Raw genomic sequence first — 60948 nt, forward strand, 5'->3', positions numbered from 1 at the left:
GAAATCAATGGTGCTTGTTGTTAAGGGCAGCTCCAGCGTACGTTTTTTCAGGGTGCCAAGGGAATCTTTTGGACTGGCACCCTGGCTAAACGGTGGAGCGCAGGGTGCTAGCCCTAAAAGCTTAGACCAGGTGCTCGTTTTTGCACCCGGTTCCAATGTTAAAATATTATTCTTCGACAGCGGCAAGATATTTATTGCACATGATCGTTGGAAGAGGAGTAGCCGTTGCACAAGTCTGCTGATGCTTCTACAAATAGCAGCCAGCTATATCTCAACATTTGACCTAGCCATCTCATACAGAAGAAAAATTACAGAAAAAAACTACCATGGATCATACGCATGGCTTCACTCCTTCAAGCTCCTCACCTTCACAGCAGCCAAACACAAGCAACCAATCCACCCAAAGGCCCTCACCATCACAGTTAGCCACCAACTTTCCATCTCAATTCAGCCAACAATTCCGGTCCCAATTCCCTCCCAACTTTAACCCTTTCAATCCTTACGGCTTCCCTCCAAATTTCAACCCTTTCAATCTAGGCAATCCGTGTGAAGGCAGCTTCAGCCTTTCTCCCAATGGAGGAATGGTTGGAAGAGGAGCGGCAGTTGTTCGGTCTTCATCGCTAGTTGAGTCCATGCCTTTTGTTCTTGGTGCTGGCAGATCAAGTCCAGCCTCCCCAATGTCTGTAGCACCACAAATCAATGGAGACTTCAGCAATCAAGAGTGGAGTGATAATAGTGATGTTGAAGAAAAGAAAGGAGGGCGTATGAATTGGACTGAAGAAGAGAATCTGAAGCTAATCAGTTCATGGCTACAGCATTCCAAAGATTCAGCCAATGGGAATTCACAGAAAGGTGAAAAATTCTGGAAAAACATAGTGGCAGAATTCAATAGCAATGTTGCAGAAGATCGAAGAAGAAAAGTTGCACAATGCAAACCCACTGGACAAAGACCAACAGGCTGGTAGTGCACTTCAACGGATGTTGGATTAGAATGATGAGACGTCGTGGCAGTGGAGAGTCTGATGACCAAGTTATGGCTAATGCACATGCAGTGTGCAAAGAGGAATCAAAGATTTGGGAGTCAAGAGACTTAGGTGGTGTTTGGTTGGCACAAATGTAACGTAATCTGATTACTGAAGGTAACGAATTCCATTACATATGTTTGGTTGCGGCGGTTTGTAATCAATTTACACTGTAATCTAATCCCTTACCTAAATAACATATATACAAGCTTGTTACCCCTCCTCCCCCACTGTAATCAGATACAACACCCACACCGTAATCTGATTACGTTACCAGAGTGCAACCAAACAAAGAGGGTAATCACCCATTCCACCACTAAATACACTGTAATCTGATTCCCTTTACGTTTACGTTACCTTAGCACGAACCAAACACTATCTTAGTTTAATTTGTAATACTATAAATTAATATGTGTCCATGTTTTAGCATTTGGAACTTTTTTAGTTGTAAGCTTACTTTTATTATGCCCATGCACTAGCAGTGAGAATTAATGTAAAATCTATTACCTATCCAGGGAGAAGCCATCAGGAATTTATTCTCAATCATGTGTTTCACGAGAAATCGCTTGGTTAAGCCTGAAACTTGCATATCTATATTATGCTATTCATCACGAAATTGACAAGCAGTTTGCTCCTTGCCTCCTGCGCTCCCTCATGCCTGCTAGTCCTAGGCCAATCAATCATCAACGGAAACAAAGAAAAAAAAGATTATCCACGGCAAGTGGTATACGGGATTCAGTGCCTACTGGACGGAGATGCAGATCCTCATGCCGACGAATCCATTCATGCTGCAGCGCCAAGACGGGTTGAGGGGGAGCGCATCGCGGCCTCCGCGACGGCCTGTCGCTCTGCTCTGGCCGTCGATCCGGTTTCGTCCCGATCTGCTCGAACAGATCATCCCAATCACCTGCGCCTCCTTCTAATGGCAAGGAGAAGCCCTTGCCTGGTATCACGCAGTGGGGGAGATGGCGAGGGAGAAGATCGGCGAATGGATCGGAAGGGGAGGAGAGGAAGAACCCGCATCGCCATCTCCGCGGGAAGGAACGGACGGGTGGGGAAAGGCAGTGCAGTGGAGACCGAGATTTTACTACGTACATGCGGGCCTACCTTAGTACTGCGCCAGGTTTCTTTCACACTGGAGCGAAATAATAGGTGCTCGTAAAAAAGTGACGTGTCAGATGTTAGCACCACAGGAGGTGCTACACACTGTGCATGTTCTAATGGACGTGAAATATCTCCGATAGACGATGGAGTAGGATCGACGCAACGAGGTACGACGTACGATGGTAGATGATGCTCTAATGGACGTGAAATATCTCTGTTAGGTTATAAAAGCCCACATGCATGTGCATGCATGCATGCATATCATCGAGGTACGACGATGGTAGCAATCTCGCTCACCGACCCATTTTGCTTGCTGCTGCTTTGCTAGCTGTTGCAATAAGCATAGTCTTTCAGTACTGCTTGTGCTTGACAAGACCGACTCATCATCATCTCGCCTCCTCGTATTGTCAAGTCAAGTTCGTCAGGGGAATCGAGCAGACAGCAATGCTGCACGCCGGACAAGAATTGCACTGTTATTGCGCGTGTGGTGTGGCGCCTGACGAACGCAACGCCGCGAGGAGAGTCGATCTGCATGCCCAACGGAAGAATGATAATGATACAATCAGTGCACTGTTACTCGTGTGAATGACCGTGACAAGGAACAATGGATCGACAATGGTGGTGGTATACGTTCATTCGCCCGCTGCCTGCTCAACGAACATGGAATCCAATGCTCTCGATCACCTGGTTGTCCAAGGGTTTTAACTCTGCTGTACCGTACTGGCCCGTGTCAGGTACGGTGAACCTAGCTTGGACGGTAGCCCATTTGCCGTGCTACTACGCTAATACTAAATTAAAAGTTCAGTTTTAATGCTTGCTTTTACCCATTTTCTCCGATCCCCCTCACGCTAGTTTTGTCGGCTCGATCTACTCCTAGTTTTGTCGGCAACCGCGACGAACTTGATCATATGGGATCCAGTCCTGGCAGGCAAGGTGGCATGCATCTTGCTGCCCACCTGAGGTCGCAGCAGAAGAACCAACGCATCTGATTCGAAGCAGGATTTTGTTTATTCCTCGTTGCAGCTGACGTGCACTGAACAAAATAAAAGGCGTACGCGCAGGGCAATCAGTGCATTGTATCCTTTCTTCTTCGTATTCACGGGCAATCAGTGGCGGAGTCAGAAGCTTGAATTTTACCTTGTTAAGGGGATAGTAGTGTTAAAGTTTTCAAAATTTTGTCAAAATTTGAATTTCATATTGGAATCTTTTACACATAGCTTTATTTATTGTAGACAAATTGTTGTTAGAGGATGCAATGACTTATATACTAGCTGACATGTTATTGTTGCTAGAGGAACCTCCCGGTCTCTAATCCTAGCCATGTCTGAGTCTCTTTGCTGGGTTTATTAAGAAAAGAAAAGGATCCACTCAACAAAGATCGAGTGGAGAGAAAATCGATTGATGAATTCAAAAAAAAAAAAGAAACCACTCTCGATCGGTGCGTAGCTGTTTCTTGTTACTTTGTTAGCAAGTGAGCAAAAGCATTAACTCTGCTGTGGTTTCTCATCTGCCAGAAGCGTACCCAACCGTGGCAGGCCGCCTAGTAAATTCTTGCTCGTACAGTACCGTCGTATCGTACGTGCAGGTGGCCGTGCACCAACCCAATTCGCAACAACCGCGGGCGGCATTTCGACCGGGACACACGTACGCACGCCTCGAGTTCGTACCTGCGTACGTACGGGCACGCACAGATATGCGGGCAGACCAAATCCACCCCCCCAGCTTCGCAGCTTGCACACAATGAGTCGATGACACAACTTGCGACGAGTACACTGCCACGGCATGAACGATCGTCTCGGGAGAATTCATCTGCACAGGAACGCAGCAGCAAAATCGGTCCGAGTACAAAAGCTTAGCAATGCGGCGGCGCCGCCGGAGCTCGCTTCGTCGTCGTCGCAGCCGGCGCGCGCCGGCGCCGCCGCGGGGGTGGAGGTTCGGGTTTCGCGGCCTCCGTTGAACCGGCGGTGCTGCTGGCTGACGACGACGACGTGGTTGCCTTGTGCGGCGTCTGCTTGGGTGTGGCTGAAGAAACGACGGCCGGCGTACCGTCGCCGGGGCTCGCCTGTTGAGCGGCCTGCTGCTGCTGCTTCCGGCGGGCGTGCTCCTTGGCGAGCTCCCGCGCGAAGCGCTCCAGCTTCTCGGCGTTGGTCTCGCCGGCCAGCTTCCGGCCCTGGAACAGCACCGACTCCACGCTCCTCTGCAGCAGCATCGCCTCCGCCTTCCACACCGCCTGCTCCCTCGTCTCGCCGCCGCACGCCCTCGGCGCTCTCCCACCACCGCCGCCGCGACGGCTCCCCGTGCCCTGCGCTTAGTACTCACGCAGTCAGTAGCTAAACATTTTCTTTTCTACCACTTTAATAATCGTGTTTACTGCTACCGACACTGTGTACTTTTACCTGGATGCGGATGTAATTGCTCGTCCTGCTGTGTCCGAACGCCATGGCGACAGCTTGATCCACCTAAACCAACATGCCAGATCGGATCACGCACCGTACGACGTGGCGTTCACCAACAACCAAAACACCAAATGCAACGCAACCCACGGGAGCCGCTCATAATTCGTTCGTGCGTACAATGAAACCGCAGCGCGCGCACGAGAATTTATTGCGTTCGCGAAAAGATGCGGGAGCGGCAGCAATGGGCGTTTGTGTTGCGGTACCGTACCATGTCGGACACGCCCTCGGCGGCGATCCGGGCGACCTCGGGCGCCCTGGCGCGCCGGCCGCTGCCACCGCCGGCGGGCTCCCCCGTGCCGATGGAAATGACGAGGAGGTCGTCGACGGTGGCCGCGGCGGGGAACTCGCGCCGGTTGTTGAGGACGTGCGTGATTGCGGCGGCCGTGGGGTTGCCCAGCGCGGCGCCGCCGCCCACGGCGCGGATCCGCGTGCCGCCGTCCACCGACAGGACCTCGACGGCCGCCGCCGCGGCGCCGCCCGCGCACGTCGCGGCGCAGACGTCCCGGAGCCGGAAGTCGTGCGCGGGGGACTCGGCGGCGTCGGCGCGGGAGAAGAGGAACGGCGCCCGCGTGGCGAGGTCGTAGCAGGGCACCAGCACCGGCCGCACCGTGTCCCGGAGCGTGAGGTCGCCGAGCGCCCTGCCGAAGGCGGACCACCCGGGGCCGCCGCCGCCGCCGCGGCGGAGCAGCCGGACGGCGACGCCGGCGCGCGGGTACCAGGTCCCCCAGCGGACGCGGCGGAGGAGGAACGCGAGCGCGTCCTCGGCGGTGTACATGGGCCGCCCCCGCGGCCCGCGCGCGAACAGCATGGCGGCGAGGACGCCACCCGCGCCGGACCCCGCGGCGACGTCGAAGAAGTCGGCGAGCCGCGCGGCCGGGCTCCCCGCGCGCCGCCGCAGCGCGGCCTCGAGCCGCACCAGCGCGGCGCCGGCCAGGAGCCCGTCGGCCGCGCGCGCGCCGCCGTCGATGGACAGGACGCACACCTTGCCCGCCGCGGGCGCCGCGCGCGGGAGCCCGGCGGGGACGAGCCCGACGTCGCGGCCGAAGAGGAACTTGGCCTCGAGGAGGGAGAAGATCTCGTAGGTGAGCCTGCCCGCCGCGTCGTCGTCCTTGCCCCGCTCCGCACCGGAGAGATCCGCGGCGGCCTCCATGGATGGGCTGGGCTCCACCTCCACTCCGGTCGCTGTGGCGCGCGCGGTTCTTCGCCGCTAGCTAGAGCGCGCGTTTTATAGTGGGGCTGAAGCAGGCGGGTGAGAATCCGAGATGGCGCAGGTTAGCGGCCACGTCGTCTCGACCCTGCGGCGTACATGCACGCGTGTACTGTGTGCGTACAGCGATTGCGTCTACGTATAATCTTTCTTCACCGTATAAGTATTGATGACGTGTGTACGTATGTTATGGACGTAGTACGCTGTACTAAATCGACCACTAGCGCCGTTCAGCGCTTAGAGCATCTCCAACAGGTTACTTATACCTCGTACCCAAAATAATTTCTCTCTCCTTCGCCAATACTGATTTTTGCGTTTTAGGTGATGACTATTGCAGCAGCAGACTACCAAAAAATTCATCTCCTACATCCTTCATGGACGCGGGTCCCACATATCAGTGGGTATAATCCCTCCTCCATCTCTCCTATCCTCTCCCTCTCTCCTTCACTCCCGCACGCTCTCTCCCTTCTCATCTTCCGGCGACGGCGCGGGCAAGCCACGGCAGTGGCGTGGGTGGGCATGATGGGGCAGGGGCGAGAGCAGGAGCGAGGGCGGCGAAGTGCGCGGGCGCATCGTGGCAGGGGCTCAGGCGGTGCCCCCAGCGGGTTGCGGTAGGAGCCACCGTAGCGCCTCAGGCAGGTCGTGGCAAGGGCGAGGGCGGCGACACGCACGTGTCGGCGCCGGTGCCATGGTAGGCCACGACAACAGCGCAGGGCAGGTCGCGGCGGCACGGGCGGGCCATGGTGCCGGCGCCGGCGAGCTTTCTCGCTGAAGACGACCACATCAGTGGCCAAGGTGAGGTCGATGTGTTGAGGGATGGTTGCATTCCCCTACATGTTGGCAATAGAAGTTGAGTTACGGTAATCTCAAAAAAAAATTGGTATTGGTGATTGGACTGGTTCATTGCTAAAATGACAGGTTTTTGATATTGAGGAGAGATATGAGTAATCTGCTGGAGATGCTCTTGCTGCCGTCTAAAGAAACGTACTCCTATGTAACTTGCGATGTGTACGAGCTGCAGCTGATAGTACCCTAATCGCGATGAATGAATGCAGTTTTCTTCAATTCTAATTAAGCTTGCCGACGTTAATTAGCAACCTCACGAGACTTATTTCCGGCTGATTTTTCACTGGATTTCTTGCATCGATCTCTCCATCTTTGAAATTTTTTTCAGGTCCTTTTAAATGTTGACTGAATGAATAAACCTGTCAGACTTTTCCATCTGTCAGATAGGTGTGGCCAACTTATATAAAATTTACCCCTCTTTTCTCTTACATAAGTATATCATATCAAGCCTTTAATCAATCTTGTTTTTCTTCGGAATCTTCTTCATACGGACCTACGCTATTGTCATCTGTTACTGAAATATTTGTCATTATTAACTTTTGACCACGACATGACTATTCATCTTATTCAAAAATTTATGAAAATACCTTTTATTTTGTGGATTTTTTAATTTTAACCATTTTTTCAATAATATTTTAAAAATAACCCCTCCCCCGAACAAATATTTCCATCTCGTGACCCTTTTGGTCGTGCCGGCCCGCGTGGCGTGACAAAATAACGTTGTCACACCACATGCACTAGTGTGACAAGGCTGCTGTCGCGCCACTTTGCATGGCGTGATAAGAGTCTACTCTAATTTAATTTACTCACTTTTGACCATAAAATAGTATTTGAACTTTAAATGTTACGAAACTTAGCATGCACAGTGAACATTCCATATTCCATTTTAGTAACATGTAAAAGGCCAAGTGCTACGTATTTTGAAAAAATTAATTTCAAAATAGACTATGTATTATCCCTATATCCCATTTAGGTCTCTCGTTAAATAGTTACCACATCTTAATAAAATAGCATTTAAACTTTGAATGTCACGAAACTTGACATGCACACTTAAAAGGTTTAAATATCCCATTTTACTGACATGTAGAAACCCAAGTGCTACATATATTGAAATATACAGTTTCAAAGTAACCTATGTATTATCCTCTATCCCTCTTAGGAGCTTCTAAGTGCTAAATAAATTCGCTTCCACGTTTTCTTTCCTTCAATTTAATAACTTAACGAGCCCTAAATATTTTAAAACTTGAATAAGACTACATCATAAGATATATTTATTTCATTTTAACTATGTTCACACTCCTACCATTCTTTGTTTTGCCTGTACAACCAAAACAAACCTAAGTGGGATATATGGATAATACATAGCCTACTTTAAAATTAAAATTTTCAAAATACATAGCACTTGGCCTTATACATGTTACTAAAATGGAATGCTCACACCTTATATATCGTGCATGTGAAGTTTCGTAACATTTAAAGTTCAAATACTATTTTATTTAGATAATCAAAAGTGAGTAAACTAAACTAGAGTAGACTCTAGTCACTCCATCCAAAGTGGCGTGACAGAACCACGTTGTGACGCCACATGCAGTGGCGCAACAAGAGGAGTCCATGTCATCTCATCGCACCAGCGTGGTAGGCTTGTCACGCCATTGCATGTGGCGTGACAACGTTATTTTATTGCGCCACGTGGGCCGACACGATCAAAAACATCACGAGATGGAAGTATCTGTCTGGAGGTTTTATTTAAAAAATATTATTTAAAAAATAGTTAAAATTAAAAAAATTGGTTTACTTTATCATCAAAGGTGTTTTAACAATGACTTAACAATAACACTACAGATAAAGACGCATGCTAGCAACCTCAGTACCCAAAACTCTCTCGTCGATATACCAACCCTAACGATAATAATGAATCCTATATACTCACCGTCCTTCCCACCACTCGCCCATCGTTGCTAGGTCGCTGATGATCAGTCCCTCTCCTACAACCACTTTTAAGAAAGATATTGTCGGACCCCTGATAACACATGAGTCCTAGCAATCAGTGATAAAAATTTGGTTTCGCGATTTAGGTGGCGACCGAAATTTCGGTACTGTTCACAAACTATTCACCTTCTAACCGGAATTTCGATTGAATTTTTGGCGATTTCGATGAGGATTGAAAAAAGGGTGAAAACGAAATTGAGAACCTTGCTAGCAACTCGATCAGAGTTTTTACGCACGAACCTCAAATCCTACAAGAACATAGGAAAAATAAACGTATTTTATTTGCCCTACGAAATTAGATATAAAAAAATACGCTAACCCCAGCTTCTTCCTCCCCTCGCCATGCATGCAAGGGATTGGATCCGGCTGCATGCGGATGTGGCTGTTGGGGTCGCAGCAGGCGGCCGGCGATCGCGACGCCCGCGTAATTAGGGCGCCGGCGGTGGCGCGTACCGACGGCGTACGTACGTACGTAGTACGGCTGAAGAAGATAGTTGGGATAGCCAGCCAGCCAGCGACTATGCATCGGAATCGCCGGATCTGCCGGCCGGCCGGTCGCGCGGCAGGCGGTTAATGCGCGACGGCCCCACGCGTCGTCGTCCTCCTCTCGCGCCCATGCCATGCCCTAGGTATCCTATGAGTACTATCCATCCCATCCTCTCCCTAAGTACATAGGATTCCGTTCCGTAACGTCCATGCCCGCGCGCAAGATGCACGTACGCTTCGGTCCATTACTGAGCATTTTGGTTCGGAGGTTGAGGAGGGTTAGGATTAGAGATGCAAGTTATATATATTTTAGTCATTGGGTTGACTTAAAAAATTGATAAAATGAACTGCTGGATCAATTTAGTAGTGTGCTCGATCAATTCAGCAGTGGATCCTATTCTAATCGAGGCCACCCCCGTGTCATCTCGAGCTCGATCCAAACCTCACTTCCTTTCTGTCTTCGTTTGGGGGGCAGGCAACAAGCTTCCAAAAAGCCAACAGTCCAACACCGAGCTTGGGATAGGAATAGGAATATAGGATCATAGCATAGACTCATGGTAACACTGATGGTGCCCACTTGCAAAAGGGTTCATCCGTTTTCTTTTATCGTTCAGGCCAGAAGCGGGCAAGTGCAGGCATGTCCTGTCCACAGGCATCGACTTCAGTTTTTTTGTTTCCGTTGGTCGTTTTGCATAACTCTAGGAAATATTCTAGCTTTTTTTTTGTTGTGTTCGGATAAATTTTCATTTTTGAGAAAGTCTAAAAAAGCTATGACACACCGATGGCCCTCTTGCCTTTCCTGGATATCGGCCCACCCGGAGCGATGCAGCCCAATAGTCGAACAGGCCTGTTGTTGGGCCCCTTTCTTTCATGTTCGCTCTCCCCTCCGGGGCTCTCTCGCCGCCTACCTACCACTGAACGCGGTGTCGCTGGCTGGAGCTCAAAATTTGTCGACAGCTTCGTGGGCTTGTGTGATCCATAAACCAGCCACTCCGTAGTTGTTGGCCAGTTGGACTGATGGTAGGCTGTCTGATCATCAGATAGTGGGCTCTACTGAGTGAGCCCCGCGGGTTGCCGGTCCAAAAGAGTCCACGTGTTGACTAATAGGACTATTGGGCCTGTTGGGCAGTCCGTCCTAAATTACTTTTGGGCCCTCTGTGTCAGCTTCCTGTGGAGCAAGCACCATGGTCAGAACAAGAAGACTCAGGGCTGTCACATAACTAATGCTGAACTGGTTGCAAAAGATAAGGATGTCGCACAACAAAATGAAGCAGCGAAACACTTTGGCAAATGGCAACCATTTGAAAAGCTGGCATCAAGACGAGGCCAAATACACTTGGGATTTCCTTGCTACAGCAGTACTTAGAGTCTGAGACGACGCACACACGGCTAACTCACAGAGACTGTTAATCTAGTGCTAGTGAATGAACCTAGCTAGATTGACGAAAGATCCTCATACACAGACTTGATCCCAGGCCTCTCGGAGACCGGCCGGATGCACCTCAGTGCAATGCCCAGGGCCTCCTTCATGCCCTTCACAGCCTGCTGGTTCTCTGAATCCGAGGCCATGGCCGGGTCGAAGCAGTCCGATCCCCGCCCTTCTGCCACGCGCAGCCGGACCCAATCGGTGAGGTCGACACCGCCCTCGGACCCCGACACGACATCCCCAGCGCACCTGCCGGTCAAGAGCTCCAGCAGCACGACACCAAAGGCGTACACGTCGGACTTGAATGAAGGGGATGGTTTCTTGGAGGCTGCCAGCTCGGGGGCACGGTAGCCCAGCACCCCCAGGTCGAGGATCTGCTCCACCACGCCAGCCTGGGTCATCAGGCGGTGCAGGCAGTAGTCGGCGACACGGGCGTTGAGGTCCAGGCCGTCCAGCAAGATGTTGGTGGCCTTAAGGTTTCCATGGGGCATTGCGCGGTCAAAGTGCAGGTAGTTCAGGCCACGGGCGACATCCACCGCAATCTTCAGCCGCTGTGCCCAGGTCAGTGGAGGGCCTCTCCTGCTCGGTCGATCTGCACATTCAGAGAAACATCTCAGCAGAGTTAGTAATTGAATTTTGTTGTCTCTGATGAGTACAAGGAAATTGCAAGTATGCTATGCAGATGAAGTTTGTGCAAGCTTAGTGCATGTAATTTGTAAGGCATGTGCAGAAACAGGTAATCAGTAGATGATGGCATTACCATATAAGAAGCTAGCAAGACTTCCTGGCGCAACATAATCTGACAATATCAATTTCTCATGTGGCGTTGGACCCCAGTAGTAACCCCGCAACCCAACCACATTCGGATGCCGGATGTTTGCGAATTTCTTGGCCTCCTTCGCAAACTCTTTCTTGGGCCTTGCAACACCTTCCCTCAGCCATTTCACAGTCAGGAACACACCATTCTCCAGTGTAGCCCTGTACGAAGTTCCATGGCTGCTCCTGCCAAGAACTTCAGCTGGCGCCCTTGAAAGTTCCTCCGGTGTAAGTGTGATTGTTTCGTCCAAGAAATGCAACTCCCCTGCTAGCCTGTCAGGTGATCTAACATCCAACCGTGCCAATCCTTCCTGACCATACGCCTCTCCAGAATCCGGTGACCAAGAGTAGCGGCTGCCCTTGGATGGTGAAAAGCCCCCAACAGCTGATTTTTCTTCTTGGCTATGTGCTTCAGATGTAGAGCCCTTTCGAGGAGTAACAAGCTCATCTGCTGAGACCAAACCACCTTTGTTGTCCTTTCCTTTCGTACTGGCAGAGTCTTTAGTAGCCCTGTGGAGGTTCTTATCTGAAACCTTCTCTGAACTAGGAAACTGCCTTGAGATCCGTTTGTAATGGCATACGATAGCAATAAGGATAAGGATGACAAGAATAACAATGCTAGCTGCTACAATTCCTATTTTAGCACCTGTACTGAGTGATTTGCCACCTCCTGAACCAGATGGGGAGTTCCCAGATCCAGATGAGCTAGCAGGATACTCTAATTTTGAGTTCCCAGGATGGAAAGAAGATTCTGGAAACTTCCTCAAGTTCTCTGGCACGACACCAGAAAGGTCATTATAGGACGCATTGAAGGATAGGAGGTTATCTGGAAGATCCTCAGGTAAAGGCCCAGTGAACTGATTCGTTGACATGTCAAGATCAGTAAGAGCCCCAAGCTTACTGACAGCAGCAGGTAATGGACCAGTGAAATTGTTTGTCGATATATCAAGAACTCGGAGGCCAGATAAGGAGGAAATATCATCAGGGAGGCTTCCATTGAAGTGATTTCCAGAAATATCAAGCACTTGAAGACTCAAATTTTTGGACGAGGAACCAGGAAATGATAGGCCACCAAAAAGCATGTTATTTTGGATGTAGAGCTCTTGCAGCATGGACGAAGTGAGTAAATCAGCAGGAATAGGACCACGTAATTGATTGGAGCTCAGGTCAAGTACAGTAAGTTTGGGGTACTGAACAACAGCTTCAGGGATGGTGTCAGATAGGCCATTATGTGAAAGATTTAGGTAGTTTAGGCGAAGGAACTGAGAGCTCACATCAGGAATTGTCCCAGTTAGGTTGTTCTGACTGAGATCAACATATTCCAAATCACTGGTCCATTTGGCAATTACTGATAAATTCCCTCTAAACTTGTTATTTGATAGATCTAACACAGTGCAGCTCCCAGCAAGCAACGGAAGATCCCCAAAAAGAGCATTGGAGGACAGGTTAAGGGTTTGCAAAGTTGTTGATGTGATCATATTGATATGCCCTGCATAGTAAAGTAAATACAGTCAGTACAACATATAAGAAACGAATTGGTCCATACTGTCATCACAGAGAACGTCATGCTAGGAAAAGAAATATGCAAATGCTGGTAACTGCATTAGCACACTTAATATTCATGCTCCATGCACAGTTATTATTTTTACTCAAAGCAAGCCAATGGTTTGCAAGGCATCAGGTACCAATACCATACTATGAGATGCAACAGTTCAATCCAATCATAGCTTATACAGCTGCATCTGCTAGTCCTTTTACTTGCTGATGTTAAAAAGGACAAAGGAGTCCACAACATTTAAAGCCAACCGCATGGCATGGCAAGATGTCCTAGTCTTTTTACTTTGTAGGCCAGGAAAGCGTACTAGTTTTGAGAAGCTGTAACTGTAAGGTGCTAGTGGAGGTGTCGCAATGCAACTCTAAAGGTGAAAGGTCTATTACAGAAGAGGCAAATAGAACAGCTACATGTCACATTCACATGTTACTTCCACGCATTATGTACTAAGAACAGAAATTCACAATGCAGTTTAACTGAACATGACATTTGTATGGTGTGCCCGTTGCATTATCTGCTTTCATCACTGAGAAATCTTGCCATCAGGGTATATTCCCCAGCTCCATAACTAAACACAGAACTGTATATCATCTCCGCCTAACAGAACCTTTTGTTTGTGTTGGCTGTTGTGTGATCTCCTTTCATTTATGAATTCTCAATCATGCTACTCCTTTCAAGCTTGCTATCACCCAACGTTTAGATAAGAACCAATTCATTAGTTGCAGTGGACAAGTTAATGAAGTTTTAGGCAATGCCACAGTAATCAAATATTATGAGCACAGTTTTTGCACAAAGAATCTTTAATGCTGAATGGAAGCTCTACAAAGAATTTACAGGGGAAGAAACAAAATAAGCTAACTGGTTTGGCACATGCCCAAGTTTTATAGGCTAACACTACTTTAAAGCTGATCACATGGCGAGATGGCCTAGTTCTTTATTTTGTAGTCCACGACAGGGTACTGATTTTGAGGAGCTTGGAGTGTAGTGGGGTACTATAATTAGAATGGTGAAGATACATTTCGTTGCAAGTCTGGAGAATTAGTACGGAAGAGTAAATAAAACTAAACCACATCACACATTCACATATTATTTCCAAGCATTATATACTAAAAACATATCAGTGAGAAATCTTGCAATCAGGATACATATCCCAACTCCAGTATAAACAGAGAAATGCATAAAACAAAATTTTTCATATCGCCTTTCATTCATCAATTCTCAATCATGCTACCACATTTAACTAATCTGCCTCTCTGCATGTCCAATTACCGTATCAATCTGGCTATCACCATTTTTTAAAACAAAAACCGATTCATCAATATGGGGCAGGGGTTAACAGAAGTAGACGTTTTATGTCAAATGAAAGCACTACATAGAACTAACCTAAGGGAAAAGACATAATAAGCTAACTGGTGCAAACTCAAGCAAATTTCATTCAGTTTGTAAAGCACCTCAAATCATCATTTGCATCAGATGAATAAAACAACATTCATCTGTGGAGTTCTAGATGAGAATTATGTTCTACCTTTACTTTTGTGCTTGGTATTGTGAGAAAAAGAAGATATCAGTGTAATTAACCTTCAAAATAGGCATTACACTGCATTCAGGAAAATGGAACAGGAGGACTGAAAGAGCGATTGTTAAGTGGAGTTAATACCTGTCAGGTTATTAGCACTTAGGTCCAGCTCGCTTAGGACCAGAGAATCCCCCTTCAGAAGACCACTAGGTACAAATCCAGTGAATGCATTGTTTGCAAGTCGCAAAACTTCAAGATCATAAACATAATTGAACCCCGGGAGGTCACCAGATAACTGATTATTGCTCAAATCGAGCACCTTCAGTCTCCCAAAAGTAGAGAGTTCAACCCCATCGATCAGTGACCCAGTCAGCTTGTTGTTGCTCAGGTTCAGATATAAAACTGTCTCTGAAATATCAGCGAGAAACTTGAGCTCCTTGGGAGTAGTGCTGGTGAGCAAGTTCCCGCTGAAATCAACATGAGCAACAGCTGATTCAATCAAGAACTTCCAATCAACACCACCATCCAATTGGTTCCAGCTCAGATCCAAAGACTGCAGGTTCACAAGGAGTCCGAGCCCAGCAGGGATACCCTTTGTGAAGGCATTGTGTGACAGGTTCAGCGCAACCAAGCTCTTCAGACCTTTCAAGCCTGCAGGCAATGGGCCAGACAAAGAGTTGCCGCTCACATCCAGCGACTGAAGTGACATAAGCCCGTCGATGGAGTCCGGCAGCGGCCCTGAAAAGTTGTTGCCAGCAAGTGACAGGTTCTGCAGGCTCCGAAGATTGCCAATATCTTCAGGGATTGGCCCAGAGAACTGATTGTTCGAGATATCCATGAATTTCAAGCTTTTCAGACTGCCTACATTGCTCGGGAGGCTCCCAGAGAGGTTGTTGTTGGCCATAGAGAGCTTCACAAGCATGGTGAGGTTAGCGAACACAGAGATGTCAGCATTACCAGAGATCCCATGGCCATCAAGCACGACCCCGGCGACGCTCGCGCCATTGCACACAATGCCATTCCAGGACGCCGGGCATCCATTGAAGTCGATGGACTCGTCATTCCAGGAGTCGGTGATGTAGCCAGAAGGGTCATGCGTGATCCCCTTCTTGAAGGCGAGGAGCGCGAGGATGTCCTGCGAAGGCAGCTGGCCAAGTGCAGGGGAAGCAAGCAACAAGAAGAGCAAGAAACCCCCAAGAAGCCCCATCACCACCCACTTCCCTCCGCAGATAGGTTGTGAGCTTACTAGGATTCAAGAACGCGGCACCTGACGCATTTCTTGGGAGGAAAATGGAGCGAGAGTGCGTACAGGGTTGCTATCAGAGGGGTGCTAGTGCACACTGCTACTGATAGCCAGCCACAACACTTGTCCCTTTCACCTGATCTCTACAGCAGCCACTTTGCCATAAAACCCCAGATTCCTTCGTTCCAAATCCTTTTAGCCTGGAATAAGCACAAAAATGCCAACTTAAGCACAGATTCCAGATTCAACGAATACCCCTAAAGACCGAATCTTTGAGCTCCGAAAGAGCTGGTGGTTAAAATGCAGCATAAATAACAAAAAAAAATGCCTCTCTTTCCGGCAGAACAAAAATAATCTTTCAAGGACATAAACAGCTAAACCCCACGGCTTTAATCCCTCAACTACGCCGTTAAAAGCGGTAGCTTTGGCCAATAAAACAACCACCCACCGCAGCACGAACCATAAACACAGGACAACTCAAAAGGACGCACCCTTTTACAACTAGTACCTTATAGCCAATGCATCCAAACATGGAAGAAACCTCCAGATGCAAATATGCAATGCAATGCGAGTGCAAAAGCCAAGCAAGAACAGCAGCGAGCAACCGCGCCTCCTTACCGAGCAACGAAACGAATCCGGCCGCGACCGGGGAATAAAGACGAGCACCCACCGGACCGGCACCACCGCACCGGCCAATGGACAGCGGGTTGCGGGGGGAGCAGGGGAAGGCAATGGGCAGGAGCCCTGGGGGAGACGGCAGGTGCGGAACCCTAACCCTAGCTAGGGATGGGATGGGATGGGATGGGATGGGTTGGGCGTTGGGCTCCCGGCTGCTGCGACTGTGGGGCGGCGGCGGAGGGGGAGGGGAAGCGGAGTCAGCTGGGGAATGGAGTGGGGAGTGTGGAGGTGGGAGGCAGGCGCAGTGGGGGATGGGAGTGTCTTTTCTCTGTCCTTGGTCCGCGTCGGTATTTTATTGTTCTTTTTGCGTTATGGTCCTTTGAAGAATTGGTAATTTTGGATTTTCTGCAACGGGCGTGGTTTGGACTTTGTGGTCAAAACGAAGCTTGGGCTGGAGATGCAGCGTATAAATGAATCAATGGTTTTGGTCTACTCGTAGGACTTGTATCGCCAATGAGTGCCCCGCTACTAAATTGGAGGTGGCACCATGCAACTATGGACTGAGATGTATAGAGTGTTAATTAATTAACGGTTTTATCTATTCACAAGAGTTATATCGTCCATGAGGATCTTGGTACTGAAGCACCTAAATGGAAGGATAGAAATTAGAGTCGGCACTATACAACTATGGATTGACTCGGGTTAGTTTGATGCACTGTCTAATTTGAATGACATCATTATTGTTGGAATCTGTACACACAAAGTTAAGAAAAGTTCATAACCTGTCGTTAAATTTTCAAACCGCGAGTGGATATCAAGCAAGACCTAGAGCAAGGTAGCACGTTCTTTTTCCCGCCAATAATCTTCTACCATGACAAAACATTTTGTCTCTCCGCGATTAAGCCGTGTTAAGCACAACATGGACCGCCAGGCTAGACGTAAGCGCAGTGTCCAATGTCTAAGAGGGCGAGCGATTGTATGGGAACCGCAAGCCTCGTGCGAGGCCGTACGTATGTGGCGGTCAAGGCGAGTCAACTGTCGGTGGTCAGCAGCAACTAACCAGTGCAGGTCTCGTACATGACACTATCACAATCACATACTGCTATTGTTGGTAAACGGAGGAACGCACTGTGGCACGGGCGTGGTGTCATCGTGTGGCCGTTCGTGCTCGTACGCGGCCAGGAAGCCGGAAGCCGCCGTATACGTGTGCCACGCCGTACGCCCCGCGGACCGGTCGTCGTGACCGGGGAACCCGCGAGGAGTAAATCCAAGAGTTGGCAGGGGTGGAGGCGCAAAACGGCAGAGTAGTGGGGCCTACTTGCTACTCTACTACTGCTGGCGCAGCTAGGGAGGAGAGTTTCCCGCGAACTTTGCTGTGGCACCCGCCAAAACGGGGCAGGGGGTGGGTGGGTGGGTTTCCCTCCGCCCTCGCGAACCCGAAACGGCGGCTCACTCCCCCTTGCCCCGGCTGGCCCCACGCGCGCGCGCACGCTTCCCTCCCGTCCCCGTCACCTGGCGCGGGGTCCCACGGCGCAGCGAGAGGGGCCGCGCCGCGTGCGCGTCGCCCAGCCTGGTCTCCGCGGTAGCTGGGGGTTTGTTAATGGTGGGGTCCCTCTGCCTCGTGCGCCGCGCCGCGCCGAGAGAGCGAGGACGAGGAAGCGCGCGCACGCAGCGCGGCGGGAACGGGCGGGCGACGGCCTGGCCGATGGCCTCCCCCTTCGCGCCACCCTGGTGGTGTGGGGCCGACGAAACAGAAGAGCCAGCCCGGCCGGCGGGTGACAAGAATCCCAGGCCAGCGTAGGTGTGTAGCGGCCGTTTCGCTGCGTCTCGTGAACGAAATCCAGGAGAAAGTGACCCCTTTTTTTTATCGTGAGAAGACGCCCTGTACTCCATACATGCTAGTAGTACGTGCTACGGAACAATGTACGTACGTGGGTGGACTGGAATCCTTCCTGCTACCTGGGCCCGCCCCTGCCTGCGACTATTTGGGGTTGGGGCCCCACCTGCCTGCGGCCGCTGGTGCAGCTTTTGCCAGCACCAGCAGTATTACTGCTACCCCAGGCTAAAGATTCCAATGACCAAAGCTCATTAACCGTCACCACTCACCAAATGGTCAAATGGAAGGGGGAGGAAAAACAGTGTCCGCATGACATGTGGACCAGAACACTGCAGGCCAGTAAAAAAAAAGAGAGGAGAGACCCTACACTTGACCTCATCCGACCGGCTCATGTTGTCGATGGGTTGTGATGAGTTGGATGATGTCGATGACTCAATCGGACCGGCCGAAATTGTAAGTTTATGATGAGTTGGCTCGTATCGATATCCCAATTCGACCAACGGGCTGGAGTTGTAAGTTGCGATGAGTTTTAGTCAGTACATGCTGATATTACAATCCAATCGACTTGTGTTGTTGGTTGTACTACCAATCTAAGCATTGGGCGGCTCGGTTCAAAAATAGACACCTCATCGGATCCCCTGATGCTACATGCTCCCCCTACTGCATCCGTCCACCTGGCTGCCTCAGCACCGATTGCAAGTACACGCTGTACTAGTGTGTCATCCCGTATTCCAGTCTTTGGTTGAGAACAACGACAAATGGACCACCACCGTATGCCTCCAAAAAAAACAATTTCTTCCACGTATTTTATCTTACAATAAAAATGAGCCATGAAGACGATGGTAATTTCTTCGTCCACCGTGCACTTTACTTTACTCGACTTGTTTAACGCAATAGCATTCTCTGTGGTTCGTTTTATTTTCCATCCATGTACGACTAACTTAAATTCTTACCAAGTTACTGGAACATGCTTGACGCATGGTCCAGGTGGGATTACCACGAATGTTTTTGTAGTCACAGCTGCACGCGACGGGTGAAAGATGGGTTGAATTTCTTTAGCAAAGTCTTGTCTTGTTTGTTTTTTCCCCACATTTTGTGTACTAGAATAAAAGGGTTTACGTAATGACGTTCTCCATGCCAACACATTTAATCTTTTCAGAGGTTGTTCGACAAAATACTTTTCAGATAAATATATCCTAATTCTCACTCCTTTTTTCCCTTCCATTTTTTAGTAACAAGGCAGCCACCTTGAAATAAATGAAAGTGTTTTTTTTACCAAAGTTTTCGAATATAGGGATAAAAAGTTCAACATTCGGATGGCACTTTTAATCTTTTCACGTAAAGAACCTCAGACTCACTTTGAGCCACCTTTACCCCCTTTTCCTTCAATTTTTTAAGTAAACGGGTACTCATCTTTGTGGCATGGAGTAAAGTTGGCCATGTGGATTTTGACCCCAGCACACCTGTGATCTTCCATAGTTTAATTCACAGGTCTTGCAGCCCTTCTCTGCTACACAGATTCCTGCTGCTAAAATCTCAAAGATTCTACTACTACTACTGCTGGACCTACAACTAGTGGTAGTCTACAAGTGCATGATTCGAGATGTGAGATGAAGTGTGACTGAAACAAAATTTAATCGATGGAATGGACCACCCCCATCCTCTTGCAATGCCAATGGATGCCAGATGAGATCTTCCTCATCTTGCAATTGCTAGCCCTTGGAGTCCAGAGAGGAGGTGGTTAGGCATTTATAAAAGGGTCAAAGGCCTCAGCTCACCCAGCAGCATCCAAAGCTCGAGGCTGTGCAGTCTTCAAGAGCTTCTCTCTTTCTCTCTCTCCCTCCAACTGAGAAGTGAGAAGCTGTGGATCATGATTGTCCACTGCACAGTCACTGCTGGCATGCAGAAATGCAGTGCAGTTCAGGGGTGGCCCAAAGTTTGTTGAGTTTGCTGCTTTAGAGGAAATGCCTGCCACTTTTTCCCCCAACTTTTGTTTTGAAGCTTTTTCCAAACTTTCTAGGTGAATTCAACAGTAATTACCTAGCTTTAAGCACTTCTTTAACCTTAATCTGGATCCCACAAGTGAGCCTTACTTTTACAGTTTTACTACCTTTGCGGCTCTGCCTGCAACGCGAAAGATGCTGCGAAGGTGCAAAGCGTGGCTTGTGTTCAAGCACAAACTCTGTCAATTAGGAGTCCAATCAGGCTAATACTTATTGTAGTCACTGTCAAACTTGTGAAAGCATCCACACATAGGACAACACAGTAAAAGCTTGGATGGATTATGTGGGGACTGCACCAAACTTGTACAGGAGCAATCAGTTCTCTCTTGCCACAAATGATTCTACTGGCTCCACCAATGGTCAAAACAAAGGCAGTGAAAAAGAGAACTGCAAGTGTAGTCTTTCTTGATTGGCATTAGTAGCAAGCCTGCTTATATCACAAGTCAGAAAAGTATTAGTTGGTGTGGTCAATCGAGTGCCCATCATGAACCCTGTACAATTACAATCTTCTTGTCTCCTGGCAAAACTGACGAGAGAAGAAATGGGAATTACTGCAGAGTAACCTATGAGCGTGTGAGTGTTTCAACAACGTGGATTAGTGGTGGCTTAGTGTCTACCGATACCACAGGATAAATCTCTGTGTCAAGAGTTTGCTTCCCCTCATCCCCTTCTTATGTTTCCGCATTTCATACTTGCAACTTAGTGAGTTGTTGTTTACTGCTGACTTTACATGGGGGCGCATGCATGCTACAGGTGTCTTTACTCTTTACAGAGAAGAGAGGACGCTAAATGTTCTGGCTTTGGGCATCAGCAGTTTGCACGTACCAGTAGGAGCTCCCAGCTTCCTAAACAAAAAGTTGAGCAAGAAAGTATACATGCTAAAAAGACGCGTGCTTACCAAAGCTCAAAAGGCAATACTTTCTTGCTCAACTTTTGCTTAGAAAGGCATCAATTTTAACTCCATTTTTGCTAAACTTTTTGTTTAGCAACAATGAGTTGACTGCAGGTTAAGCAAAGAAGGAAGAAAAAACAGAGATTATCTAAGAAGACGGTCGAGGATTGCTCACTGAATGCCCCATTGGTTGGCAAAGAACTAAAAGATCTTTTCATTTTCATGTCATTTCATTTCCATGCACTGTACTTTTCACGCGCATATATCCACCTGATTCACAAATTGAGTTGAACCAGTTGTACAAGCACATCCAACCAGACCTTTTTGTATGTGCTCATGCTTTACACTTGCAACAGAAGATACATTCCGATCCATGCATGGGGCAGCAAAGATCAAGCAAAACAATGATGGAAACCACAACAACCTCCAAGCAGCATCACTTTTTCCTTCACCTTTGCTGGCTTGCTGCCCATGTTGCCAGATAGATCTTCTTCTTTTAGCAGAGCACACGAATTGCGACCTTTCCCAAATAGAAACGCATGATGCCAACCGGCCTCATCACTAGCCCAATGCTACCATACCACTAAGCACTGGTTGGATAGACTCATCACTAGCCCAATGCTACCATACCACCAAGCCCAATGCTTCTGTCACCATTTTTCACGAAAAAAGGGACAATGATCGAAGTAGAGTTTCGGTTAGGGGTAGTGATTAGGGCTTAGACAAGTGAACTAATCTAAATAGGCCTCAGCACTCTACTGGGAGACAGAATCAGTATCTAGCAATGGAGTGATTCATGATTGCCCTGCCCCATCAGCACCAACACACGCCCTTGCACAGAACACACCCGTGCCTGCACGGTATGCGGCTCCCAAACAATCTCTCTGCCTGGGGTTTTTGGCTTTCTTTGCAGATGCTTCTGCCGAGAATCCTAACTGTATGTCCATCATTGCGAATGAGGACTAGAGTTTGGTGAGCCTCATGTCTCATGATGGTGCCCTCCATTCTTGTTCTTCAGGAAAAACTTGCCACCTATGCAACTTTTTTAGATTATTAATTTGTTGGAGTTGGAGTCGTGTGGCCAAGATACTAGCGGCTAGTCAGTAGTATACTAGTAGGAGTACTTGCTTGCAACTGCAACCAACCGTCTTGTTGCACTTGCACGTGAGAGGCTGCCATACTAAGGTACAAGCACAATCATGGATCTTCTGTTGGACCTAGTGGTGAACGGTTCAGGCCCAGCGTTAGCCCAACAAAGAGCCATTACGTTTCTATTTAAACAATTTGTTCAAGCTCAAATTTTGCATGCACCTATATAATTATATGTTCTATCCATCCATATTTTTTGTTGAAATTTTCATGCAGGTGACCCTGTCCCGTCATCCCTTGTGACCCTGTCCGCTTCTTGCAGTTTTGCAGCATGTTCGTATAGATTTTTCATCACACACAAATGATTTGCCTATGCCATGGCTCTGAAATTTGAAATGCCTGCCTAATGTCAATACAAATGAATGACCACGAGTCCAGAGATTATCCTTCTCTTTAAGTTGGCATAAATCGTTTTCTTCACTGCATACCTCAGAAGGTCAAAAAGACAAAAACCAAACATGCTTTTCTCTGGTATAAATATTCAGAAAACACGCAGTTAGCAAAACTGTCTCACAAAACAAGAAACAACATTTCCCAGTCATTGAAGAAACCAAGCAGAGTCTCAGGATTATCCCATCACCAGCTAGATGTTTCCTTCCCATTCCACCAGCTTCAGACTTCAGTGAGTCATGTGAGGGGTAGAGACTGATCAAACACAGCGGGCCCATGGGTCCACGGCACCACACAGCAACTGACACTTTGTCAAACCGTGCTTAGTCACTTGCTCCTACCTCTAACCTCCCTTCTTGCTGGATTTAAAGCAAGAAGAACTGCACACAAGTTTGCCAAGAAAAAGAGAGGGACTAACAGCAAGAGGAAGAGTGTGATCTTGAGCCGTCCAGACAACATGGCAGCCTCTGTTATGGCCTATTTGGCTCTGAAACCATCTCGATCTCCATTCTTGGATCGATCGAGGTTCCCAGACGTGAAGTCATCTGCAAGAGCTTCAGCCTTAAAAGTAATGGCCAAGAGAGTAAAGAAGATCCAACTTCTCAGCCTTGCGGTCAGTGCATATACGAAACATGATCTAGTATTTGAAAGACTGAAACTAAACACTGATGTTAACCTGAAGAACCTGACATAGCAACTTTTTTGCCCTTGACGTTGTTCCTTGTTTCACACATCCTTAGAGCCAATCGTAGAATCTTTTAGAATTATCCAAAAAAAATCTGTACTAGTGCCCTGGATGCCATTCTTCATGTAGCACTATCCTGGAATAGAATACTCAATACTCACAAACTTTTTCTTGTTAACATACAGGGCTAGCAGGAGGATTGTTGATGCATCTGGAAGGCCAGCCAAGGTAAGTTCTGTGGTTGCAAGAACAAAAGAGAAAATTAACAGAAAAGGCGTCGCAGACTCGCAGTCACCTAATATTGTTCCAATTTTGATCAGGGGAAGGGCGTCTATCAGTTCGCCAGCAAATACGGGGCAAACGTTGATGGGTACAGGTAAAATTCACCCAGACCAATAACCAACATCACCATATTCTCTATTTAGTCTTACTTTAAACACAACCCTGATGTTAGTGCTAGATAATTACTCGATAAAAAAATAGAGATACAAGATTATACAGATCTGATAAGAAGGGAACTGTACAGTTCAGTAAGAAATAGTCGAATAGTGACCGGAATAGCATTCATAATTCATCTATCGCCTTCGAATTTAACAAGGCTAATTTTTTCCATGCATGTAGCCCAATATATAACCCAGAAGAATGGTCTCCAAGCGGTGACGTTTATGTTGGAGGTATGCGCAGAAAACCCTCCCAAAGTAACAGCATTGAAACACTCACTGCTACTGTACTTCAGAATTTCAGATGTCTCAGTTCTCAAGGCGCTTTTTAAAAATGACCTTCCTTCCTTGATTTATGCAGGAAAGACAGGGTTGTTGCTCTGGGCAATCACTCTTGCTGGAATTTTGCTGGGCGGTGCTCTTCTTGTCTACAATACTAGCGCCTTGGCTTCTTGAAGCCTGGATGCAGAAAATATAATTATGTACCATGCAGTGTCACATAGTTTAGATATATCTTTATCCAGCTATGTCCCTAGAATCTGTAGGAGATGTGAATGAAAAAAACCTTAAAAAGTAATGTGGTTATGTGTTGTCCAATGCGATAATCTGAGGAAATTCAGTAAATGAAAGAGACCCGTAGCTTCAGCTAACAATACCATGCTCCTGTTGATAGTATACCTGAAGAGTTGAAGACAGTCTGAACCAAAATACTAGACCTTAGGTCAAGAAAATAGCTGACACTTATGAAGTTTTACAGATTTGAAACTCGATCCATGAAAGAATAGAACGATTAATTTCCATGCACAAATCTCCCAAGTAATGCTTAGCATTGCATTTCATTCCAGAGTATTACAAAAGAATAAATCGAATTGACATAATTTAGCACTTTCTACATCAGCACAACAAGTGAAAAGAAAAGAAAGAATCAACCCCACTGAAGAAAAAATAATTTCAGTATATTGTTGGGGCAACCATATATGGTTTTACAGTACTGCAGATGGCAGTGCAGCTGAGCACGTTGTTAATTGGACACACACCCTATTCAGTTGATTGAGATCAGCAATTCAAACAGTCTCCGGCACCTCAATTCTGATATCAACTGATTCCCCGTCTGCATCCTGACAGTCTGAATGAGCAGATTCTTCTACTTCTTCGATGCACCGTATATTAGTGGATGCATCAGAGAGCTTCAGTTCAGGTCCTGATAGACCATCAGCAGTTGCAGTTTGCAAATACGCTTGGTGCAACTGCAAAGCATTCTCTAGGTGCCACAGTACTTCACCCATTGATGGCCGGCTCCTCCCCTCATCTGCAAGGCATTTTTCTGCTATCTCACTGAATTGCTTGACAGAGTCCAGCGTGTAATTTCCACCTAATCGAGGATCGATTATGGTCTCAAGCAAGTTCTGTCTTTTCCACTTAAGAGCCCACTCAGGAAGGTTTATCTGATCCCTTGGCAAGGTCGGGTTGATGACTGGCCGAGCGCATAACACTTCAAGCAGCACCACACCAAAAGAGTACACATCTGAACTCTGAGTTAACTGTTGTCTCATAAAGTACTCTGGATCAAGGTAACCAAAACTCCCCTTCACAGCAGTACTAACATGAGTATGATCCAATGGACCATCTTTTGAAATACCAAAATCTGCCATCTTTGCAACAAAATTGTCATCTAGCAAAATATTGGTAGTCTTAACATCCCTGTGAATTATGCCCCTGTCAAGTCCAGTGTGAAGGTAGTAAAGCCCTCTTGCCGCACCAATGCAGATTTCAAGCCTTTGCTTCCATGTCAGAGCAGGAAGGTCACTTCCATAAAGGTGGCTCCTCAAGGTGCCATTTGCCATGTGCTCATAAACTAAGATCATCTCATTTTGTTCATCACAATAGCCAATCAAGGACACGAGGTGCCGGTGTCGCAGCCTTGAGAGCATCTCGATCTCAGTTTCAAATTCCTTCACACCCTGCTGAGATTGTGCATGCCCCCTCTTAATTGCCACTGGGGTGCCATTTTCAGTTTCACCCTTGTAGACTTTGCCAAAACCTCCAATTCCAATCACCAAAGATTCATCAAAGTTCATGGTGGCTGCTTTGATTTCTGCAATACTGAATTGCCTGCCCATCCTGCAGCTACCAAATGTTCCAGTTGTGCGAAGAGTCGGGGAGGCACGAGCATTAGTAGCCATTGGTGTAGCCGGAGGGTTGTCCTTGGTCATGTTAGCTGGAATATTATTCTTCCGTCGCAGATAAAAGCAGAAATAAACAGCACCAGCAATTGAGATAAAAATCACCAAACCAGCAGCAGCACCAATTAGTACCCACTTGGGGCTACGCTTTGGCTTCACCATGCCACCATTCATACCCCCAATTCTAATTGTTGGATGGCCAAGATTTCCATCCCGGCTGACCTTAAAGATTTCCATGCCATTCAAAAGTGCATCACTAGCTGCAGCGCTTGTTGCAGAGGACTCGGAACCCAACTGAACCCAAAGTGTGTCCGAGGAGGCATCATCAAGAAAGTCCTCATGAAAAGCCTTGTTCTTGCCCCCAGCTTTAGCAAACACATCATAGTTCTCTGCAGCAGTCTTGCTATTGATGTAGATCTTGAATTTGCGCTGCTCCGCCTTTTCATACTCAAGCTCACAAAAATGCAGCCGGACCAAGTAATCAAAGCCAGGGTCTACATTGAACCTCCATGACACATTGAACTTCTTATCCACAACAAAAGTCTCCTCCGTTACCCTGGCGGTCTCATAGAGCCTTAGAGGCGCAGAAGTCAAATCATCACTTGACACATAGCTTATGTTGGATGTATTTTTGATGCTATGAGCAGCATTCAGAGAGAATATGTAATGCTCATCCGAATCCCACTTCCTCCATAAGCGAGGATCCTCCTTCCTCTCAATCTTGCCACCTCCCACACACACCCTATACATGGTTTCGATGCCACTGTCCCCAAGGCTGAAAGGGCCTTTCACCCCAACACCACCCACCTTGTTAACCGAATCGAAGACCGAGTTGCCGGGCACAGGCACCACCTCCATGGCATTGATGAAGGCAAATGACCCATCATCAGGAGCAAACTCAACCTCCAGCTTCCCGGAGGTGACATTCAGAAGGTACTCCTTCACAATGACGTTGCTGGTGGAGTTGATCTTGGAGTTCCTCTGGTAGACCTCCCCAGGGACACTGAACTTGGACAGCAGCTTCAGGCCATTCCCCGCGACATCGAAAACAGATTCCTTGGCACTGAGATTGCTGAACAGCTGACTGAAATGGAGCCGAAGGAAGTAGCTTCCGGGGGGCACACTGAACTTGTAGGTGGACGACGCGTTGAAGACGCGGGCAGTCCTGTAGAGATCCTCATAGAAATCATCTCCACCTGAAGCTTTTGGAGCCAGGGCAATGGCTCCTGGTAAGGTGACGGTGAAGTTGCCGCCGTCAGGACGGAAGTCCCCCACCCATGTCCGGCCGTCGACGTCGGTGCTGGAATCCGAGCCGCAGTTGATCAGAAACGGCTTGGATTGTGCTCGGGCGCTATCCAGGATCAAGAACACCGCAAGAATCAGCAGCAGATACCGAAACGATCTCATCTTTGTCCGTAATTTTGAGGGTTAAACCCTAGCAGAATCACCAGGATCTCCCCCAATGCCAAGAATCCGCAACCTGCAAGTGTATCAAATGAGGATTATCCTCTTGGCGAAGAGAGATTGAAGAAGAAATGGGAGAACCGGTATCAATCATGGAAGAACAAGATCAGTAACAGGACTTGAAAAGAAGGTGGTGAAGAACAGAAACAAATAAAAATGTGCTCTGAATCGAACTAGAAGAGTGAATGAAAGCAAGAGATTCCCACTGACCTGACGGATTCTGAAGACGCGTCGTCGATCCCCGCACTGCACGGATTGGGGAGCTTCCTCTCTCGGCAGGAACCAGGATTGAACAAGGGCGCCTGCCGCGGCCGCCGCCACAAGAAGAAGTAGAAGCAGAAACAATGAGGAACCACCAATCCCGCCGCCACACAAGAGTCACAGCGGGGAAACTTAAGAGCGGAGGATTTGCCGACGAGGTTGAGCTCTGCTCAACAAATGGCAGCTCCTTGGCGAGCTTCAGAGTAGTTCAGTTCACACTAGAGAATAGAGATGGACCCGAGAGGGAAGACGAAAACTGATACCGCTACTAATAAAAGCAAGCGATGATTCAGGAGGAGGCCACGCCCACGGTGCGGCGCCGGCAGCAGGCCCGCGGCGCGGCTGTTTGATTGATTAATCGGGGATGGCAGGCGGACAGACAGCGAGGGATATCTGCAAGAAGCGGTGGGCGATCAGAGATCCGCGATTCCGGCGGGTCCGATCGTGCAATCTTCCCACATGAGGTGTGGGCTCCTCTCCTCTGCGCCTGTGTGAAACGAAAGGAGACGATGATGATGATCAGATGAGCTGATGAGGGTGCTGGTAGGCTAGCTGGGCGATGGCCAGGGATTTGATTTTCATCAGCAGCTCGCAGCGTCGGGCTGATTGGTTTGCAGCTGTCCAATGGAGTGAGGAAAAAGGGTTTAAAAAATGGTAGAGCTGGAAAGCGAGGGGCCGGGAGAGCACATGCCGCTGTCTCAGGGGGGAAGGCCTGGACGCGGCGGCGCCGACCGCCGGACGGGGACAAGACGCAAGGTCGCGGACGCTAGCTCCTCTGCTCCAGTGCGATGCAGTCCCGTCGGCAGGTCCCGTGGGTGTCAGTATCACTATCGGCGTTCGGCGGTGATGAGAATCTCGATAATTCAGGAAAATCTGGCGAAGGGAGGGGAGAGGGAGATGCACGGACCTGCACGTACAGGAACAGTGAGGCGTGTGCGCTGTGGAAATGGCATCTGAAGCAAGCAACGGGGCATGGGCGGTTTGTCCTGGGCAGAGGGCTAGCTTTCCGAGGCCGATGCATCCATTCCAGCATGTTGCGTGCGGGTAAACTGGTAATGTTTGGGTCGCAACAGACAAGCGCGGATGCTGTCGCTCTCGTTTGGAGCGCTGGGGGAGAAGCAAGCAAAGCAAAGGTGGCAGGGAAATCCCGCGCGGATGCCATTAGCACCAGTGATTAGAATAACCCAAGATCGGTAAGGTGGAGTCGCCGGCGGACACGGAGCGGCGCGAGGGTTAGGTTACCCGAGGATCGGCAGAGGGAATCTTTTGGGTCTACGGAGTGCCAGTGCCGCTGATGACGCGGCGGCCGGGGGCGATTCATCAGCGGCACTGGCACTGGCAGAGTGGGGCCACCCGTGCGGTGGCGGTGGCTGTGGACCGTGGGTGGACTAGGGGGTGACTGCGTACGTACGCCATGGCTGTGGACTTGTGGCTGGGTGACCACGGAGGGAGGAAGCAGGGAGGAGGGAGCCTCTGCTCCCATTTTTCCTGCGCCGGTGCCTGCGCGTCAACACGACGTACGGCACGAACGCACGGATGAATGCGGTGGGGTAAGCTCAGATGAGATCTCACATCCCAGCTGTGATGCAGCAGCGACGAACCAGCGTGCTGCGTGCTCGCTGCCATTTGCCAAAAGCCAAGGGAACCAGTGAGAGCCCACCAAAAACCAAGCAAGGCTGCCGCCGCCGCGCCTCCGTCAACGAAATCGGTTGGACTTGAACACTTGTTCAATCCCACCATCCAGAAAAGAATGCAATTCTAGAATTAAAAAGGTTATCCAAAAAAGAATGCAACTCTAGCCTGTCATAGTAGCGTGGGTGCACATATTATTTAAGTTATGAGTTGGTGCTAGCTAAGTGCCTATAAAAATTTTCTAGTAACTTCTTGGAGTGAGTTGGTGCTTGAGACTATCTTCCATTTAAAATATTACTGGAGCAGAAGTGCATACGTCATTTTGCTTATTTATTAGTTTGTGTGAAGAATGATAGAGTTGCATTATTTCCCAGAGGGAGTATCTCAAGTCTCAACCAACGAGACATTTGGCTTGAAAAGCATTCTTGCGAAGAAAAATCAGTTTTTTTATATAAAAAAAGCGGTGTAAAGCCACCGTGGACTGCGGGCGGACTAGTGGGTGACCGACTGGCCGCTGAGGCGCTGACCGTGAGGACTGCGCCCGACGCCAAGGACGCACACGGACACGGTGCGGCCGCGGCGGTGCCCGCAGCTCTGGAGTGGACCGGGCCTGTGCGAGCAAGGCTCCGGCATGATTGATCACGTACAGGCCGGGTAATGCGTGTTGGTGTCAGCTTTCTGCTCCATGCATGCATGCATGCATGTTGGTGGCAGCTGCAGGCCCAACCCCTTCCGAAAGATGGCAGCACAGCACAGGCATAAGAGAGAGCAAGAGAGCAACCAACCGAGGAAGCATGCGTTAGCGATGGAGCTATTTCCATTTGGATGGGCATGCATCAGGTCGTCAACAGTCAACACCTATATCCAAAAACGATGGCGAGATTTCAGATCGCCAAGAGTTTTCCAATGTCATCAGTCCAATGTCTTCTTCTGAACGTCGTTTACCTCTCCGTCACCGTAGTTGAGCCATGTGGCAGGAGAAGAGGTCTTCGAGGGATCAAATCAAACAAATAACCCCATGGCGTGACAAGAGAGAGTAAACGAGCGTTGAACCCCGCCTGCAGACGCTTGACATTTGGAGCACAAATGGGTTTACTTTCAACTTGGGGGTTCTGAACGTGCTGTTTTAATGATCAAGGCAGCAGCAGCCGCACTGAAACTGTGCACCTGGCCTGCTAGCAAGAACTGCATCAAGGATAAGTTTCAGAGAAAGTCACCACAAGCTTGGGATAGCTGTCACAAGTTTCAGAGTAGTACTTGGATTTGATGCAAGATGAAGCTAACAGAGTACACTAAGATAGGATTTAGTTTTTACCAAGGAAAGTCATTGTAATATCTCCACACGTGTGATCAAGGAAACGCAGCTGCCAACACACAAAGTACAAAACCTGCAGTCGATACCACAAAAGCGCTCAGCAAATTGACATCCAGAGTTTCGAGACCAAAACATTGCACGATCGAGTTCTTACCAGTGCTGTCAGTAACACCAGCACGTAGCCCCGAGGATAACGGCAGTAACACGAGCCAGCCAGCCGTAAACCAAGTGACAAGCAAGCAAAACAAACGCAAGCAGGTTGGAGCCGCGCGCAGGGACCTCCGGCGCAACAGAGTAAACAACTCGGCCGTCTCGCCAATGGACGCGCGTGCGGACAGCCGCCCTCCTCCCTTTCGTCTCCCCGCGCCCGTCGTCTTCCTCCGCGTCCCTTTCGCCTCGACTAGACATCCACGGCGCGCACCAAATACGTACATATATATGGAGCGAAAGCTCACCTCAGCTGCAGGCTAGCAGTTGGTACCCGGACAAGATTCCTCATCAGAAGGCTCTTCTTCTTCTTCTTCTTCCTTCTTCTTCTTCTTCTTCCTGTTCAGGCAGGGTCGTCGTCGTCCTTCTCTTTCGAGTGTCAAAGCAGGAGTAGTGTTGTTGAGGATGCAGCGGCACACGGGGCGGGACATGTGGGACGTGGAGGAGTGCCAGAGCCCGCGCATGGGCAGCGTCATCCTCGGCGTCGACGGCGGCGCCAGCAACACCGTCTGCGTCTGCATCCCCGCCGCCATGCCATTCAACGACCCGCTCCCCGTCCTCTCCCGCACCGTCGCAGGCTGCTCCAACCACAACTCCGTCGGAGGTAACACCATCTGCACTCACTCACTGATCATCAGTGATCAAGTAAACAATTCTGTGGAAGTTTCTTTGTTGGTTAAAAAAGATGCACAAGTAGTAAAAAAAGTTGCTGTTTCCTTTTTCTTGTTCGGATTGGTCAGAGGACAGGGCAAGGGAGACCTTGGAGAGAGTGATGTCACAGGCGCTGCTCAAGGCGCGCCGAAGACGATCAAACGTCTGCGCCGTCTGTTTGGCCGTAGCAGGCGTCAACCATCCAATCGATCAGGAGAGAATGCTGGATTGGCTCAGGTCTGTCCACGTCCAACATAACCAATTCAGTCAGTTGTCAGCTGAAAACTGCAGTCTCGCTTCAGTAGTAAAACTCTGAAACTGAATGTAACCAAACACCTCTCTTTTTTATTTCAGGGAGATTTTTCCAAGCCATGTCAAGCTATTTGTCGAGAACGACGCGGTGGCAGCATTAGCAAGTGGAACCATGGGCAAGCTCCACGGATGTGTGCTGATTGCAGGGACAGGGACGATAGCTTATGGGTTCACCAGTGATGGCAGGGAAGCCCGAGCAGCAGGTGCAGGGCCGGTTCTAGGTGACTGGGGCAGGTGAGTGAAGAGGATTATGTTTTCTAATGTATGACAGTAACATTTACAAGAGAACTGAATTGGTTTGTGGAAGCGGATTCTTGTCTATCTACTCTGTCTCTGTGTGGCTGCTATTGGTGAATTTGTTTGACCTGTTTATGTGGCATATTCATATGCAGTGGGTATGGGATTTCTGCACAGGCAATGACAGCAGTGGTCAGAGCTTATGATGGCAGGGGTCCTGAAACGGTGCTTACGAACAACATCCTCGACTTTCTTGGGCTAGCATCACCAGACGAATTGATAGGGTAATCCAATTCTGCTTAGTGGATCTATCAGTTTCAGTTCATGTAGAAGGAGCACATTTCGTCAGTAGCATAGTTTGTTCAGTAAATTGACATGGGTCAACTTAAACTAAGGCAATTTGCAGTAGTTCGGATAACAGACCTACACACTGCCTGAATTACATTATCTATATATGGGGTAGTTTCAAAAGATGAATTAATAGGTTAATTTATTTTGACTACTTACTGGTCCTACTTTAGGTAAAGGAGCATATTCATAAACAAGTGAGGTGATTCAGTAGCTTTAGGTTTGGTCAAGTCAACAAAAACATAGCGTCTGTGTTACAAAGCATAAATGACAACTTCTACTTACCTTTTCATTCTTCCAATAACAGATGGACATACGAAGACCAATCATGGGCCCGCATTGCTGACCTTCTTCCGGTTGTGGTAGAATCTGCTGAGAGTGGTGATGAGGTGGCAAACAAGATCCTACATAATTCAGTTGGTGAACTAGCTTCCAGTGTCAAGGCTGTAGTGCAAAGGCTTCAACTTGGCGGTGAAGGTAACACACCAGTCCTCTCTGATTTTGTCCCTGAATACATGTACAACATACATACATTAATTTATCTCTGGTAGAAAAAAAGTGACTTTTTGTAAAGAAAGCAGTGGTCATATAAAACTAAACAAGACCCTCAAACTTGCATTTAGCCATTTATGAGACTACTTCATGGAAGAATTTCTTAATATGTTTCTCCGTCGCAGATGGCAAACATCCATTTCCACTTGTTATGGTTGGTAAAGTCCTTGAGGCAAACAAGAGGTGGGACATTGGGAAAGAAGTGATAGATTGTGTTACCAAGAATTACCCAGGTGCCTATCCAATACACCCCAAGGTGAGCAGAATCTAAGAAACATTCTTCAGATTATGCCATCTTCAACAACTAAGTACCTGAACACTGGAAGAAATATCAAATATGTAGGATTAGATTTTATTGGCATGAGGAAGCATAATTGAGCTGTGCATATGGCTATACGCTTGAAAATATCAAATAAACACAGTTTAAAAACTGACACATCTTCAAATCCTACTACTAAATTTTCTAAATTAATACTCATGAACTTAAATCTGATTGTACCTGCAGGTGGAACCAGCAGTTGGTGCAGCATTATTAGCATGGAATGCTATAGCAAGCGAATTAGATGGTGATATTAGAAATGTTCAATAATGAAACCTTCTATACATTATTGTATATTATGTTAGCGTCAAATCTTCAGCCTTTTTTTTTTCGCTGTAACAGATTGCTTGAAAAGGTTGTAATCTTGTCAAAAAACAAAAGGTTTACCAAGAAATTTGGTTTAATGGAAGTTTCTCCGCAAAAGGAGAGTAAAAGGAAGAAAGCATTTGTGCTTATGTGAGACTTTGCTCCTGTATATTTTGACAGTCACCAAAACTGTTATAGCAAGCAAAGCATGCACAGAAACATAGATGCTCTAGAAGATAGCAGTAAGCAAAGCTACCACACTTACCACAGTTTCAGTCACCTATTGCTCATGCAAACAACTAAGCAATGGCCATAGCAGCTGTAGCAGTCAGCCATGCATACATCGCTCAGATGCTCAATCACCATGGAATTTCAATAACTTTTTGAAAAACAAATGGAATTTTTATCGTAAATTTGGATCAAGCCTGTTGAGATAACTCTGTATCCAAAATAAATTTATTGGCCCTGCAAAGATTTGATTCCTTGAAAGTGAACACATGTAGTACATAAGAATATTCTGTACATGCTCATAAGATTATTAGTACAAACCAGGGCTACAAAATTTATAAGATTTATAATCTAGTAAAGATATCTTGAAGTAGTGAATGCTTACAATATGACTATGGCTTGTATACAAGCAAAATCATTACTATACAGGCTTCTGACAAAAACGCTATCACCCTCGCAGATTGTGAACTATCATAATTTATACATTAGGATGTGTATCACTTCCTATATACACCATCAAGGACGTGAATCTACCAAATCGTCTGCGGAGTGAGCAGTGAAAGTACAGCTGCATCCATACAAAATGATGTTTAGTCAAGCTCATCACTACAATCTAGAAATATATTGCAGTGCAATTGCATTGACGTTCATACCCTAAGGTTTCAAAATTCAGTCCAATGGACCACATCAACTTCTTTGTGGCTGCAGATTTGCAGAGCCAATTTAGCCATGGATCGATCTCATAGTCTTGTGACTGTATGCTGTTCCTCAATGAAATCAATACCTCCACTGGCCCTTAAGCTACTCTCAACTAATACTGGACCTTAATTTTCTGTAAAATGACAAAGGTTAATCAGCTGTAAGCACCAATAAGGCAATAACCATTAAATGCGCTTGATAAAAAAATTGTTCTAATGGAAACGTAAAAATTCAATAAAGCATAGTGTTGAAGTTTTCTAGGGTGAGAGTCATACATGCACACACATTCTGTGACAAATATGTATTCCTGATGGAGGATTCCAATAAGGAGATGTTAATACAATGTGTACTAAGGTGGTTATGATTAACTACTTCTGTTGTCCTCTAATATAAGTTATGTAGTCATGATCTGATATGAAGAAATGGAATCAATATAATTTGTGATGGACGGTTAGCAAAAGAAGAGTTACAAAGTCACGATGAGAAATGAAATAATAGGAGTTAACATCACAATAATTTTGTAATGAAGATTTAGCAATTTTAGAAATTCAACCAACTGGGTGGGAGCCTTGCTTCTATGAAACATACAGCTTGAAGGTATTCATATATGACTGATAAACAAAGTGCCAACTCACATAGCTGTTCCAAGTTATGTTGTGTCTTCTGATTCCTCTTTTTGTCTGCTTCTTATGCCTGCAACAAGCTTGCATGTCTTCAAGAAAGCATCCAATAGCTGCACACACAGCATTAGTTACGAATCGCTCTTCTGGCTATCAATGAATCATCATAAGAGACCATGTACAAGCGTCTTTTATGAACAGAAAAAATCCTATTGTGATCTCTCAAGTATAATAGATAAAATACAAAAGAAAGCACAGGACTTTAAAAGAAGCACCAGTTCAAGGTTTAGAATGATGAAGAGCTATATAAGATAGGAAAAGGTAACATTGGGCACTTGAGATAGTTACCACAGGATGATGCTGAAAAACAGGAGAGTAGTGCTCAAGAGTTACATATATCTTTTGAACAAGGCTTAAGAGTGCATTGACCTTATTTCCCAAAATATCGACCTGAATAAAACAGAAAAAAACATTTAAAGAAGTTGCAACATGGATTTGGAATGCATGTTTTGTTGTTCAAATAGAAGCGTACACAAACAAAAACCTAACATGAATAAATACTAAAGCAGAAGGGGTTCATATCAGCAGTGACTAACTTGAATGCTACCGTATCAGAAACGTCTAACTAACAATTTCTTGCTTATCAGTCAGTAATCCTAAGCTCATTAAAAGTATAAAGAACGAAACATTCTGAATAAATATCTATGATAATTGCTTTATAATGTGAACAAAATGTCTAACAGGAGAAATGAAAAAGGATCAGAAGGGACCAAATCAATTCTATGCATCTTAGCAGAACACGAATTGATCTGCCATGTTTTTAAGAATAAAAAGAGCTGAGAGTATTCTCTCTTGCTCAAACTTGATTGCCTACACTCCTAACTCCTAGCTAATAAATGCAGTTATTTGACACATGAATGAGCATGAGCCTTCAATAAAGATCCTTGAATGTTTGTGTGCATAATTGCAACAGAGAGAAATCACTCTGTGCAGAACTGTAAGTGAACAATCAAAGAAGTATCTCATTTGAGTATATTTGAAAACATACCTCAGATTCAGCTTTTCGGAGCTCAGAACGTCTTGTGTCAAGCATTTGCTTGTACCATAGACCTTTCTTTGTCAGTACGATGGCCTGTTGTACCATATGGTTGCATCGATCATTCAGATTTTCTGTCCTGAATTTAGCAACACACTTATCAGTTTGTGCTAGCATCAATGTGTATGGATTACTCCACAAAAAAAATTACTTTTGACTATATATGGAAGAAATATCATGTTACAAATTATAGTCATAGTAAGGATTTTTGCAGGCATTATTTTGCATCGAACTTTCAACGAACAATAAGTGCTGTTAGGTTAAAAAAATCATTAATCATGTCACACAATCATGAACAAAACATGCTGAAATCTGTTGCTTTGTGTTCTGAAAGAACTGAGTGCTAAACTCTGAGAGAGAGAGAAGATAGATGCACATACTTTTTGTCATTTCCTTTTATATCTTCTGACATTTTATGTTCAATCTCCACAAATTCTTTTGACAAATCCATGATTGATACCATAATGCAGTCTAGCTGCTTTTCTTGCTCTCTTTTACCTAGGATATCACTATAATCCAATTTTTTTGTTTCAACTTCTTTTAAGGTGGTTGAGGCAATCTCTAAAGTCTGATTCAGGTTAATGAGCTCCTCATACGGCATATCCTGATCAGAAATCTCATATGGTCTTTGTGGCGCCACATGAGTCTCCATCTCAATGTCACGGAGTACCATTTCCTCACTCTCTTGCTTGGTTAGCTCTAGATCTTGCTGATTATTTTGGACGAAATGCTCTTTTTCTAGTATTGACAATTTTTCCTTTAACTTCTGGTTTTCTTCATTAGATAAAGACAACGCCTTGTCCTTTTCTGAGAGTGCAGCTTCAAGTGAGGACAGCTTTGCATGAAAATTTTGAGCAGTATCTTCCAAGATGTTCCTATGACTATCAACCAATTTTCTTGTAACAGTTTGGTAAATTTCATCTCTGATAGTGCTTTCGACATAAAGATCCTCATACTCTTCTTTAATGTTGCTGACTTGCCTCAAAAGTTGTTTTTCTAGAGAATATTGAAGTGACATTTTCCTACTGGCATCAGATATCTGGCATGATAATTCCTGAACATTCTTCGTCTTCTCTGCAAGCAAACATCGAAGATGCTGGTTGTCACGGTACAGCGAATCAATTCTACTATTCAATCTGCTCCTTTCATCAAGTGCATCACTAGCACTGCAGATTGTAGGTGCTGCCATTCCATTGGACATGATTTGGTCAAATCTTAAAATGATCTCAGGGAATTTCTTCCGTAAGGGCTCGAATTCTACATCATACTTAAGAGCCAATGACCATTTCTCTCGTTTGAATTTGAACAGCTCTTCTGTTTTCTCTTGCAAATCCAACTCATGCAGCCTTCTTAATTTACTGATCTCAGATCTGAAGTAGTTAAGCATTTCTTGTCTAGGCATACCCTTCAGATGTCGGAAGTCAGATTTTTCTGAAATAACTTCACTGAGAGATATAGATTTCTGTGTTGCAGAATTCTTGTTTTGCTCAGAGGAAGATAGGGAGTGATCCTGATGTGTTATCTTTCTGAAAAAGCTGAACTTCCATCTGTCGCTCCAGTTACCCAAACTTTCATGCCTACAAAGGGGAATGTGGGGTTCTTCTTCTGAAGGTAATAGTATATCAGAAATAGCAATCAGGTCTTCACGGATGGAAGCACACTGAGCCACAGTTTCCTGCCAATTTTTTCTTAGACTATTCACTATGGAACTTTGTTCATGCAACCTCCTCCCTAGCTCATCCTGAAGGCCTCTAATGCAGTCTCCAATAATAATGCGAATAACCTCTAGCTGTAATTCATGCTCCCACTGAAGATCATGGATTGAAGCATTGACCAATGTGAGCATCTCTCTAATTTGTTGGAAAACTACAACCAACAGCACCTTCAAGCTGTTGAATCCCTCATCTATCTCAGTCAACTTCCCGACATGGCATGCCGTAGAGCATGAACTGTTTGCATCATATTTGTGGGCCAAGTCATAGCTTTTGAAGACCCGTATATCCTCGGTGAGCTTATTAAGCTGCTGATCAACTTCTAGTTTCATCAAATCTAAGTATTCTGTATAAGTAACTTCAACATTTGCATCCAGAAGGTGTTGATGCAACCTTGACACTACAGTTGCAAATGGTTCGAAGTTGTTTGCATTATTAGATGGTGCAGTTGTATCCTTGAACTTGATAAAACCATAATTAAGCTCTGCAGAAGAAATCCTAGTGTCAGGGAGAGGCTCGTTGAACAAGGACAGGCCATTCTGAGCAGTGCACCATGTTTGGTCAATGGTGGTAGTTCTAGTCAATCTACCAAGAAATGGGTCCATTCTTTCATCCAGAACCTGCAATATATGTTGTATAAGATAAGGCAGTTGATGGCAAACTCAGAACACCAACTAGTTGCTGCAGTAGGAATTTAGAGTTGATGCAAATAAACTCGATGGCTTTCATTAAAACAAGGGATACTTAATTTCATAGGAAATGAGACTAGTATCGTAACCATGCAAGTTTCTATCTTGGTTAAAAATTTAGTTCCTGATGGTACATATACAGTAGATCTGCCAGAGGCAATTTGCAACTAACAATGCAAAGGGAAAGAAGTACCCATAACCAATGTTATCCACACAATAATTCTCAGAAAGTCAAATGGGCTTAGAGAAACGTCGATGATGCCTCAAGCCGATCTTAACAAGATGCAGGTGTCAGATAGGCATGTTACCACCCCCTAACATGTCCTATGAGATACTTATGTAAACAAAAACAAGAAGACCTCATTTATGCTACTTGCTTCAGCATAACACCCAAAATGTACAGCTCAATGCTGAATGTTTAAGCGACATAGAATACTAGTTGTTCAAATGCATCACTGTTCTCAAATATATTAACCCGTAGCATCAATCCTTTGGTTATCAAACACCAAATCCGTTACTATACTATCCAGTATCCAGTAAAAAATTACGCAAGGCAGACGAGCTCTGGTGAAGGATGCGAAGTAATACCCAAACAGTGACAGTAGCAGGACGGGAACAGGTAGTACTATTGACAACTGTTCCATTCCTCTCACCGTTTCACTCAGCCACACCAACAACCAGCTGCGGTAAAAAAAATTTCCGGAGTAACCAACAGCAGCGAACTGCTGGACACTGCAAGGTGAGCCCTGAGCAGAGCAATTCACCCCCCTACCAAAAAGCAGAGCACGCACAGAAGCTGTGAAGCCACTGGATTCGCGCATCTACTTCGATTCTCCCAAGAGCGGCAAAACCCTAGCAAAAACACCCGCGAAGCGTCCCCAACTGCAGCCACGAACCACCGCATGGCACCGTCGAACAATCCCCGCCCCCGAACCGCACCAACCAATTCGAGCATCACAAGCCCCCAGAACGGCAGAAGCAGAACCACCACATAAAATCCGAACACACGAGCGCGGCCGCGCCGGAGTCACTTACAGGCTGGATCCGCGCCATTGGAAGGAGCCGGAGCGGCCGCTTCAGCAACCCCGGGCTCTCAGTTATCCCCCGCCCTCCGCGGGTGGTCGGCACTGCTCCCCGCTAGGGCTTTCCGGCCTGAGGATAAAAGGCGGCAGCAGGAGATGAGGAGGGGTGGCGGTGAATCGAAGCCCGGCTGTAACGAATTGGTTTTCTGTGGATTTGATCGGTGATCGCGACGAGGAAGACGACGACGCGGCCGCTCGCGCTCACTCGCGGCCAAAGCGAGAGGAGGAAACAGAGGAACGGGTCGCCACTCGCCACCACCTCACCGCGGAGGGTAAAAATGGCATCGGGTCGGGGCGCGGAGTAACGGGCCGGCCACGTAGGCGGCGGGGAGGGCGTGGGCGTGGCGGCCCACTAGAGAGAGCAGCGGCCACTGGTCAGCGGGCCCACTGGAGCATGGGCCCGCGAGGCGGTGGGGGTAGTTGGGACGGCGGTACGTGCGAGTAATGCGTGATGGCCGCGGGATGGGGGCTGGTGGGGCCCGGCCGTCGGCGGTAGTGGGAGCGCGTAGGGCGCTGAGCTGGATGGATCTCGTGATGCGTGCGGGATTTGAGGGTGGCCGTTGGATCGGTTGGTTCAGGGGGCAGGGTGCTCTGCAGTGGGGCGAGTCCGGCTTTGCGTGGACAAGGGGACAGCTGTTTTTTGTTGCTTCATTCCATGGCTTTTTGCTATTGGATTTATATTATATGGATTTCTTTTCTCCATCTTTTTAAAACTTGTCTCTCCAAAAATGACGAGACAAATTTTCAAAAGATTAAAAAAAATTCAAATTTTAGATTAAAAATGTTAGTGTGTAAACGAAGCGGATCTCAACTACTTGGCAACCTGAAAGCAAAATAGCGTTGCAGCATGGGAGCAGATTTTTAATTTGAGAGTGTCATCAGTCGCCATGTGTTTACATGCTTATTTCTAATACGATATTTGGACTTGGGATCTGATTAGTTGTAGCTATTCTAGTAGCAGCAGATCGCTAGATCCAGAGATTTTTGGCACTTAGCATGTTGGCATCGGCTGACCGGCCGTCGAGATCCACAACGGATGTGACAGAGACCCCAACCTTTCATTGCGCAGAAGTGGCAAAACTAACAGGAAGTACGCGACTTTTTGTCATCAAGTGAGCGAGAGGTAATGGGTTTGGTTCCAATTTGCAAGGTCCAAAGACTTGGGTCACAAGAAATTCTTAAGAGTTAGAAAAAGCTTCTCACGGATCACAAATGTTAGGTCGACTAATTCCATGGTGAAATAAACAGGAAAGAACATTTAACGCATGGTAACAATGGGTGGGTGTCACATTCTGGGAGTACTCGATCGGTGATGTTCACAAGATCTGCATGAAAATGCCAGCAAAATACTGGTCACCAACTATTTACCACCGCAACAGCTGAAACCTCAAACCTGTGGCAAGATTGGCTACACTTGTAACCGGACAGAGCCTTTACAGGTCATGGACACCTAAAACTTTACAGATCATGGAGATTGGAGACCACGAGATGTGTACGAGCATCAGGTGAAACCAGCTCTCCTTTTTGTCACATCTTCAATGCTGCATCCTAACTCCAGTTGCATGTCGTCCAAAACAGCAGCGGAAAAGGCGATGGAAAGGCCGGGAGTTCGCTGAACGTTTCCTCTTTTCTTTCCTTAATTTTTACCTGAACCCACTGCTGGTGATCTGGGAAGGACCAGACAAGCAACCATAAAATAAAACGGCAATCATGCAGGAATGCAGGACCATAAGGTTAGCATTTGTGTCATTAATTCTTTTCTCCAGAAGAATAAAGCCACGCCTAGTGGAGATGATAGGCTTTGCTTTTCTGAAGAACAATTCTGTCCTCTGATGTGAGGGGCCAAAGTTGACTGGGCTAGGATAGTAAACAAACCACGATGGAAATGGATAGTACAATTCAATAATGCATCACAGGTAGACAGTCAAAGCATGCATATTGCATAAAGCATGGAGAGATACCCTTGAAAACAGCTTACCAACTGATGTGAAATGAGCAAGAAAAACTGGGACACTGAGTGCTCTCCAATAAATGGTAAAACCAACTCAAAGGCATGTGCTTCGTTTTATTCACTGTTTGGAGCAGAAGCTTATGAATAAAATCTACAATTTTACATCGCAACAAGAATTGTTCAATTTATGCCCAGTTTCTCACCTCATCGTGAACAAATCGTAATCTGTGGTATTTCATAACCTAGTAAACCTCCACGTGCCACTGCTTGTTCTTTTTCAGCTGTGACAGCTTCTGGTCCCAGCTCTCTCCTCTCTGCTCGGCCACCCTCTTGAGCGTGTCCTGGATTCCAGGCATCATCCCCTTCAAACCGCAAAAGTAGATGTGTGCACCTCCGTCCAGGAGCTTGAAGATTTCGTCGCTGTACTCCTCAATCTTGTCCTGAACATACATCTTGCCACCACTCTTATTCTTCTGCTCTCTGCTTAGTGCTTTGTCATACCTGCAACGTCAACACTTGGATCAGTTCAACAAGAACCATTCAGCTTTACTTCAGCCGATTGAACTATGGAAGTATGTAGCCACCATAGTTAAATAAACAAGCACTAGATTGTAGCATTCTTAGTCATATCATTAGGATAGAATGAAACAAGATGATTAAGCTTGAAGGGAGTCTCAAAACCTGAAATTGTCTGGATACTGCTGAAGGTAGGTAGTGAATTCTTCATCATAGAGGAGGCTGTCAGAGTTAGCAACACCAAGGAAGAGCCATGCCAGACCGCCAAATTTGTAAGCTGGGACATCTTCCATGAACATACGACGTAGGTAGCCACGGTAAGGAGCAACACCAGTGCCAGTGGCAATCATGATATGAGTTGCATTTGGATCATCCTCCGGAAGAAGCAGAATTTTGCCTGAGGGGCCTGCATGAAGAGAAACCATTATGAGATGCTTGAAACAGGAATAACCAGCATTTGGCTTGAATTATACAATGGGAACAGTGCCAATTATAAAAGAAAGACAAAATAAAAGATAATTAGGCTAGGTATACCCTCTATATGTGATCACGTTGAACAGATTTCAGCAACATATTTGACGACTCACGTGAACTCAAGGAAATGTTGAAAGGGCTATTTTGGCAGTTGGAGGCTACCATTTATTGTTGGAAAACACATAGCGATTCTCTTATATATGACATCCAAGATAAAGTTCCGTACCTGTGATCTGAACTTTATCCCCTGGTTTTGAGTCACACAGGAAGTTACTGCAGATACCCTTCTTTGAGGGGTCTTCCTTTCCAGTTTCAGGATCATAATAAACAGCACGGCGAACACATAAGCTTGCTGTCTTTCCATCAAAAGAATCACCATACCTAGTAGAAGCAATAGAATAGAGCCTAACGGTATTTGGAGACCCAGGTTTCTTCGGATTCTCTCCCTGGCAACAAATGTATGAGAGGCCATATGAGCAACAAAGGTATTAGATTTAGATGTAGGAAATGCTGGTTCAGAAAAGAAAGCAGATGCAGATAACAATGAAATTAGAATTAAATTTGGGGTGTTAACTAGTCATTTGAACAAAAGTCCTACATTATCAATCTTGTTTACAGCAAGTGAGCTAGGATTTCCCAAAAATATTATTTACAAGTAATTTTAAGTTTTAACATCGTTTGTCAAGTTATCAGCAATGAGAGAATTGGAAATACTGGATACAGTTTCTCCAGATTTATACCAATAATGTCTGGCAAGAGGTTTAACCATAACATTGACAGTATATATTTCAATAATATCTTTTTTATAGCAACAGTGAATAATAAAGAATCATCCAAAGAGACTATTCAGTGACCACTACACACTGCCAAATAATGGAAGGAAAAGGGTTACTGTCCATAAAGGAAAACAAAACCACGGAAGTGTTGCATTATGCTTAGCAGGACAAGGAAGGAAGTACTACCGGAGGAATGACACCATAACTCTGTCCTTCCCAGTATGGAACATTACCGCCATGGTCAATGACAATGTGGCATATTTCACCAGGAGCTTTAGGGCCTACAAGCCTCTCAACTGAGACAATTGTTGCAGTGTATGGTTCCTTTGGCTTGTATAAGTTGAGTGGTGGCTCCTTCGCATTCTCCAATTCAACAGGTTTAACAGCAACTTTGCTTTTGCTTGCAAGTTGAACAGACATGCAGAAGACCTTGTTTAAATGCCTTGATTGCTGGGTCTTTTCCCATGCTAAAGTTCTCCTGATCCACGGTTTGCTCCGAAAGTTTAGATTATTGTTACCCTAAATATAACAATCAAATCATGTAAGGCTGATATCATATAGCATCAAGTAGGAAAAGCCGAAAATGCAGGAATTTCACCATCCGCTACCTACTCAAGCAGGAATATGTGTACCTATAATGTTCATCCTGCACACATTCCCTGGAAATTACTATGTTCCTAGTCCTGCTTTAGGAGAAAATGCAGTGGTTTCTGCCCTGAGTTACGCCCAAACTCAAGTACTCAACACCCCTTTCCTAAAATGATCTGAACAATTAGTACGCTTGTGCGAGAAAATAGTAGGCATCAGCCACTTCATCTATTAGTTGGCAGGGGCAGAAAACAACTAAAATACACCCTCCATTTAAACTCTTCAGCGCCTTGCTTAGCTACTGGGTACTGGTTGTGATTTGTGATTCTAAATAACACTATCGCTGAACAAAATCCAACAAAAATTCGAGCAAACAACATATGTCTCTAGCAACCAAAGAAGGACATCCTGACATGCATTTTACTTCAAGTCGTACTAGTACTGCTACCGCCCTCCAGTAGGAACAGAATTTAGAAATTTCGCCTCTCTGAACTACAGTAGTGTTCTACAGTGCCAGCCACGAGATTCCCCAACAGACACCCCAAAAATGACAACAAATTTTAGCCTCAGCAGTCAGCACGCAACCAACCCATCCAAGTACCTTAAGCGAAGAACCGTTGAGGAAACCGTCCGAGCCGACGGGCGCCAAGGCCGTTGCAGCAACCTGCACGGGACCAAAACTCAATCAGCCCTGCACGCACGCGGCAAAAGATGAGCCCGGCATCGCGCGGCGGGGTATGGACGTGCACGTACCTGAGTCCCGAGCGCGGCGGAAGCCATTGCCGGTCGACCGGCCGCGAGGGAGGAGGGGTTTGCTAGGGTTTTGATCTGCGGGAGGCGAGGCGAGGCGAGCGACGGGGACGTCGGGGAGGAGAGGGACGGCGAATACTGAAGAAAGGAGGTGAAGGCTCTTCTCAGTCAGTGTCCTCTGACAGTGACTGCCAAATTTGTGGTGCTCCGCTGCTGACCACTAACTACATGCCACTTTAGTTTTTCAAAAAAAAAACATGCCACTTTTGCTAGCCTACTTTTTTTTTTCAGAATACGCAAGAGAGCTGCGTACCTTTATATATTAAGAAGAATGAGTAGAATTATTACAACGCGGATCTACCGAGCTCACGCACACGGTTTTGAAATGTAGCTTGAGCTTAGCTACATGGCAACTTATTTACATCCGTTTAAACACAAAGGTTAGGGTAAGAAATCACTAAGGTACCGTGCTTCATCGTCGTCCTGCTGTTGTCGCGGCTATTGGAACATTGCTAAGTGTTTGGCTCATGACGCGCACCAATCAGCAGCTTGTTCTCGGATTAGCTCAGTTAGTTGACGAACGAATAGCCTACTTGCATTATTCGTTAGCTTCAGTACTGTTCAATTTAGATCGGCCTAGGATTCATGAAAATTCGGTCGGTCTGTGCTAAAAATCATGTAAAATTCGTACATTTCGAACAAGCACTGCGACCATAAAACATCTTGTATGTTCTTCTTCAGACTTTCAGAGAAGATAATGGCACGGCACGAAAGGGGAAAAAAACAACAGGCATTGGCAAATTGAGGTAGCATGGTAGGAGCAAAAGCCTTTTGGTTTCAGCCGCACAAGACCATTTCTTCCATGGTCTTCGGCATGTGCACGGTGTGTTCCAAAGGAACAAACACGTGCGAGAATATCAGCAGCAGCAGCAACAGATGATTGCGCTTAGAATGCCAAATTCTTGGTCACGCGCCAAGACCAGGGAATTTAGCAGTTCAGGACAACTCCCCGGTTTTCTCAACCAGACCGCCCAGAAAAACTAAAGTCCAAGACAAGTCAAAACAACATAACAAACCTCGTTTTACTGCATTACTAACCGGCTAGTGCAGCCGGTCCGGTCAGCTGCAGATCATCACCGGCTTCTCAGGCCATGCAGAACTCCACATGTCAGCACATTTCACAGTGTACCCTGCACAATAGTTGAACAAACTCCCCAGTATGCTCGGCATGTAGATCATATTGAACATCCAAAAATGGGGGAAAACTGGCAACTAATGCATCAGATGAGGAGCTTCATATAAAAGGGTGCTGAAAACGTTTGCAGCGCTAGTGCAGCAACACACAGGTTCAGTTTTTTTTGTTGAAACGGTAATAAACTCCAGCATAGAACTTTGTTTCTGATACGCGCAGGATTTTCCACTAGCTGCAATTCGAAATATATTGCATCCTTGTAGTGCACTCTGAATTGCAGCGACCAGATTGGTTACGTCAACGGCGCCTGCGGCTCGGCCCTGCCTGAGAGGAACCTCCAGAGCTTCCACCCGCCACAGGGCCTGGGCCAGGATGTGGTGCACCACCCGCCGCGGGAGCTGAGCCTGGATGTGCATGACTCGGTCCTGCTTGAGAGGATCCTCCAGGGCTTGCACCTGCCGCAGGGCCTGGGCCAGGATGTGGCGCACCACCCGCCGCGGAAGCTGAGCCTGGATGAGCACGACTCGGTCCTGCTTGAGAGGATCCTCCAGGGCTTGCACCTGCTGCAGGGTCTGGGCTAGGATGTGGCGCACCACCTGCCGCGGGAGCTGGGCCTTGATGAGCGCGACTCGGTCCTGCCTGAGAGGATCCTCTGGGGCTTGCACCCGCAACAGGGCCTGGGCCAGGATGTGGCGCACCACCCGCCACAGGAGCTGAGCCTAGATGGGTTACACCAGCTGCCGCAGGACCTGGAACGGGAGGAGGTGCTTCACCCGCAGGCTCAGCCAGATTATCCAGCAGTTGTTGGAGGTAGAGCCTTGCAACAGCGTCATCCTGTGTTTGCAGCAATAAAGATATGGTTAGTGCTCGATTGAAACCTTCAATCTGGTGTAAGTGGTGTAATGGTCGATTAGAGACAGCTAATGAATCAAGAGCAAGACTCACCCCAAGGCAGTTGTCGAATGTCCCATCTCTCAGAGCCTCAGGAAGATTAGTTTGCAGCGCAGTACGAGCCCTGCACCGGAGAGGGGAAGAGATGAGTGTCGTTGAATGGGAAGAAATGTTGCATGTTATGAAGTTCCTAGTACGCAAATGACAGCACATACCTGGGATCATCCGTCAGCCTGAGGTAGCAGCGGATAATGTGCTTCAGCAACCTGGTGGAGGGCTGAGGCTGTTCAGCCACCATGCTTGCTAAAACACTGGCTATCCCAAAAAAACGTTCAGGGGTGCCACAGATGTGCTGTAACCCAGCTTCATCTATAATGATCTTTTGTACAATGAAAGTAGCCACCTGCATATGCATTCGACTAATTAGTGAATCAAAACAATGGCTGTGACATTAGTAGAATTCACATTAGCTCCACCAGCAAAGAGAGCACTAGGTTCCTACTCAACTTCTTGTGGTTTATGCAGAAGAGATGCTACAAAGAGGTTGGCAGCATTTATCTGCCAACCAATATAGCAGGAGTCATCTCCTGCTGTTTTCCTTAAAGAAAATACATAGGACTCATTTTATGCTTCGAGGTTGTAAGTTGATTGGTGACCTACTTGACTACATTTTAGAACATACAGTGCACCTCACTTAAACAACATGCAAACTATATGATATATTGGAAGAGTAGCATATCATGCAAAATAAGCTAGTCGATCTGGGAAACACATGGCTAGCAAAGCTAGTAGATGGATATTACAGTGAAGAATCATCTCAATATACAAAGCCTTAATTATGTATATCGTGTCAAAATCTACATGACCGTTGGAGACTGTGACTTACACCAGGTGATTGCAAGATTGTGTTTCATGCAAACTTTAGACAGCCTAGCACACTAAGGAATACAATAACTTGATATGGCATGGATGAGCAGAGGCAAAAGACCACGGCATTTCATGCAAAAGATGATATGACATACTGTTTTTGACAGCTCGCTGCCTGTCTCCATGATTCGCAAGCATAGATGAATGATGTCACTCTTTAGCAGGGAATTGACAACTTCAGTATCATCCACCTGCATGTATCACAAGACAAAGAAGCTTCTTTCTCATTTGCAGAATTAGTATTTGATAAAAACAACAAATGGACCTTGGCCATGAATTTATCGCTGTTCGAGTAACAGCTCCTATAATTACCAAAATAGCAAGATTGAATTGAACATAAGAAATGTTCCCACTGAAAGAAACCTGACAAACGTTCCACAAATACTTAAGCATCCTTGCATGTGGGCATGTTGTCATGTGTGCCTTCTGAATCATAATTTACATGGCATTGCTTTGGAGTAGCAAAGAGACTGAAGGTCCAGAGTATGTAATTGGTTACACATTTTTGCCCCATTATCTTTTCTCAATGTCCCACATATGACCATAAGTCCCAACAAATTTGCAGGAGAGCACATCTACATTTTTTTCTAGATTTTTTAATATCACACATGTCCCAACAAGATGGAGGCATCCACTCCTAGGAGTAAAATTGCTTTGTCACATGGGACAGGGGAGCTTTAATATAGACAGCACTGGTGTTAGAGCACTGCAAAAGCATGGCATTTGTTGTTCATGAGAAAAGTTGTGGCATTTTCTGTAGCATGCTCTAAATTGATAATTCTTTGATGGACACTATAAAATTATAGTAATTTGATAGAACATAGTATGACCATCAAAATATCCATTATGATGAAATAAAGATAGAGAAGAAGCACACAAGGTCTCATTTTCCCTTGGCTTGGGACTGATCTGGATGTCCGAAAATAATACAACAATCAATATCATCAAGAATGGTTCTAACCCAATTGCTGAAGGCATCCAGATCGGCTCACGCTCTCCTCCTTCCTCTCAATTATATTTTAATGGGTGTGGATACATCTAAAGTACCACAGTTTTGTGGTTACCATCAGCAAATTATAGATTCAAATATGTGCTCCAGCAAATGCCATGTGTCAACATTGAGCATTGTTCTTTTTTCTTTTTTTTTTCTTGAACTCATGGGAGAACTGCGTGCCATTGCATTAAGAAGAAGGAATAGAATACAGAAATTTGTCCGGTCTTAAACATTGAGCATTGCTCTCCTTCACATCAGTAGGAATACATAGAAAATGTACAAAAGATTATTTATTCTTTTCAACATTCACTTCTTTAGATGAACCATACATTTGGGCTCCTGCTCGGATCAACATTCAAGTTCAAATTTCATCATATTACTGAGTTATCAAGTTTACGTAGCAATGAATTGGAGAATGGTAAAAGTGATGCTAATGCTAATGAATGGAAAATCAGAACTATCTTGTGTGAAAAAATTTATATCAGCACTTGATCACTATCAGCTGATTTTCGTGGTATACTACATGGATTTAGGGCATTCTGCTAAAACTATGACAAATCATTCGAGGAATAGAGCAGGTAAACATTAAAGGTTTTAAGTAAACCTGCTTGCGAAAATTAAAAAGTTAGTTATCTTTTACTTCCACAAGAACAAAGACAGTTGCCTCAGAATTTTCATGGCCAACTAAAGAAGCTGGGGGAATGAACATGAATCTTCACTGATTATTGCATTGCATGTTTAGTGAAGCAAATCCAGGCTTTTTACTCAAGTGTTGGAGGCAATGCAAAATATCTTCTCAGTCGTGTAAAATTCTATGTAAAAATTACCTTAACAAGAGCACCAAACACACCAAGAGTGGTGAGGCGCAGGTACTCAAAAGATCTGGTGTCGATAGTAGTGTTCAAGAGTGGGTATAAGTACTCAGTAATTTCAGCTGCAAAATCAAATGATGAAATGTGAAGGAGTGAATAACTAATGGAAACATATCCAGGAAACAAAGTTCCATAATAAAAGTAAAAAAAATCCAAAATACTTCAGAATATTTACTACAGCAGTTAACATAAACCAAACTTGTGTCAACCACTACATGATAATGTGACAAAACCTTGAGAGAGAACATAGGATAACTAGCAAAGCACAGCTTCAGTGCATTTCAGCTTCGACATACAAAGGCTCATGATAATTAGTCTTTACCTTTTAAAAAGGGGTCCCTTGTCTCAGGGTGTGATGCAACAGACTGCAAAAAATTTAGGAGAGGGGGATGAATAGAACATACAGTATGAAATCTAAAGTTGGTAGCTTAAAATGATCAACAAGAACCAGAAGAAAAATCCCTTTCCCAGTAAATTATTGCTATGTGATGGGATGGTAAATGGTTGCAACGAGCAGCCAACTTTTCTGCTACTAACCCCTTATTTTTATCTAAAACCATACCTGAAGGAGTGCGAGAACATTGCAGGCTCTGTTTGATACACTTGCGGATAATGTAGGGGGTGAAAGTGTAGGATAGACTGACATGATTTCCTGTTTTTTCAAGTAGCCAAACATAACAAGTAAGACCAAAAGGTTAACCTAGAAGATCGGTTTAAACTTCACAAACATATAATAAGAAAACTGATATAGCAATGAACTCGAGGATTGAATCAGGACTGACTGACCTAACAGACTGATCATGGAAACAGAACGTGACAGAATATACTCAAAGCTCCTATTAAGCTTGATCAAATGATCACACTATAAGTAAGCATAGAAGAGCACAAGGGTTGCTACATACCTGCAGCAGCACAACCATTGTGCCAAAAGAGTGCCATATCAGTGGACCCAAATCCGGAAACATCTCCCTTTTCTGAAAAATAGTTGCAAAAAGAACATTACATACTAAATTTGTTGCCTTCATAAATGCTGTGCCATGCTAATGACTGAACATGCAGCTACTACTGTCATTACTGTATTGATCAGCTACAGAACGACTAACAGTTTACTTTAGAATGAGTCCATATCATTACCATAGAAAAACAATAACAACATGTAACTTGGGCATTCAGCATGTTGATTGCATATAAAGGGAAATAGTAGTTGTTTGACAAATTTACTAAAGGCATTTTGTAAATAATATAACACATTCATTCTGCGAACAAACTCTTAAATTGCAACTGAAATGTTGTCAGATGCAATGAACCACCACAACTTCAAGATTTTCAATCATTATTATTTGCAGTAAGCTACAGACATCTGAACAAAAGGTATCGAATAACACTCTCGAACTTTCTACTTGCAAATACACCAACTCTGTTCAAAGTACAAACATTACTCCCTGTCATACATAAACATCATGTCAAACACTACATATGAATGTGGCAACTTGCTCTACTACTTGTCACACAAACAACTAAATAAAAGATGGAAACATTTTCCATCCTAATCTAACATAATGTCAGATTCCACACCAGAAGACCATTAACACAGATCAAATCGGCACTATTGTTAATTCAAATGCATCAGACATCAGGGATATGAAAAAAAAACTAGTGTATGTACAGCAATCCACCTCTGATAAACTCAAAGCTGGACGAAAAAACCAAATCTCCCGATGAAACAACGGATACATCAGAAATCCAGCTATGAACCAAAATTAAGACATCACATATAAAAATACCTAAATTCTTTTGATTTCCAAATGTAGCGGTCAGAATGAATTAAAAGATGGAACTAAATTGCACAATATAACCATGGATCCCCATGATAAAATACGCAAGAGATCAAACAGTATACCCTTTGGAAACCAAGAACCAATCGGAAAGGAATGCTGTTAAATTGCCACAGTTATGCGCCAACTCCCATACAAATCATTAAAACTGAACCATCCTAACCCTCGAAAACTACACAGCATCACAAGATGCAAACTTTTACTGCTGCGGCAACAAGAATTCCTGGCAAGAAACCTCACTAGAGATCGAAAAGGCCAGATCTTTAATCTCGGGGATGTATAATCTGCAGATGGGGAAAAGACACAGGAGCGACCTTGGAGAGCTCAGCGAGAGCATTTCCACGCAACTCAGGGTTGCAGAGGTTGAGCACAAGCTGCTCCTCCAGCTTCATATTAATGTCAGGCACCACGGAGTCGCAGCCTCCTGCCATGGAGGGAGACAGAGGCAAGGCCTTGGGGGAGGAGTGGGGGGCGTACAAGGGAGATCGAAGATTCCCGTTTCAAAGAGGCGAAGAAAACAGAGAAGGCCATCATTGCCAGATTCAGCGTTCTACTTAAAGACCCATATGCCCTTTTCCCCTTGTTCTTATAACGTAAAAATAAATGCATCCTTATATTTACCCTTTCCTTTTGGGTTAGTTTCTCTAATAACTTATCATTTTTTAAGTTTTTGTATGTTTTGGATTTGGAATGCTCTATACACTGCCTTTTTGAATAATATGGTGTTTTGAGTATTTATTCCTTAGTGCAAGAAATAGTCTCTGTGATTTTGGATGCAATCAAGTCTACGATATGTAATTGTCTTTACAGCAATAGCAATACACCAATCACATCTTCTAAGCTAGTAAAGCAGTGGTCTTTTGAGTACGGATTTGAGGTGATAAGATTGACATTTTAAAAGTTACGTAACGAGTAACAAGCTAATGTTTATCCACACAGTTTCATATGTATAGATGAACCATTTCAACCATGATTTTTTGGTCATTACTGATTCTTGAAGAAAATAAACATGTATCTTTCAAGTGTCCGTTTAGTTAGGCCTTGTAAGCTGTAAATTGTTTCGTTTTCATAATGATGTTCTGATTTTGTTTAAGAAAAACCTTTGTGCAGTGTGCACTAAACTTTGGCCTGATGTGGTGCTTGACTCATTTGAGTTGTCTTTAATACGACAAAATAGGGACCATTTGGTGTGGCTAGATGAGTAAAGTTGGGCTATTGCAAGCTCAGTTATGGACTTATGGTTATGTTTGACTTAAGGAATGATATTTACCCCCAAAGATTTAGAGAATTTACACAGATGTTTCATGTAAATAGTTTCCTTTTCTAATATGATCTCTTAATGCATTAGGAAGAACGTATCCCTAGCACATGTGGATTTTTTTTCTTTGAATTTTTTTGAAAAGGAATGATATTTACTTTATAATCAAAAAGTAAATCGAGATTAAATGCAAAAAAGAAAGGCAGTCCTAAAGGGAGAAACACTATTGTGTTATACAAGCACACTCTGAACTGGTTCAACTTGTATCAATGGGAATGAAGTTTATTTATAACCGGAGAAATTTGGTATTATTCAAAATGTTAATATAAAACGGTACTTTATAAATAAAAAGGCAAGGATAACTAAAAGTACAATCTTTCATTAAGCATGTCTACCTAACAATTTCCACATTTGTATCAAGTGATCAAGCACCAAGATTCTCAAATAAGTCAATCATTAACTCATTAATAAAAAATGGAAGACATTGCATCACAATTTATATATATTACGGAAAACCTTGGGTAAATTAGTAAAAGACAGCATCTGACTACTATCATAAGCAATCTGAGTTGGATACAGCTCAGTGGCAATTATACTATTTTTGAGATATTATGCCAAATGAATAGGAGTTGATTGACATAGACAGTCTAGAGGACAAACAGAATTAGTTAACTGGTAAAGGGCAAGTGATGTTTTGGATCTAACAAATCAAGGAGAAGATATGCCACAAGTTTGGGGCCTTTAGGACAAGGAGCCTCATTGTTTGACACTGTGACACAGATCCAACAATCCTAAATTGCTTCTTTTTTTCTTGAACACGCAGGAGAACTGCGTATCATTATATTAAGAAGAATAAATGAGTGGGTTTAGAAACCCGTACATCCCTGCACACACACACACACAAACTTTTACATCGGGAAAAACTCTCTCTAACTTGCCAAAGGCTTGACCCAAGACCACTAAGAATGGAATGCAACACCAGTGCGCGATTGGGATTCAAATAACTGCATGGATAGATGCTGTGCACGAAATATAACACTAGGAAACTTCACAAGTTTCTCCACTGGCATCCAAAACAACTGAATGACACTATCAACTCACACTGCTATTTCATCGGCAGGTGTTCATTCTACCGTGGGCTGACACTTTAATGAGGTGTAAACACACTATATTAGCTTCAAAATCAAGACCAGGGTGCGTTTTCTAACAAGGAAGTTAGCCCTTTTGTGAAAAGTAAACAAACAACTTTCAGTTGCGCCGCCATCCTTGCTAAAAAGCTAGAAATGCCGCAACCTAGTAACGCAGTCAAGTTCACGCACAATGAATCGGAGCAAGATGCATACGCAAGACGAAAATGTTTTTTTCTTTTTGAAATGGACAAGACGAAAATGTTAACCAATAGTTTCAGTGACAACAAGTAATTTGGTAAATTTGAGACGGGCACGGTCACACAGCGCCTGGAGAAGACTTGCCTAGAACGGAGCCTCCCCGGAAGCTGCCAAGCCCAGGCGCCGGAGGAAACCGGGCCCACGCCTCCCGGCTTCTCCTCCGCGCCAGTTACCGGTCCAGCCGCTCGACGCCGCGGCATGGCTCGCTCAGCCCTCCGCGCCGCGTGACCCGCGCTCGCCGAAACGGACGGGAAGCCGCGGGCGCCGCCTGACGTAGCAGCGGAACTGGACGGGGGTCGTGGGTTTAACCACCTCCAACAAATTATTGGCTCCCCGGAGGCTCGGATGAGGCGGCGGCGGCGAGAAACGTTGCCCCGCGCGAGCCGCCGCCCACTCGCCGCTCACCATCGAAGGGGGAAGGGGAGGTTTCAGACGAGACTCTGCCACCTATGCCCCGCGATCCCACCCAAGCGTCAATGGCTCATGGGTCCCGGCGTGTCTTTTTTTTTTTAATAAAGGTCCTCAAAGATTCGTAGTAACGCGCCACGAGCCACGCAGACCAGCGAAGAACATGAATCAACAAATCTTCTCTCGAAAGGCATGAATCAACGAATCTTTTCTCGAAAGACATGAATCAGCAATTGGAAACTACATTTTCTCAGCCTGTTTAAAGCAACAAAGAAAAAAATTATAGGAAAGTTAGAAATCTGGGAGGGGCCATGGTCAACTTTGGCCGGGTCTAAGCTTCGCCCGTGACAATACTCATCACCGGCTTCTCTAAACCATTTAATAAACCATCTATCCAGCAAACATAATAAAACTCTATTGTATGCTCTGCAAATTTATAGTATTAAAACATCTTAAGAAATCTAGCACCAGAATGCATCACACGAGGAGCTTCTCATGTAAAAGAGCTCTCTCCCTGGTTTATTTTGTTTTAATTCATGTGTTCCAAAACGCCAAAAAAAAAACTCTAAAAGCAGTACTGGTGCATGCACTGAAAAGGTTTGCAATGCTCATAATTACAACAACACACTGGTTCTGTTCTTGACTCAGACGGTCACAAACCTAAGCATGGTGCTTTATTTGAGGCGCGCATGCAGGGCCTTCTTCCTCTTCCACTTGCTGGAACTGGCTGAACAGCATGGTAGTGCGCGGGTTCTCGGTTGCAGCAACCAAATTAGCCTATTACATCCACGACGCACAACTCGGACCTACCAGGATCCTCTTGCCTGTTCGCTTCAGCTTATAAGCCGGCTGAAAAGTCGAAACGGCTGATTTGTTGTGAGAGGAAAATACTGTTTGGTGGCTGATAAGCTGGCTGAATAAGCTGAAGCGAACAGGCTGCTCGTCTGCGGCTTCCACCCGCCCCCGCAGGGCCTGGGGCCTGGGCCAAGATGATGTTCTCCGCCCACCGACGCAACTCCCGGGCCTAGGGCTAGTTCACCCCCAAATTCCAACTTTAGCACTATACAAAAAGAAGATTCCCCATCACATCAAACTTGCGGTACATGCATGGAGTACTGAATGTAGACGGAATCAAAAACTAATTGCACAGTTTTGTTGTACTTTGCGAGACGAATCTTTTGAGCCTAATTAGTCAATATTTGGACAATAATTCACAAATACAAACGAACCGCTACAGTGTTGCTACAGTAATTTGGTCACCCCAAAGTTGGGCAACTAAACAAGGCCTAGATGAGGTGCTGCACCCACAGGAGCAGCCAGGATATCCAGCAGCTGTTGGAGACAGCACCGTGTGGCTGGGTCATCCTGTGTTTGCAGTAACAAGGTGCAGTTAGCATTCGATTGCAACGTTTGATGCGGTTTATGTAATCAACGGTCTGAATATCTGATCATCACTAACAGTTGAGTTGATCAACTGAAAGCAGGGCTAATTATGACCTGAAGGCAGTTGTTAAGGTCTCCAACAGCTTACCTAAATCGGATTGTTATTCCTAAAAACTGTGAGAATACTTAAAAACAACAAAAAAAAAAACTTACTCCAACAGCATACCTATGTGGATTGTTATTTTAGGTCATGACCTAAATTCCTCTCTCCATGGTCCAAATATACCAATCCAACACTGAATTGCTAAAACTTGGAACCTACAGCGAGAAACAACAACCACCATGCATTGGACATTTCCTGCTCGAGCCGTCGCCACCCCATCCCCGCGCCACCACCTTCATTCGCGCGTCCGGCCACCAGCACCGCCATGGAAGGGCTTAGCTCCCTTCCAACTACCCCTAAGTCACCCACCGCCCGTCCCACTGCGGCTTTGGCCGGTCCCTCCACCGAAAACAGAAGAAGCCGCAACGCCTGGTGTTGACATTTAGTAACGTCAAGTGAAGATTTGTTGCGTGAATCCTTAGATGGGTTATCTCGCAAGACATATATGGTTCGGGCAATCCACCCTACGTTCAGTTTGTGGCACAAGTTCTTTATTCTCGTGCTCAAGGGCTCAAGTTTGTAGCGGGGGTTACAAACAGTACGTGTATGTTCTACTCGGGATCCAATCCCTCTCTTGTTCCCCTCCATACCCTTATATACATAGCTATGAGAGGGATTACATTGTTGGTCGCATCCTCTTATTTAATTGGGTGTCTCCTCTAACGGGTGGCCATGGACCCCGTCCCTCAGTCGAGGCTTCTCCTCGCTTGACTTCCGTCAAAACCTTCGTCCGGTCGTCTCGATCACCGAACCTGACCCCTAGACTTATCCGAGGGTGCGCCTGCCATCAGTCTCATCACCTGGCGTCGCCATGATGGCGGACGGAGATCGGGCGGATATAACCACGCACAACGTTGCCACACCATTCTCGATCGGGGACCTTTGTCTTGAAGCAGTTGTCGTGCTCTCCTAGGTACAGAATACGATGCGCCAGACTAGACAGCTCGCATTTCCTTATATTGGCCCACGTGAGTGCCGCTGGCAGGCCTAGCCACGCCCTAGGGACGTAGTAAGCCTGACATCATCATTGCTCCTTGGCCTTTGCTGGGTAACTTGAGCCGAGCTAGCGGCCTGTTTATCTTGATGTCCGGGCCTCCTTACGAGGCACCGCCCGGTCAGCCGGCAATAACGACAGTGGTTTTTGTTTCGGTGCAATCGGTATCTTCTTCCTAATCTCACCCCAGGCTTGTCGATGGATTAAGGTATAGATAACCGTCACCTGGGGCTCCCCACCCGTCCGTCGATGGCTGGCTCCGACATGCCCGTGGCCGGGTGCGGCCTGCCCGCGGAGCCGGCTCTCCCGCAGCTCACAGCTCCGTCCTGCGCCTGAGCTCGGACGAGCGCCGCCCGCTCCACCATGGTCGGAGATCGAGCTCCGCGCGTAGCCGTAGCCCGGCCGGACCTCACCTCCCATCGCCCTCCTCGTTGTGCGGCCTGCGCCTCGCCCCACCATGTGCGCTCCGCCCCTACCTACCATGCGGCCCGCGCCTTGCCTAGATGTGCGCCGCCCGTCCCCGAAGCGGCCGGGCAAGACGGAGGAGCGCGACCGGCGTCGATTCTCGGCAGTGGGGCTCATGGATTCGGGTGGAGGAGCAGGGGCCGCCGCCGATTTGAGCGGAGCAGCGCGGGGAGAGCAGCAGGATGGAGAGGGGGGAGAAGAGAGTTCGGGGAAGAGGATGAGTCAATTTTGCAGATCGGTCCTAGAAAAAAGATTATGTTCACATATTAATCCCTAAAGGAAATATAAGAGAAGCATAAAACCATTACCTAAATCTTCTCTCTCCTATACTAAAACAAGTATCAAAAACACATATGCTGTTGGAGATGCTCAAGAGATGCTCTAAATGTCCCGTTCTTCAGAGCCTCGCGACACGGCCCTGCATGTAGGGGTGATCTAGACAATGATCAAGATGAACGCCATCGCTTAGCCGGGAAGAGATGTACACGTTAGAAGTTCCTAGCGTATGCAAATGACAACGCGTACCTGGGATGATCTGTCAGCCTGAGGTAGCAGCGGACGACATGCTTCAGGAGCCTGGAAGAGGGCTGGCCGACGAGCGCAAACACCATGGTTCCTAAAGCAATGGATATCTGAAAGAAACTGTCCGCCGTGCCGCAGATGTACTGTAACCCAAAGTCGTCGAGCATGATCTTTTCGACGATGGAAGTGGAGACCTGTATATTAATGTGCATGTGGCTGGTTAGTGTGATCAAATCAAGCAGTAGGTGAACAAATGGAGGGCGTAAAAGCCAGTAGATGGGCGTGATAGTGATAGTGACCAAGAATGCCAAAATCTGCATGGCCACAAAGATCTTGAACAAATGTCAAGTGGTTGCTACGTTTGCAATCCATATACGAGCTTAAGAAACCGAAAGCATGCCAATGAGTAGGGTATAGCATGGTGTGTCATGGCTGGGCGTATGCAAAAAGATGGCATGACATTACTATTCCTTGAAGCTCAGTGCCCATCACCATGATTCGCAAGAACAGAGGCATTACTTGACTTGTCACCAGGAAATTGACTACTTCTGTATCGTCTTCTACCTGCATGTATCACAAAGACAAAGAAGCTTCTTTCTCATCTGCGGAAATAGTTTTTTGATAAAAAATAAAAGATGGATCTTGGTCAAAAAATTATCTTTCTTAGACTAATTACTTCCATTCTACCGGTAGGAATTGATGATGAGAAATGTTCCCTTCTAAAAGAAACATATAGCACTAAATCATTGTATCATTGTACTTTTGAATATTACAAATTTACAAGGTATTGTCATCTGTAGCTCTAAATCATTGTTAATTGATTCCATGGTAAACAAGATGGTTCGGTGCATTCTCCTAAAACCATGACAAATCATTCAAGAAATTCAATGCAGGAAACTTTAACGATTTACAGTAAAGCTAATTTTTTTACGTTGAAGAGTCAATTATCCTTTACTTCCATAAGGGCCTCAAAAATTTCATGGCCAGCTAAAGAAGTTGGGGAATACGAATGTGAATCTTCATTTCAGTCTCGAAGGAAATGTGACTAATCTTCTCAGTCATGTGAAATCGTAAGCATTTTAGATAAAGGAAAAAATCCTAAGCATAAATTACCTTAAAGAGAGCATCAAAAGATTTGGCGTTGCTTGTAGTATTCAAGAATGGGTATAAGTACATGGGAATTTGGGCTGCAAAAAATGAAGGATGAAAAGAGATGGCAAATGAGTAGCTAATAACAAGATATCCAGAAACACAAAGTTCATCAGTACCATAATACATGTAAAAAATCAGTATACTTAAAGAGTTAAAGAGTTTTTACTGTATATGTTAGTCATAAACCGAACCCATATAAATGTACCGCTACATAACAGTGTCACAAAACTTTGAGAGAATGTAGGATAACTAACAAAGTACACCTTCATTGCATTTCAACTTTGACATACAAAGAGTTATGTTCATTAGTCATTAGTCATCACCTGCTGCAACAGTCTGCAACAATTTTAGGAGAGGTTGAACAAAATATATTATACAAATTCCAATGTTGCAAGGCTAAACTGATTAACAACAAACATAATAAACAAAAGGGAAACATTTGCGGTATAGAATGACGTGGGATGGGGGCAACCAGCAGTTAATTTTTCTGCTATTATCCCCGTTTTGTACTAAAACCATACCTGAAGAAGCCCAAGTGCATTGCAGACTCGGCTCGATGCATTATCCGATAGTGTTGGGGATGAAAGTGCAGAATAGACTAAAATAACTTCCTGTTTTTTCAATTAGTCAAACATACCAAGTGAGACCAAAGCCTAACGATCACTTCAATAGAAGATTGGATTAAATTTCAAGAACATATATTAACAAAACTAATAAAGCCGTGAACTCGGGGATTGTATCAAGAATGAAGGACCTAATAAACTGATCGCGAAAATAAAACACAACAGAGCACGCTCAAAGCTCATATGCAAGCTTGCCCATACCATAAGTAAGAAGAGAAAGCACAATTGTAGCTACATACCTGGAGTTGTGCAGTCATTGTGCCATTGCCAAACCAATGGAGCCAAATCCTTAAACATTCGCCTTTTCTGAAAATAGTTGAAAATCATATATCAAATTTGTTGCCTTCATCAATGATGTGGCATGTTAATGAGTAAACATGCATTAAAAACCAGCACCATTACTGAATTCAAAATCTACAAAATGACTAAAAGTTAACTTTCTTCTGCGGTTTGTACCCTTAGCAATTTAGAAAAGCAATAACAGTATGTAAGTCGGTCATCCAGCATGTAACACGCGTGTATATATGGATTTGAAAAATTCAGTGCAGCTCAAACACAGAACCAGACCACCGATATAAACAGTATCGTAAAATAAGTTGATCACTTACTACTAAATCAAAAAAAGGAATTATTACATCACAGATTATAGAAAGCCTCGTCCAAATTGGCAAAAGGCATCTTCTGACTATGTTATGTTATCATAAGTAATATGAGCTTGAAAAAACTAAGTGCCAGTCACTTTTGAGATATTATGTCGAATGAATAGGAGGTGATGAAATGAAATAGATTATGTAAAGGAGAAACAAAATTACCTTACATAACTCGGAAAGGGCATTCACTTTTTTTTGTGGATCACACAGATCATTGACAAGAGATTCAACAAGTTCTAGGTCTTTAGGACTATGGAACTCGATGGTCGACATTGTCAAGTGAGAAAACAGACTGAACAATCCTAAATTGTCTCCTGCAGAAATGGAATGCAACATCAATGGGCGATGGGGTTTAAATAGCTATAGCGATAAATGCCGTGCACGACACTATATAGTTACATACTGTTATTGAACTTCACTGGAATCCAAAACGGACGATGGACACTACCTACCCCCACCGCTATTTCATCGAACAAGTGTTCATCGTGCCATCATTTTCCACTTTAATGAGTTGTACGCTTGCTGAAACAGCTGTAAAGAAAACTAAAGCCCTCAAATATCGCAAAAAGGATGCCCCATAAGTCTA

The 60948-nt window shown here is 45.6% G+C and overlaps 8 protein-coding genes and 3 long non-coding RNA genes across 11 annotated transcripts; 2 read left to right on the forward strand and 9 right to left on the reverse strand.

Annotated features, from left to right (window-relative positions):
* Positions 1-169: 169 nt before the first annotated feature.
* On the reverse strand, positions 170-2086 carry LOC111256461. Its single transcript, XR_002676559.1, has 2 exons — positions 1769-2086; positions 170-681 (listed from the first exon to the last, which is right to left on the reverse strand). It is a non-coding gene; the product is annotated as an uncharacterized LOC111256461 (long non-coding RNA).
* A 1738-nt stretch (positions 2087-3824) lies between these two features.
* Positions 3825-5828, reverse strand: LOC101752498 (patatin-like protein 3). Its single transcript, XM_004955388.3, has 3 exons — positions 4791-5828; positions 4523-4585; positions 3825-4428 (listed from the first exon to the last, which is right to left on the reverse strand). The coding sequence occupies exons 1-3, from the start codon at positions 5730-5732 to the stop codon at positions 3979-3981; spliced, it is 1455 nt and encodes a 484-aa protein (XP_004955445.1). The 5' UTR covers positions 5733-5828; the 3' UTR covers positions 3825-3978.
* A 4548-nt stretch (positions 5829-10376) lies between these two features.
* On the reverse strand, positions 10377-16569 carry LOC101786645 (probable LRR receptor-like serine/threonine-protein kinase At4g20940). Its single transcript, XM_004955387.2, has 4 exons — positions 16282-16569; positions 14562-15863; positions 11297-12841; positions 10377-11128 (listed from the first exon to the last, which is right to left on the reverse strand). The coding sequence occupies exons 2-4, from the start codon at positions 15625-15627 to the stop codon at positions 10545-10547; spliced, it is 3195 nt and encodes a 1064-aa protein (XP_004955444.1). The 5' UTR covers positions 15628-15863; positions 16282-16569; the 3' UTR covers positions 10377-10544.
* Positions 16570-23009: 6440 nt separating this feature from the next.
* On the forward strand, positions 23010-24133 carry LOC101785722 (photosystem II 10 kDa polypeptide, chloroplastic). Its single transcript, XM_012843535.1, has 5 exons — positions 23010-23165; positions 23367-23465; positions 23558-23613; positions 23859-23911; positions 24039-24133. The coding sequence occupies exons 1-5, from the start codon at positions 23010-23012 to the stop codon at positions 24131-24133; spliced, it is 459 nt and encodes a 152-aa protein (XP_012698989.1).
* Positions 24134-24471: 338 nt separating this feature from the next.
* Positions 24472-28698, reverse strand: LOC101786249 (probable receptor-like protein kinase At1g30570). Its single transcript, XM_004955386.3, has 2 exons — positions 27535-28698; positions 24472-27340 (listed from the first exon to the last, which is right to left on the reverse strand). Exon 2 carries the CDS (start codon positions 27265-27267, stop codon positions 24742-24744), a length of 2526 nt encoding a protein of 841 aa, XP_004955443.1. The 5' UTR covers positions 27268-27340; positions 27535-28698; the 3' UTR covers positions 24472-24741.
* Positions 28699-30008: 1310 nt separating this feature from the next.
* LOC111256311 lies at positions 30009-30827 on the reverse strand. The gene is made up of 3 exons (XR_002676374.1): positions 30687-30827; positions 30533-30605; positions 30009-30402 (listed from the first exon to the last, which is right to left on the reverse strand). It is a non-coding gene; the product is annotated as an uncharacterized LOC111256311 (long non-coding RNA).
* On the forward strand, positions 30733-33589 carry LOC101753317 (N-acetyl-D-glucosamine kinase). Its single transcript, XM_004955390.3, has 7 exons — positions 30733-31343; positions 31480-31627; positions 31745-31936; positions 32095-32223; positions 32595-32764; positions 32965-33095; positions 33345-33589. Exons 1-7 carry the CDS (start codon positions 31145-31147, stop codon positions 33426-33428), a joined length of 1053 nt encoding a protein of 350 aa, XP_004955447.1. The 5' UTR covers positions 30733-31144; the 3' UTR covers positions 33429-33589.
* A 354-nt stretch (positions 33590-33943) lies between these two features.
* Positions 33944-39846, reverse strand: LOC101753728 (WPP domain-associated protein). The gene is made up of 7 exons (XM_012843789.2): positions 39544-39846; positions 36488-38439; positions 36060-36186; positions 35360-35461; positions 35027-35124; positions 34346-34524; positions 33944-34260 (listed from the first exon to the last, which is right to left on the reverse strand). Exons 1-5 carry the CDS (start codon positions 39559-39561, stop codon positions 35041-35043), a joined length of 2283 nt encoding a protein of 760 aa, XP_012699243.1. The 5' UTR covers positions 39562-39846; the 3' UTR covers positions 33944-34260; positions 34346-34524; positions 35027-35040.
* Positions 39847-41582: 1736 nt separating this feature from the next.
* On the reverse strand, positions 41583-44828 carry LOC101754258 (ferredoxin--NADP reductase, embryo isozyme, chloroplastic). Its single transcript, XM_004955392.4, has 6 exons — positions 44649-44828; positions 44497-44559; positions 43494-43826; positions 42758-42977; positions 42223-42463; positions 41583-42042 (listed from the first exon to the last, which is right to left on the reverse strand). Exons 1-6 carry the CDS (start codon positions 44673-44675, stop codon positions 41784-41786), a joined length of 1143 nt encoding a protein of 380 aa, XP_004955449.1. The 5' UTR covers positions 44676-44828; the 3' UTR covers positions 41583-41783.
* A 1018-nt stretch (positions 44829-45846) lies between these two features.
* Positions 45847-54463, reverse strand: LOC101786129 (CCR4-NOT transcription complex subunit 9). The gene is made up of 9 exons (XM_012843790.3): positions 54087-54463; positions 50424-50495; positions 50084-50173; positions 49844-49886; positions 49477-49583; positions 47751-47846; positions 46944-47131; positions 46783-46852; positions 45847-46671 (listed from the first exon to the last, which is right to left on the reverse strand). The coding sequence occupies exons 2-9, from the start codon at positions 50484-50486 to the stop codon at positions 46135-46137; spliced, it is 1194 nt and encodes a 397-aa protein (XP_012699244.1). The 5' UTR covers positions 50487-50495; positions 54087-54463; the 3' UTR covers positions 45847-46134.
* Positions 54464-56530: 2067 nt separating this feature from the next.
* Positions 56531-60660, reverse strand: LOC111256325. Its single transcript, XR_002676380.1, has 6 exons — positions 60525-60660; positions 59952-60018; positions 59611-59700; positions 59051-59124; positions 57941-58501; positions 56531-57833 (listed from the first exon to the last, which is right to left on the reverse strand). It is a non-coding gene; the product is annotated as an uncharacterized LOC111256325 (long non-coding RNA).
* Positions 60661-60948: the final 288 nt, after the last annotated feature.

The sequence above is a fragment of the Setaria italica genome, chromosome II (genome assembly GCF_000263155.2).
Source record: "Setaria italica strain Yugu1 chromosome II, Setaria_italica_v2.0, whole genome shotgun sequence".
Taxonomy (NCBI): Eukaryota; Viridiplantae; Streptophyta; class Magnoliopsida; order Poales; family Poaceae; genus Setaria; species Setaria italica.

Excerpts from the sequence above, each read along its gene's own strand:
- LOC101752498 (XM_004955388.3), bottom strand. The coding sequence starts at position 5,732 with ATGGAGGCCGCCGCGGATCTCTCCGGTGCGGAGCGGGGCAAGGACGAC. Across the intron at positions 4,586-4,790 it reads CCGAGGGCGTGTCCGACATG|GTGGATCAAGCTGTCGCCAT; the intron begins GTACGGTACCGC and ends ATGTTGGTTTAG. Across the intron at positions 4,429-4,522 it reads GCAATTACATCCGCATCCAG|GGCACGGGGAGCCGTCGCGG; the intron begins GTAAAAGTACAC and ends TACTAAGCGCAG.
- LOC101786645 (XM_004955387.2), bottom strand. The coding sequence starts at position 15,627 with ATGGGGCTTCTTGGGGGTTTCTTGCTCTTCTTGTTGCTTGCTTCCCCT. Across the intron at positions 12,842-14,561 it reads AAGTGCTAATAACCTGACAG|GGCATATCAATATGATCACA; the intron begins GTATTAACTCCA and ends TTTACTATGCAG. Across the intron at positions 11,129-11,296 it reads TCTTGCTAGCTTCTTATATG|ATCGACCGAGCAGGAGAGGC; the intron begins GTAATGCCATCA and ends CTGAATGTGCAG.
- LOC101785722 (XM_012843535.1), top strand. The coding sequence starts at position 23,010 with ATGGCAGCCTCTGTTATGGCCTATTTGGCTCTGAAACCATCTCGATCT. Across the intron at positions 23,614-23,858 it reads GCAAACGTTGATGGGTACAG|CCCAATATATAACCCAGAAG; the intron begins GTAAAATTCACC and ends CCATGCATGTAG. Across the intron at positions 23,912-24,038 it reads CGGTGACGTTTATGTTGGAG|GAAAGACAGGGTTGTTGCTC; the intron begins GTATGCGCAGAA and ends TGATTTATGCAG.
- LOC101786249 (XM_004955386.3), bottom strand. The coding sequence starts at position 27,267 with ATGAGATCGTTTCGGTATCTGCTGCTGATTCTTGCGGTGTTCTTGATC.
- LOC101753317 (XM_004955390.3), top strand. The coding sequence starts at position 31,145 with ATGCAGCGGCACACGGGGCGGGACATGTGGGACGTGGAGGAGTGCCAG. Across the intron at positions 31,937-32,094 it reads GTTCTAGGTGACTGGGGCAG|TGGGTATGGGATTTCTGCAC; the intron begins GTGAGTGAAGAG and ends ATTCATATGCAG. Across the intron at positions 33,096-33,344 it reads CCTATCCAATACACCCCAAG|GTGGAACCAGCAGTTGGTGC; the intron begins GTGAGCAGAATC and ends TTGTACCTGCAG.
- LOC101753728 (XM_012843789.2), bottom strand. Across the intron at positions 35,462-36,059 it reads TCCGAAAAGCTGAATCTGAG|GTCGATATTTTGGGAAATAA; the intron begins GTATGTTTTCAA and ends TGTTTTATTCAG. Across the intron at positions 35,125-35,359 it reads TTTTTCAGCATCATCCTGTG|CTATTGGATGCTTTCTTGAA; the intron begins GTAACTATCTCA and ends CTGTGTGTGCAG.
- LOC101754258 (XM_004955392.4), bottom strand. The coding sequence starts at position 44,675 with ATGGCTTCCGCCGCGCTCGGGACTCAG. Across the intron at positions 43,827-44,496 it reads TCAACGGTTCTTCGCTTAAG|GGTAACAATAATCTAAACTT; the intron begins GTACTTGGATGG and ends TGTTATATTTAG. Across the intron at positions 42,464-42,757 it reads GGATAAAGTTCAGATCACAG|GCCCCTCAGGCAAAATTCTG; the intron begins GTACGGAACTTT and ends CTCTTCATGCAG.
- LOC101786129 (XM_012843790.3), bottom strand. The coding sequence starts at position 50,486 with ATGTTTCCGGATTTGGGTCCACTGATATGGCACTCTTTTGGCACAATG. Across the intron at positions 47,847-49,476 it reads TGTTTGGTGCTCTTGTTAAG|GTGGATGATACTGAAGTTGT; the intron begins GTAATTTTTACA and ends TGATACATGCAG. Across the intron at positions 47,132-47,750 it reads GCAGCGAGCTGTCAAAAACA|GTGGCTACTTTCATTGTACA; the intron begins GTATGTCATATC and ends ATGCATATGCAG.